The sequence below is a fragment of the Peromyscus californicus genome, unplaced genomic scaffold, assembly GCF_007827085.1.
Source record: "Peromyscus californicus insignis strain IS unplaced genomic scaffold, ASM782708v3 Scaffold_4__1_contigs__length_199733344, whole genome shotgun sequence".
NCBI classification, from domain to species: Eukaryota; Metazoa; Chordata; class Mammalia; order Rodentia; family Cricetidae; genus Peromyscus; species Peromyscus californicus.
In genome coordinates this window covers 76,848,685-76,903,681 of record NW_026294562.1, presented here as the reverse complement: position 1 = coordinate 76,903,681, position 54,997 = coordinate 76,848,685, and the positions used below count along the sequence as shown (strand labels likewise).

General features: G+C 47.8%; 3 protein-coding genes across 5 annotated transcripts; 1 reads left to right on the top strand and 2 right to left on the bottom strand.

Annotated features, from left to right (window-relative positions):
- Positions 1-14,241: 14,241 nt before the first annotated feature.
- Cln3 (CLN3 lysosomal/endosomal transmembrane protein, battenin) lies at positions 14,242-28,284 on the bottom strand. Of its 3 annotated transcripts, none has more exons than XM_052711829.1 (17): positions 28,170-28,284; positions 27,306-27,620; positions 27,004-27,126; positions 26,767-26,845; positions 25,709-25,805; positions 24,919-24,990; positions 24,435-24,514; positions 24,246-24,331; positions 23,476-23,548; positions 23,248-23,391; positions 21,390-21,502; positions 19,440-19,486; positions 19,295-19,363; positions 19,153-19,208; positions 18,945-19,038; positions 14,639-14,779; positions 14,242-14,555 (listed from the first exon to the last, which is right to left on the bottom strand). In XM_052711829.1, the coding sequence occupies exons 3-17, from the start codon at positions 27,047-27,049 to the stop codon at positions 14,436-14,438; spliced, it is 1,317 nt and encodes a 438-aa protein (XP_052567789.1). In that variant the 5' UTR covers positions 27,050-27,126; positions 27,306-27,620; positions 28,170-28,284; the 3' UTR covers positions 14,242-14,435. The 3 variants fall into 3 exon arrangements, with proteins under 3 accessions (XP_052567789.1, XP_052567791.1, XP_052567792.1); XM_052711831.1 differs by having other exon boundaries at positions 27,004-27,104; XM_052711832.1 differs by lacking the exons at positions 27,004-27,126; positions 27,306-27,620; positions 28,170-28,284 and adding an exon at positions 25,536-25,593.
- Positions 28,285-28,627: 343 nt separating this feature from the next.
- On the top strand, positions 28,628-33,091 carry Apobr (apolipoprotein B receptor). Its single transcript, XM_052711828.1, has 4 exons — positions 28,628-29,063; positions 29,368-31,857; positions 31,943-32,208; positions 32,293-33,091. Exons 1-4 carry the CDS (start codon positions 29,007-29,009, stop codon positions 32,360-32,362), a joined length of 2,883 nt encoding a protein of 960 aa, XP_052567788.1. The 5' UTR covers positions 28,628-29,006; the 3' UTR covers positions 32,363-33,091.
- Positions 33,092-33,311: 220 nt separating this feature from the next.
- Positions 33,312-38,423, bottom strand: Il27 (interleukin 27). The gene is made up of 5 exons (XM_052711833.1): positions 38,393-38,423; positions 36,545-36,705; positions 36,362-36,460; positions 35,083-35,241; positions 33,312-33,568 (listed from the first exon to the last, which is right to left on the bottom strand). The coding sequence occupies exons 1-5, from the start codon at positions 38,421-38,423 to the stop codon at positions 33,314-33,316; spliced, it is 705 nt and encodes a 234-aa protein (XP_052567793.1). The 3' UTR covers positions 33,312-33,313.
- Between the last annotated feature and the right edge of the window lie 16,574 nt (positions 38,424-54,997).

The following is a 54,997-nucleotide window of genomic DNA, read 5'->3' as shown; positions in this document are numbered from 1 at the left end:
GGCCGCTGATGGCCAGCTAGGTTTTGGAAAGGTTTTTATTGTTACTGTTGTTTTTGTTTTGTTTTAGAAAAGGGGCCGGGTGGTGGTGGCGCAAGCCTTTAATCCCAGCACTCGGGAGGAAGAGGCAGGCGGATCTCTGTGAGTTCGAGGCCAACCTGGTCTACAGAGCGAGTTCCTGGACAGCCAGGGCTGAAGGGTGAACCTAATTAGTCTTATCAAAAAAACCCGATAGTCAGACTTATCAATAAAAACCGTGTCTCACCGGGCGGTGGTGGCCCACAGCTTTAATCCCAGAACTCGGGAGGCAGAGCCAGACGGATCTTTATGAGTTCGAGGCCAGCCTGGTCCACCGAGCGATCTCCAGGAAAGGCGCGAAGCTACACAGAGAAATCCTGTCTTCAAAAACCAAAAACCAAAAACAACAACAACAACAAAAAAAAAACCGTGTCGCAAGACCACCACAGAGCCAATATCTGATGCAAGTACAAAGGCGTTTATTGACAGTAAGCAAGCCCTGGCTTGGTCTGTGTCCAACACACTGGGTAGCCAGGTAAAGGAGGACGGCCCTGAGCTCTCAGAGTGAAGGTTTTTCAAAGGGAAAAACTGCAAGCTAGGGGGTACAAGCCTTTACATTTCAGGGTCATACTTCAGTTAACAGGAACATTTAGCCAAGAAGAACTACAGAAGACAAAACACATTTGGAGACTCTCCCAGTACTATTGGAGACTTTGATGAATTAAGCCTTTGTTTCAGCTTCATAACTATTTCTTGGCCAGCAGCCTACCCACCCTGGGGGGGGGGAGGGTCACCTTGACCAGAGTCTGAGCTGCGTGTTTATGTCTCTGGAACTTGGTTCAGCTTTTATCGTAGTATCGCTAGAAATGAAGTTTTCTTTAAAATGGAGCTTGTCTTGCTCTCTCATTCCCTCCTCTTCTTTGTAACTATGAGAGTCCAATCATGGGTCTCGGTTTAGCCTTTCTTGATTTGATCATCTGTCTCTCTCTAATAAATCACACTCATCTATTTAGGATGCAGGGGCCAAGTCAAGAGTAATAGTAATATAATAATAGGACCCAACAAAGTAGAGATCAAAGTAGTCAGCCAGGGAGAAGCGTTTGCTTCCTGTTTTTTGTTTGTTTGTTTTTGTTTTTTTTTTTAATAAGGATTTGTTAAACTTTATTTTATGTGCATTGGTGTGAAGGTGTCAAATCCCCTGGAACTGGAATCACAGACAGCTGTGAGCTGCCATGTAGGTACTGGGAATTGAACCCAGGTCCTCTGGAAGAACAGTCAGTGCTCTAAACCGCTGAGCCATCTCCCCAGCCCCTGTTTGTTTGGTTGGTTGGTTTTGGTTTTTCGAGACAGGGTTTCTCTGTATAGCTTTGCGCCTTTCCTGGATCTCTCTCTGTAGACCAGGCTGGCCTTGAACTCACAAAGATCCGCCTGCCTCTGCCTCCCAAGTGCTGGGATTAAAGGTGTGTGCCACCATCGCCCGGCTGTTTGTTTTTTAAGATTTATTTATTCATTATTCTGCCTGCATGTGTACTTGCAGGCCAGAAGAGGGCACCAAATCTCATGTGTGGTTGTGAGCCACCATGATGTGGTTGCTGGGACTTGAACTCAGGACCTTTAGAAGAACAGTCAGTGCTCTTAACCGCTGAGCACCAGCCCTTGCTTCCTGTTCTTTTTTCTGTTTTGCCAGCCCCTCTCTCACTTTGGCCACTGAGTCTTTTACTACTCCTGAATGGTCTATATAGAAACAGCATTCCTCACCCAGTGCTGTACACAATCCTCCCTGCTGGAGGAAGGTCAGATCCAACTCCTCTCTGTTCTGCATTGCAACCTCAGCTAAGGATGTCAGGAACTCCTGAAGATGGGAGATGGAGTTTTCTTATCTCTCTATATCTATGGCAGCATGCAAACTGGAATAATGCTGACTTTGGGTGATCAGGGAGGCTGTCCCAGCTCCTAAACCAGCTAACGCTGGCCCCCAACAGAATACTTAGTGTGAGGGCTGTCACAGGTTCTCTCTTAATACGTTTTAGGGATGTAACTTTTAGCTTATAAAGTAACTCTTCTTCTGTATGGTAAATTATCCTAGGGACCAGCCGCACAATTACACAGAAGCCTTTCGTATTATGGAGAACCTGGGTATAAATGCAAGGTGTTATACCTGAGGAGCAAGCCCACCATGTATCATTGTGGGGATTGTTGCAGGGGGTTTGTTGCCCCTCAGGGACTTTCTTTATTCCCTGGGAGTCCTGCAACCATACCCTGGAAACACTCCCTGGCCTGTCCAGTCTTCCTCCTCTAGGTCACACAGATCTACATAAAGGTCAGGAAACCAGGTGTTCAGGGGAGCTGTTGTTGAGGAGGTGCTGCTGACAATAGCTCCTGTCTTAGCATTCATGATCATCCAGGTCTGGCTCCAAGGCACATGTGGATTGCCTGTAGCTGGTGTCGAAAGGATCTGCAGGCCTGGCATGGGTGTAGTGGATTCAGGAAGCTACACCGTCAACTTTGATGGCTGTGGGTATAGTGAGCAGGATGACAAAAGGCCCCTTCCACCTGGGTTCTAGTGTTCCCTGGTGATGTCCCCTGACATAGACCCAATCACCCGGTCAGAACCTGTGGGATTCGGGAGGAACACTAGACTCATAAAGGGCTCTAAGCTTTGGCCACACATGTTTGTGTGCCCACTGGACTCCTTGTATGGCATTAAGAAGATCCTGATCAGGGCTGGAGAGATGGCTCAGAGGTTAAGAGCACTTGGTTGTTCTTCCAGAGGTCCTGAGTTCAATTCCCAGCAACCACATGGTGGCTCACAACCATCTACAATGAGATCTGGTGCCCTCTTCTGGCCTGCAGGCTGAACACTTGCTGTATACACAATAAATAAATAAATCTTTAAAAAAAAAAAAAAAAAAAAAGAAGATCCTGATCATCCAGTTCTGTCTGCAAGCTGGGAATAATAGGGGGTGATGTACCAAACATGATTTCATAGGGTGTTAGTTCCACCTGGTAGGGGGAGTTTCTTACCCTATAGAAGGCAAAGGGGAGGAGAGCCACCCAGTCTGCACCAGTCTCCCAGGCTAATTTGGCAAGGGTCTCTTTTAGAGTTCTATTCATGCGTTCTACCTGTCCAGAACTCTGGAGTCTGTAAGCACAGTATAATTTCCAATCACTCCCTAGGCAGTGGCTAAATTCTAACTCACCTTGGACACAACTGCTGGTCCATTGTCAGACCCTATCATGGCAAGAAACCCATACCTGGGCAGGATGTCTTCTAGAAGCTTTTTAAACATTAACATGTATTGTACTTGCCAGGCTTTATTTCAGTAAAGTCTACCTCCCAGCAGGCTCCAGGTTTCTTTCCCGGAAGTCTTGCTTCAGGATTCTTTGGATTTGCAACAGTGTTGGTTAATTGACAGGCTTTACATTTGGAAACAATGTCTGTGACCTTCTGGTGTCCATTTTTGTTTTTTACCGGGGACTGTCTTAGTAAGTCCTGCATTCTCTGGGGTCCCATATGGGAGGCACGAGATGAATTTTTCATAGCATCCTTTGTCCCAGGTGTTCAGGCAAAATAACCTTGCTGTCTGCTGACGGCCACCATCCCTACTGTAGGCACTGCACCATGGGAAGGGACTTTATCCAGGCAAGGTCCTCCTTGGTGTATTGAGGAGTTTCAGGCAAGTCAGGGGGTCCTGGATCCACCAGGACCGGGGACAGAACTGGGCCACTCTGTAGTGCCACCTCTCAGGCATTTCGATCTGTTAAATTATTGCCCTTTGGAATTTGTCCATCTCCTTTTTGGTGTCCTGGGCAATGTATTATGGCCACTTTCTTAGGACTCCATAGGGCCTTGAGAAGGGCTTGGATTTCTTTTTTATTTTTGATAGTCTTACCCTCTGCAGTCAACAGCCCCCCTTTTTATATATTGCCCCATGCACATGGGCGGTGGTGAATACATAGCAGCTGTCAGTGGAGATATTAACCCTTTTCCCTCGCCTTAGTTCAGGGCCTTTGTCAAAGCCACTAACTCTGCTTTCTGAGCAGAGGTGCCTGATGGCATTGGTTCAGCCCAGATTACCTCCTCTGAGGTGGTGATTGCTGTCCCTGCATACCTTTGTCCATTTTGCACAAAACTGCAGGTGACTTCTGCCTCAGGCAGGGGAGTATCCTTCAGATCAGGTTGGATGCAGTGTACCTGGGCTAAAATTCCAGAGCAGTTGTGCAGGGGTGCCTCTAAGTCTGGGTCTGGTAGCCGGGAGGCTGGGCTCAGGGCACTGGGCATTTGGACCGTTATTCTGGCAGGGCTGAGCAACAGAGTCAGATAATGAGTCATTCTGGTGTTACTTAGCCATCTATCAGGAGGTTGCTTAAGCTCCCTCCAAAGCATGAGGGGTAGTTATGGTGAGGTTTTGTCCAAAGTCAACTTATCATCCACAAATAAGTGGAAGGGCTTGGTTGCAAGACAGCAGACTTTGCTGGAGTTTGTTTTCCCTCCACTTTCAGGGTTACCCTAGGTTTGGGGGAGGGGACCGAACCCCGTCTCCCTAATCACTGTCCATGTCTCTCTGACTAAGGACTGTGGCATCGCCCTTTAGTCACTTTTTTAGGGCATTCTCTTGCTCAATGCCCTTCCTTTCTACAACAAGCACACTGATTCCTCCCCAGCCAGGATCCTCTATTACCTTTTGGCCTTTTTTTGGACATTTTTGTCTTCCATTTGTACACTTTTTCAGCCATTGTAACTAAGTCTCTAATGCTTTTTTTTTTTTTTTTTTTTTTTTTGGTTTTTCGAGACAGGGTTTCTCTGTGTAGTTTTGCGCCTTTCCTGGGACTCACTTGGTAGCCCAGGCTGGCCTCGAACTCACAGAGATCCGCCTGGCTCTGCCTCCCGAGTGCTGGGATTAAAGGCGTGCGCCACCACCGCCCGGCCTAATGCTTTTTTTTTTTTTTAAACGTTGTAACTTCTGTAGTTTCCTTTTCATATCTGGGGCTGCCTGATTAATGAAAGCCAAAATCAAGGCGGCTGTATTTTCTTGTGACTCTGGATCATGTAGGGGTGTATCTCCTGAAAGCGTCCTGCAGTTGCTCCAGAAATGTAGCTGGACCTTCATCCTGGCCCTGTCTAACATCATAGACCTTACTCAAATTTGCAGACTGCTCTTAGAGCCTGGAAATAGGCTAGGAGCTTCCCCTTACCTTGTTCTGTATTGTAATCCTACTCAGGACGGGTTAGGGGGAATGCAGCATCTATGAGAGTTGGGTTAGCTGTGGGATGATGGGTAAAAAGAACAGTCTCAAGGTTAATCAGGTCCCGGGGATTCTCAGAAAAAGGGGCATTCTGAGACTTCCAATTGTACAGGTCGCTGGTAACAAAGGGCCAGTAATAAAAGGGCTAATTCCCATCATTATCAGGGGGCCCAGCTACTCTCAAGGGAAAGACAACTGTTCCTGGATCAGGATTTTCTCCTCTCCATCTCCAAGTACCCCTCACCGGTTCTCCCCCTGGGACAGAGTCTTCAGGAACCACAGAAGGCTCTTCCTGGACTGCTGGCTGAGATCCAGAAGCTAGGGTTTGGTAAGGAGGGGGAGGGAAGATATCTTCTTCAGTGCTTCCACCCTGAAAAGTCAAAGCAGAGGGACCCCCACTTGGTGGTGCCTCTTTCCTGTAGCTAGGGGGTACAAGCCTTTACATTTCAGGGTCATACTTCAGTTAACAAGAACATTTAGCCAAGAAGAACTACAGAAAACAAAATACATTTAGAGGCTCTCCCAGTACTATTGGAGACTTGGATGGATTTTTTGTTTTAGCTTCATAACTATTTCTTGGCCAGCAGCCTACCCACCCTTGGGGGGTGTTGCTTTAACCGGAATCTTAGCTGGGTTCTGTAGTCTGCATTCTATCACATGGTGTTACCTCTCTTTGATCTTACACCTCCTCTTTCTTCTCCTTGTCTCCTGACATCTCTGCTACCACCTATATTCCTCTTCCTACTTCTTCTCTCTGTCAGAAATACATTTTAACACAGTGTACATATATCCCACAATGGCTGAGTGGTGGCCACGCATGCCTTTAATTCCAGCACTCGGGAGGCAAAAGCAAGCCAATCTCTGTGAGTTTGAGGGCAGCCTGGTCTACAGAGTAAGTTCCAGGACAGGGTCTAAACCTACACAAATAAACCCTGTCTTGAAAAACCTAAATAAATAAATAAACCAAAAAATATCCCACAACTGTTTTAGTCCACTAGGTTTCCTAGTGACTGTACCCAGCAGAACTGCATAAAAGGTTAATTGGACCATGGGCCTGAGTATCAAGTGTTAGTAAGGATCTACACTTTACTATAACTAGCAAGGGGGAGGTCTTTTGCTCCATCCCTTGGCATTGTTATAAATAGACCTTTGGAATAAAGTTCTGGGTCGGTGGATAAGGATCCAGGCCCACTAGAGTCTATCCTGTGTTTTCTCTCTGTTTCTCTCCCCTCTCTATTTCTAACTAAGTCTCTTATCTCTCATTCCTCAAGAGTCCCTGGGGTAAATAAATGTGGGGGCTGGTCCACCACACACAACATTTCTCCCTTTTTGTCTAAATAGAAAGGAAAGGTTTTAGCTCTAACATAGTAAAACTATATACAATAAGAACAATTATCAGGTAAGAATTACATTTACAGCCGGGCAGTGGTGGCGCACGCCTTTAATCCCAGCACTCGGGAGGCAGAGCCAGGCGGATCTCTGTGAGTTCGAGGCCAGCCTGGGCTACCAAGTGAGTTCCAGGAAAGGCGCAAAGCTACACAGAGAAACCCTGTCTCGAAAAACCAAAAAAAAAAAAAAAAAAAAAAAAAGAATTACATTTACAATGTCCAGTCTATTTGTATTTGGCAAATTCAGAGAAAGTACTGTATTATCAAGTCTATCTAAGTGAGTCTAAAGTTTTATACCTAAACCATTATTTATCGTAACTTGTATTACCATCCTAAAAAATACCTTTTTAGAGCTTAAAACATCTTCTTAGATTAGCAACTTATGCTTTTATGCTTCTCAAACTTATAAACTTTATATCTTTTTTTTTTTTTTTTTTTGGTTTTTCGAGACAGGGTTTCTCTGTGTAGCTTTGCGCCTTTCCTGGAACTCACTTGGTAGTTCAGGCTGGCCTCGAACTCACAGAGATCCGCCTGGCTCTGCCTCCCGAGTGCTGGGATTAAAGGCGTGCGCCACCACCGCCCGGCTAAACTTTATATCTTATATAAATTTCCTTTCTGAATTTGGTAACAAGGAAAACTGTACATCTTTTTTTTTCTTTTTTTTTTTTTCGAGACAGAGTTACTTTGTGTAGCTTTAGAGCCTGTCCTGGAACTCAATCTGTAGACCAGGCTGGCCTTGAACTCACAGAGACCCTCCTGCCTCTGCCTCTCGAGTGCTGGGATTAAAGGCATGCACCACCACCACCCGCCCAACAAGGAAAACAGTAAAACTATAACTATCTTGTCTTCAACCCCATCAGAGAACCAAGAAGGATATATTACCTGAGTAAACAGGAAATGCAGGGCAAGCAACTTCCAAAACTAAGAAATGACAGAGACATCTGGCTGTCTGGACAGTTAACTCAAGATACCTCTGAATGTTGGGGCATCCATGTTTGGCTTACAGGCCTAGAGTATCTGATAGACTTTTTTTGTGAAGCAGGAAAAATTTGAAGGACTGTCCTATCTTGTCTTGGCAAAGTTCAGCAGTTGCCTTCTTTTGTGTCCTGCTTGTCCAGTTTGGACAGCATGCTGTCAGCAGTCGAGGCAAGGGTAGTTTCTTGCCCAGATGGCCTACTTTGCCACATTGAAAGCAAACTCCATATGGAGATTCTTCAATGCCCATCATTCTTTTTTGAAGTAAATTGGTGCTGCCTGGAACAGACATGTCTCACTGTCATGAAAAGCCTTATGTTATTAAAACATTTTAAATGCCATATTCTGTAGGTTTTTGACATGTTTGAAGACCATCTATCTATTAAAATGTATGTCTCTTTGACCTGGAAAACATATCTAACATGACTTTAAGTTTGATTCTTATACATGACTACTAGCGTTTATTTCTTAATTATACATTTTTTTTTTTTTGGTTTTTCGAGACAGGGTTTCTCTGTGTAGCTTTGCGCCTTTCCTGGATCTCACTCTGTAGACCAGGCTGGCCTCGAACTCACAGAGATCCGCCTGGCTCTGCCTCCCGAGTGCTGGGATTAAAGGCGTGCGCCACCACCACTCAGCTATTTCTTAATTATACATTTTTAAATGAGCTGCATAGGTAGAATACCTTAAACAAGAGTAGAAACATATATACAGTATGTTAAAATAAAAGTAACCTTATATTCATATTAATATACAAAAACCCATACCAATATAAAATATTTGAGATTAATAGTTGCTTTTTAGATTCAATAACTTTCCCCTTTATCATCTCGTTTCTATATCCCTCCTTTTTATTTTCAGAAAGAGATCCTTGAATCCAAACTCCCTTGCTTAGTTTCCTCACTTATCACGACCAGTAACAACTTGTAATCAACCCCCCTAAATGATAATAAACATTCATAACCTACTAAATGACCAAATGCCACACCACCTCACCTCTTGGGAATGCAGGTGTGTAGTAGTATTTGCTCTGCCCATGACCTTGGGCTATACCTCTTATAAGGAGTTGGAGAAGGGTCACAGGCCCTTTCTCTCTGCTCCTACCTGTGAGGTGGATTCACTTCCGGTCAGATCAGAGGACAACTTCTGCTGTCTACTCCGTTCTGTGATTGTGAGTGTATTTCCTCAATTTATATCTTAATAAGTTCTGTTACCCGTTTAATAGACTCACATGGATTGATCATAATATAGATGTCAGGTTCTCTAGACTACTTCCTGTTGTCTGGGGTGATGGCATCTTTAGGAGACCCTGAAAAAATTGGGATAATGACCAAGTTCTGGGAGACCTAGCTGTGTTGTTTTTTGTTTAGTCTCTGTGTGATGGGAAACTGTAGGGCTTATCTGAAGTCTGGCTGGAGTAGTCTGTGAGGCTGGACCATCTCAGCTAGCAGCTTTGAAGTGGTTCCGGATACAGAATTTTGAGGAAACTGCAACAGAGGCATTCTGAGAGGCTGGATCACCCAGACTACTTGTCTTTATTGGTGTCTGGTCCTTTTGCTCTGGAAACACAAACTTTTAAAGGTAACATACATATCTGCATTAACACATGTATGGAATGTACAGTGTATACAAGTCAGTTAAAGATGATTTTTTGTTTTATATTTGAGCAGGTAAAAGGCATCTGTCAACTTTATAAGTTTCTTTGGACTTTATAACCAAACTGTCATATAAATCTCTATTCATGCCATACGGAAGGATGGCATGTAATAGTAAGTCATGAGGACTATGTAACCAACAAGATTTATCATGTCTCATCCCGTCTCAGAGCTGTTCCCATAGTAGAGGGGTCAGCATACACGTCACCTGTCCTGTAGTCTTTCTTGGTTTTTTTTTTTTCATGTCTGTAGCCAAGATTTTCAGGTCTCCCCCAATCAAATTTGATCTTTATTAATTTTGAAGAGAACCACAACTTTTTGTTTCCTGTGGAAACAAAGGCATAACCTCTCCCCCAATGCAACACACTTCCCGCATCCATTTTGAAGCCAAGACATTTCTAAAGTATATAGGCTGGTTTAATCCAGCTGTCCTTTCTGTCATCCAGTGTCTCTCAGCAGCTATCCTTTGCTCATTAGCATTGAAAAAATTCAAAGTCAACAAAGTACTGTACAGGATCCAAATACCTTGTGTATTTCTCATCCTTACGTGGCTTTTTAAAATATTATTTTTCTCTCTTTAAAGATTTTAATATTTTTAAACTATTTTTTCTATGACTGTCTATACCCATTTTCTTTTCTTCAGCATCTAAGCACATTTTTAAACGTTTTAGAGGTTTTCTTTGTCTGGACCTGGCTTTACTAAGTGCCTGTAGTGTTCCCTGACCATGGAGACAAATCTTAAACTGCTATGTCAGCCTCCACATGGCTTAGCTTAGCGTTTGGCACTGGTGGCTGGCACTGGCAACTGGCTCCAACCCATAGGCAGTGGCTGGGAGCCATGTCTCTGTATGCCTCCAAGCACTGGCACACCTGAGAGACTGCAGGACTAGGAATCCACACCCATCTCCTTGTCCAGAACTTTTCTTAGCTTTCTCAGGCCCTGTGTTTGGCTCTTCAAGGCCCCACATTGAGCACCATATATAGTCAGATTTTTCTTTGGGCTGCCAGCTCACAAATAACAACACGGAGATTTATTACTAATTATGAAAGCTCAGCCTTAGCTTAAGCTTGTCCCACTAACTCTTATAATTTAAATTAACCCACTTATATTAATCTATGTTCTATCCCATGGCATTACCTCTCTTCCATCTTGCACCTCCTGTTTCCTCTCTGTGTTTCCTGGCATCTCCACCATGCACCTAGATTCCTCTTCCTACTTCCTCTCTCTGCCCATAAGTCCCACCTAAACCTCCTGCCTAGCTATTGGCCATTCAGCTTTTTATTACACCAACCACAGCAATATATTTCCACACAGTGTACAAATACCCCACAATATCAGAGGCCTGAGGCTTCGCCTTTGCCTGCCTAGCTGCGTGCATCTGTCTGTGGGTATGTGTGCCTACCTCTTTGTGGCCTGTGTGTCAGTCTTTGTGTGTGCACATGCCTGCTTGCAGCTCTCAGGACTAAGGCACTTTTCTGTTGCTGTGAAGAAACCATGTATGACCAAGGCAACTTATAGAAGAAAGAGTTTATTAAGACATAGAGTTTCAGAGAGTGAGTCCATGACCATCAGGGCAGAGAGCATGGCTCATGGCACTGGAGCAGGAGCTGAGAGATTACACAACAAAGAGGGAGGGAGGGAAGGAGGGAGAGAGGGAGAGAGAGAGAGAGAGAGAGAGAAACTGGGAAAAACATGGGCTTTCAAAACTCAAAGCCTCCAACCAGTGATACATCTCCTCTAACAAGGCCATAAATATTTCTGTTCTTTTTTTTTTTTTTTTTTTTCTAAGACAGTGTTTCTCTTTGTAACCCTGGCTGTCCTGGAACTTGTTCTGTAAGCCAGGTTAGCCTTGAACTCTGAAGTCCTCTGGCCTCTGCCTCTGGAGTGCTGAGGTTAAAGGCATGGGCCTCCAAGCCTGGCAAGGCCACAGTTCTAAATCTTTCACGTGTGACTTCCCATAACAAACAAAAATTAAAAAAAAATTATTTTATGTCCAACATCTTTACCAATAGAGGAAATACAAATCAAAAGTCAAAGTGAGATGCCACACTCACTAGAATAGCTGTAACAAGACCTAACTATAACTACCAAAAGCACGCGTGCGCACGTGCATGATGTGGAATATTAAAGATGTGTTACTTTTGTTTATGCTGTGGAACACTTTTTTAATGAGGCAAAGGTGTTGCATTCTTTTATGTTGCACTTATTTAACTCTGTGAAACTGTGTTACTTTGCCTGTCTAAAACACCTGATTGGTCTAATATGGAGTTGAACGGTCAATAGCAAGGCAGGAGAGAGGATATGTGGGGCTGGCAGGCAGAGAGAATAAATGGGAGGAGAAATATGAGAGGAGCAAGAAAATGAGGAGGAGAGAATGCTAGGAGCCAGCCATGCAGCCACCTGCCAGTCATGGAATAAGAGTGAAAGTAGGATACACAGAAATAGAGAAAGGTAAAAGCCCAGAGGCAAAAGATAGATGGGATAATTATAGTTAAGAAAAGCTGGCTAAGCCGGGCGGTGGTGGCGCACGCCTTTAATCCCAGCACTCGGGAGGCAGAGGCAGGTGGATCTCTGTGAGTTTGAGGCCAGCCTGGACTACAGAGTGAGTTCCAGGAAAGGCGCAAAGCTACACAGTGAAACCCTGTCTCGGAAAAAAAAAAATAAGAAAAGCTGGCTAGAAACCAGCCAAGCTAAGGCTGGGCATTCATAAGAAAGAATAAGCCTCTGTGTGATTTATTTGGGAGGTGGGTGGTGGGCTCCCTAAAGGAGTAAAAGAGTACCAACAGGTTGGCATAGGCCTGTAATTCCAGCAGTCAGGAGACTGGAGTAGGACGATTGAACATTTCAGGCTTATAGTAAGTCCCCATCTCAACAAATAAAGTCTTCCTTCCTTTTTTCTTCTTTCCTCTCTTCCTCTTTCCTGCTCCAAACCCCAGAATCTCACTATGAAGTCCAGGCTGGCTTAAACTTGAGATTCTCCACTTCAGCCCCTGAAGATTTGGAGTTTAGGTGTATGCACTGTAGGTGTATGCTGCAGTGCCTGGTCCAAAAGGAGAAATCCTTTAAACAATTACAGTGTGTTTAAAAATATGCAGAGACTTAGGAAAGAAAAGAAAATGGGTATAGACAGTCACAGGAAAAAATAAATAGTTTAAAAAGAATAGTCTTTAAAGAGAGAGTAAAGTAATATAAAGGAAAAAAGCTACGTAAAGATGGGAAATACACAGAGTCTGGATCCTGTATGGGGTTGTGTTGACTTTGAATTTTTTGAATAATGTAAATATCTGTAACCTAGAAGCCATTAAACAGAAAATTATAACAACCAGACATCTATAGGAACTCAGAAATGTTGGCATCCAGTTTTTTTTTTATTTTATTTACAGAGTTTTAACCATATCCAATAAGCTTACAAATCTTTTTTTTTTTTTTTTTTTTTTTTTTTTTTTGGTTTTTCGAGACAGGGTTTCTCTGTGTAGCTTTGCGCCTTTCCTGGAACTCACTTGGTAGTCCAGGCTGGCCTCGAACTCACAGAGATCCGCCTGGCTCTGCCTCCCGAGTGCTGGGATTAAAGGCGTGCGCCACCACCGCCCGGCTTTTTTTTTTTTTTTTTTAGCTTACAAATCTTAAAGTACACAAAGTTTATATTTTAGCTGGTTTAAAGCACACAGAGTCCTTTCTTGGGCTGTTTTTGTTGTTCTTTGTTTTTCCTCTGTCCTACAATCAGATGGCCTCCTGACACAGGACAGTGATTTTTGAGGAAAATTTTTAAACAAGCATGCTTGGGTCATGAGAGGGAGGCCATAGCCCAACTCCAGAGCCAGATTTTTAATAAAGTAGAACAGATTATAACAATTTTAATATTATCCATAACCAAAAGACCTGAATCCCTGCAAAACCGAATCCAGCAATCAGATGGAGAAACCATAGTACAAAGCAGCATTAGAGATAAAAATGTCTGAGTGTGGGCCAGCGGCAGCAGTGAAGTGAGCACTTCCTATTTAATTAGGTAATGTTACATCCTTCTTGGGTCTTCAATGGCATTAAAGACTAGATAGTTATAGTTACAGTTTTCTGTGTTACTAAATTCAGAAAAGAAACTTACAAAAGAGATGTAAAGTGCATAAAGTTGAAAGACATAAAAGCTTAAGTTGTTCATCTAAGAAAATGTTAAGTTTAAAAAGGTATTTTTAGGTTGGTAATACAAGTTATGATAGAAAGTGGTTTAGGCCGGGCGGTGGTTGTGCACACCTTTAATCCCAGCACTTGGGAGGCAGAGCCAGGCGGATCTCTGTGAGTTCGAGGCCAGCCTGGTCTACAAAGTGAGTTCCAGGAAAGGTGCAGAACTACACAGAGAAATCCTGTCTCGAAAAACCAAAAAAAAAAAAAAAAAAAGTGGTTTAGGTATAAAACTTTGGACTCACCAAGATAGGATAGATAATGGGAGTATTTCCTCCAAATATACCAATTACAAATGGACTGAACATTGTGAATGTAATTCTTACCTGATAATTGTTCTTATTTGCATATAGTTTTACTATGTTAGATTTAAAACCTTTCCTTTTTATTTAGACAAAAGGGAGGAAATGTTGTGGAATATTTGTACACACTGTGTGAAGATGTATCACTGTAATTGGTTTAATAAAAAGTTGAATGGCTAATAGCTAGGCAGGAGAGAATAGGCAGAATTTCCAGGGAGAGGGAGAATGCTGGGAAAAAGAAAGGCAGAGACACTAAGAATACATGAAACAAGCTGGACATACAGTACGGAGGAGAGGTAACTGAGCTTTGTGATAGAAGGTAGATTAATAGAAGCAGGTTAATTGAGTTCTAAGAGCTGGTAGGGGAAAAGCCTAAGCTAAGGCCACGCTTTCATAATTAATAAGTTGTCTCCGTGTCATTATTTGGGGGCTGGTGATCCAAAGATAGTCTGACAAGAAAGCTTGCTACGCTACACAAAAGGTACACTGATAAAATAAGCATTTATTAGAAGGGCATAAGGCTGAGAGAGAAGTCCCAGAGACCAGCTCGGGAGTGGGAAACAATGGGGGCTCCTTGCTGGAGCAGGGCAGGACTGCGGCTCTTCCCACTCCCCAGCCTAGCTAGGAAGGTCTGTGGCAGAGTTCACAGATGTCAGTGTGTTCTGAGCAACCCATGTCAAGGGAGATGGCAGAGGAAGTCATGCAGAGGCAAGGCTAGAACCCCTGACATGGAGATTCCCAAGGTGTCAGAGATACAGGCGGCCTCCATGGCAAACTCTCGGTGCTTGTCACTGGTCTGGGAGAGCAAAGGACAAGGGTTAGGTTTCCATCCACAAGACTGGTGAGGCTACCCACAGCCCTTGCCCAACTAACACAGACCTCTAGAGCAATGTTGTGGAAAGTATTCACATAGGCTGCCCCACCCAGGAACCCTTCATACAGAACGATGATGAAGATGAGGTAGATGCTGGGCAGGAAGCTCAAACATACGTCTGCCAGTAGGAAGACCAGGTTGAGGCACTGTGGGCAAAGGAGAGGAGACTTGAGACTGGGCAACAGCACAGCATGGAGGTAGCATGTCTCAAAGCTGCCTGGCTATAGGAGACGCTGGGGAAGGAAAGGACTAACAAGCCTGGGTAGGATCCCAATGCCAAGCAGGCCCTGCAGGACCCTGAGATCTTGATGGGCCTTCCCTGGCCCCATCCGCATCCCCATACACCTTGTAGATTCCTCTCCTTCCTTTGCTCCCCTAACTCCTAGCCTGGATGCTCCTCAACCGTCCCTCACTGATGACCTCTAAACTTGGACCAGGGTCATTCCCACTGTGGTCCTTGGTCATCTCATTCCCTTCCTGCTTTTTCTTTTCTTTTCTTTTTCTCTCTCTCTCTCTCTCTCTGTGTTTTGTTTTTCTTAATGGCACGAACCATTATACCTAGACACCCCGCCCTCAGATCTAAGTTAGGACTTTGTGCTCCACAGGCCAGTGCTCTACCAGACTCTTACCTTCAGCACCCCAGGGACCCCCTGAACGTACCCTAGTCTCCCCTAACGACTGGACTGAGACCAGTGGGTCTCCCTAGCTGTCTCCCTGCATCCAGCCAGGGACACTGCGAAACCCCCACAATGTACAAGACAGCAACTCAACAGAATGACCACAAAAATCTGGACTAGAAAGATGGCCCAGTGGTTAACAACACTTGCTGTTGTTGCAGAGGACCTAGGTTTGGTTCCCAGCACCCACATGGTGGCTCACAACTATCTGTAACTCCTGTTCCAGAGGATTTGACACCCTTCTGTCCTCCACAGGTGCCAGGCACACAGGTGGTTTGCATAAATACATGCAGGCAAACATTCATATGTATAAATTGACAAAAAAAAAAAGAAAGAAAGAAAGAAAAGAAAAGAGGGTCAGGAGTGATGTGGCACACCTTTAATCCCAGCACTCCAGAGGCAGAGGCAGGCAAATCTTTCTGAGTGTGAGGCCAGCATGGTCTACATAGTGCATTCCAGGTCAGTCAAGGATACATAGATAGAGAGGCCTGGTCTCAAAATTTTAAGTCAAAAAATTTTAAGAGTACTGGAGTTGAGAAACCACAGTTTTCAGGTTCACTTCAAGAAGCCTCCTTGAACCCCGACTTGAGGGTGCCAATTCCTCCTCTGTCCCAGGTTCTTCAGCAGGATTCTGCTATCCAAAGACACTGTGTGCCCTCCCTCAAGTGTGGGTCACCACCTGGTCACCTGGTGGCTCAGAGGATCCATGTACAAAGAATTAACTGGGGATGTGTTAGCCAGGGGACAGGAAGGCCTCCTCCTTCTAAAGTCATCACTGAGTCAGTCTCGGAGGGCTCAGAGATCTGCATTAAGAAGAACACACTGGCCGGGCAGTGTAGACATCCACCTATCTCTGCCTTCCAAGTGCTGGGATTAAAGGCCTGTGCCACCACAGTCCGGCACACTTTTTGTTCTTGAGTGTATAAGTGTGTGTATGTGCCAGTACACATGTGTGTGGAGATCAGAGAGTTTTCAGTAGTTGGTTCTCTTCTTCCACCACGTGGGACCTGGTATTGCACTCAGGTCATTAGGCTGTTTTTAATTACACATATTTTTTGAGGGGTGGCACATGACATTTGTGTGGAGGTAGAAGGCAACTTCTGGGAGTCACTTTTCTCCTTCCACCGTGTCGATTCCAAGGATCAAACTTGGGTGGTTAGGTTGGTGGCAAGCATCAACTCCCGCTGAACTGTCTCTTTAGCCCCATGAATTGAGTTCTTCAATGTTAAGGGCAAAGTACTTTTCTGTAATGCAGGGAATGGATCCCTTCACACTTGGGGACAGAAGTAGTTTAGATTTTAGATGTTTTAGGTCTTTGGAGTATTTGCATATACATAATGATAGATCTTGGGGATAAGAGCCGAGTCTAAATGTAAAACTCATTTTTCATGTATACTTTCTACATGTGACCTGAAGGTAGTTACTAAAGTATTTGTAGTAATTTTTCTTATGAAACGAAGTGTCATGGTGTGGGATTTTGCATTTGTGGTGTCATACAACTCAGTACATTTTGCATTTTGGGTTTCAGATGTTTACATTAGGGATGCTCAACCTGTAGTCAGAGGTTTAAAAGTCACTTTAGGGCTGTAGATCTCTAGATGAATGCTGGTGTCTGAGGCTCCTCTTGGGAGACTGCTACAGAGATCCATGTTTACTAAGAACCACAGATCTCTGTTTGCTAAGGGCAGCTGAATTTGCTCCCAGCAATTATTCACTGATAAGAACACTCACTTGACCAAAATGCCACTGGTTCTATTCTAAATAACCTAACCTAACATAAAAGAAATAGGGTTTCCTTATAGGTATAGTGTGCCTCTGTCTGATTTGAAAATATGTTTCTTTGCATATAGTATTGGCAAATAATCACGAAACATATTCTGACTGATTAAAATGTGGTACAAGTCAGGCATAGGGACATACACCTGAAATCCCAGCACTCTGGAAGCAGGAGGATCAAGTTCAAGATCAGCCTGGGCAACATAGTGAGACCAGCCTCAAAAAAGCAGAAGGTGGGAGCTTGGAGAGATGGCTCCGTGGTTAAGAACACTGGCTGCTTTTCCAAAGGATGTGGGTTCAGTTCTCAGTACTCACATGGCAGCTCACACCCATCTGTAACTCTAGTTCCAGAGGATCCCATGCCCTCTTCCAGCTTTTGTGGACACTGTATGCATGTGGTGCATAGACATGCACGCAGGCAAAACAACAACAACAAACCCACCCATACACATACAAACTCAAACCAAAACCCACTAAGTTGGGGGCAGGGGGTGGGGTGTGGCAAGATGGTTCAGCAAGTCAAGACATTTGCTGTGCAGGTCTGACAACCTAAATTTGAGCCCCAAAACCCAGCAGAAGGAGAGACAACTAAAAGTTGTTCCCTGGCTTCCACATTCAGACCAGTATATGCACACCCCTGTGCCCACACACACACACACACACACACACACACACACACACACACACCACATATCATACATACAATAAAAATACATATATATTAGTTAAAAAATAAATAAGTCAGCCGTAGTGGCATACACCTTTAATCCCAGCCCCAGCACTTTTGGAGGCAGAGGCAGGCAGATCTCTGAGTTTGAAGCCAGCCTGGTCTACAGAGCGAGTTCCAGGACAGCCAGAACTGTTATACAGAGAAACCCCGGCTCGGAAAAAAAAAAAAGAAACAAAAAACGATTTGCCTCCAAATAAAAAGCCCAGGCTGATGAGACGGCTCACTGGGTAAAGGCACTTGCTCCCAAGCCTGATGACCTGAGTTTAATCCCTAGAACCCGCATGTGGAAGAAGAGGACCAATCCTGCAAATTCTTCTCGGACCTCCATGCACACCACTTGGCAACTGCCTCCTTCCCCCCTCCTCCAATAAGTAAATAAAAATCTAATTACAAATTTTTAAATTGTAAAAATAAATAACTGAAAGTATAAGATGTACCTCAATAAGAGCACTGACCCAGCATGCACAAGGCCCTAGGTTCAATCACAGGACCATAAAAACAAGCAAACAACTAAAGGCCAGGCATGATGGTCCATGCCTTCAATCCCAGCATTTGTGAGGAAGAGCTCCAAGCCAACCTGGTCTACATATTGGATTCCAGGCCAACCAGAACAACACAGTGAGATCCTGTCTCAAAAACAAAGAAAAAAAAAAACCTAAAAAATAAAACAACAACTATGAAACCAAAATAAACCAAAACAATATCCTAGTCTTCCATTTTTCCCCTCAATGTTGTTGTACAAACACTATGAGAAATAGTTGTTGCCCACATCTATTAAATATTTAAAATTTTGCAGTACTAGAGATGGAACCCACAGCTTTACACAGACTAGGCGAACACTCTGCCACTGAGGTACACATCCTGCCCCACCACATCTGATTTCTCGATGGGGAAACTGAGGCTCATTAGAGGTTTGGAGACCTGCTCCGCGTAACACAGCTATTCGGTACAGAAACTGGTATCTGTCCACAAGTATGACCGGCTTCTGATACTGCCACACATTTCACATGGAGCCCTGCTGACGTTCAGTGCTACACTTAGGAATGGCAGGGCACACTAGTATCTTCTGCTGAGTGAGGGATGCTGGGAGCCAAGCTGAGAACGGAGAACAGGGCGGAGGTTCAGTACCTGCAGCAGGGTTAGGACCCAGGTGAGACGGATGCGGCAGCAGTGGAGAGAAGAGCGGGAGATGAACACGCCAGCCTGGTAGAGCATCTGGTACCTGAGGTGGGGGCAGGGAGGATGAGGAAGCTCCTCTGGGTGCCTATGGTTAACCCCAGGTCGCCAACATCGAGGGGTCCTTCTAGCCCACTGCCCACCTGCCAACTTCTCTCACCATCGGTACTGCTGAGCATGACTCAGGGATGTGTTCCGGAAAAACAGGAGCTCAAACTGCAGCGAAGACCAGACAAGTGGAGATTTGTGGACCTCGGTCCTAACTGTCCTCCCACACCCCCTTCCCAGCACCCCTCACTCACGAGTCCCTGGTTGATGAAATACTCAGCAAAGTAGACCAGCACCAAGGGGATGATATATCGCAAAAGGCCCTGGAAGAGTGGAAGACGTAAGCGGAAAGCAGGAGGCAGAGGCTCCTCACAGGGCACCCAGAGCCAACATCCAAACCTTGAACACTGTCCACCTTTCCTGGAGCGAGAGGTCCCAGCTGGAACCTAGAGAGCAGGGACAAAGGGGGAGGAGGTTGCACACTGAATGCTTAGCTAGCCACCATCATGCAGCAAGCAACCAGCCACCACAGCAGTGTGTTGGTATTAAATGGCGCTGGGTTGCACACTGAGTAGTGACTAAAATGATAAATTTCATACTTTGAACACATGTATACACACGAGTGTGTGTGTATTTTAACTGATTTTTTAAAAAAAGAGCAAGACTGTACATCAGTGTACAGCTTTTAGCTGCTGACCTCATCTCAGACTCTCAAACTGGCTGTGCTGTTTCTAAAATAGACTGTTTTTCTATCAAAAGGCCTCAGGCAGAGCTGTTTCTTGAGCCTGGAACACATTCACCTAGACATTCACAAGGGTGACTCCTTGACAGCCAAGTTTCAGCCCAAAGATGTCCTTCCAAAAGCCTTCTTGGGCTGATGAGACGGCTCAGTGGATGAGGAGAGCAGGTGCTGTCAAGGCTGAGGGAGTGGAGTTCCATTTCCAGAACCTCTCACCTCTGCATCTGTGCACAGGCCCTTCCCCCAGCTCACCCCACCCCCAGTAAATCAACGGTTTATTGTTTTTTTTTTTTTTTTTTTGGTTTTTCGAGACAGGGTTTCTCTGTGTAGCTTTGCGCCTTTCCTGGAACTCACTTGGTAGTCGAGGCTGGCCTCGAACTCACAGAGATCCGCCTGGCTCTGCCTCCCGAGTGCTGGGATTAAAGGCGTGCGCCACCACCGCCCGGCTTGCGCCACCACCGCCCGGCTGGTTTATTGTTTTTAAAAGCTCTCTTGGGGGTTGGAGAGATGGCTCATCCGCTAAGAGCACTGACTGCTCTACCAGAGGACCTGGGTTCAATTCCCAACACCTACATAGCAGCTCACAACTGTCTGTAACTCCAGTTCCAAGGGCTCCAATCCCTCACACAGACAACACAAGCAAAACATCAATGCACATAAAATAAAAATAAATAAATCATTAAATAAAGACATAAAGACTTTCTCAGAGATGGAGAGATGGCTAGGAGGTTAAGATCACTTGCTGCTGGCGGATTCTAAGAGGTTTATTTTTTGCTTTTTTTTTTTTAAACAGAGTCTCATTTAGGAGGCAGGGGTAGGTGGATCTTTGAATTTGAGGCCACTCTGGTCTACAGAGCAAGTTCCAAGACAACCAGGGCCACACAGAGAAACTCTGACTTGAAACAAACAAGAAAAAAAAAAAAGAGCACTTGTTGCTCCATCGTGAGGACTAGAATTAGAATCCCAACACCCACATCAGGTGGTTCACAACTGCCTGTAACTGCAGCTCCAAGGGATCTGATGTCTTCTTCTGGCCTCTGTGAGCACTCAACACATCCACAGTGTAAATTCAGAAAAACACATACACATAAATAAATATAAAAATAGCCAGGTGTGTATAGTGGCACAAGCCTTTAATCCTAGCACTTGGTAAACAGGCAGGTGGATCTTGTGAATTCGAGGCCATTCTGGTCTACAGAGTGAGTTCCAGGCCAGCAAGGCCACACAAAGAGACTCTGCTTTTTTGTTTGTTTGTTTTTTGAGACAGGGTTTCTCTATGTAGTCCTGGCTATCTTGGAATTTGCTCTGTAGTCCAGGCTGGCCTTGAATTCACAGAGATCCACCTGCCACTGCCTCCCAAGCGCTGGGAATAAAGGTGTGCGCCACCACTCTGGGCCCTATCACTGTTTTATGTTCTGTGAAAATGTTCCGATTTCTTCATCCTGAACACCTCTGGTCTCAGTAACTGGAATGTCTGGCATGTGGTCAGTATGGACACATGACTGCTTTGACCCAAAGCTGTACACCCAGCCTGTCCCTCTCAACTGTGTCCACTGTTGAGACCAAAATCCCAAGGGGCAAGTGACCCTGGGAGGGCCTTTGTCTCCTACCTGGCTTTGACTCTGGGGTCTCGGTGCCTATAAGTGGCTGCCGGGCAGCAGTCTCTGCCTCATCTTCCCCTCCAGGGTCCTGGGGTTCAGGAGATGTGAGCAACAAGAAGTAGCTGGAGGGAACAGAAAAACAACAGTCATGAACTCTTGTTCCGACAGAAAAGCCCCAGAGGTCCTGCAGGCCACCCTTCCAGGGGCCCCTTCACATTTGTATGTATTTAAAGATGAGGAACTCACAGCCCCTAAGGTATCTGATCCTGTGCTGTGAGAGCCTCAAATGTTGACAAACGCATCCTCTGGGACCCAGCTTTGACTCTCTGTTTCCAGCCAGGGACCCAGTCGACGGGGTCCACAGTGGCAGCTCAATCCCATTGCCCGGTTCTCACTGTTCAACAACTGCTCGAGAACCACTCCTTGTATGTTTACCATTTCACAGTCGCTTTTATTAAATGTGTCCCTTGACATGTTTATACATGTACATACTGCACTCTGGTTTCTCCCACCCCACCCTCTCCTGTCTGTCTTCTTCCCACACCTGTGACCTCCCCCACCTCACGGGTCCCTTTCTCATATTCTTGTCTGTTTCTGGGTGTTGTTTGTTTTGTGACTGAGTTTAACCAGAGCCTGTATGGTCATGGGTTTTTTTTCTTTATTTAGTTTTTCTGAGACAGGGTCTCACTATGTAGCTTGGATGGCCTGGATCTCGATATATATATACACTGGGCTGGCCTCGAACTCACAGAGATCTGCCTGCCTATGCTGCCTGAGTGCTGGGATTAGAGGCATTTGCCATCATATCTAATTATCTATATTTATTTTTTGAACTAGGATCTCCAACATGTGATCCCTCTGCTTCAGCCTCCCAAGTGCTGAGATTCTAGGCTTTCACACTACACACATCTTGACTTCTTTTTTCTATGTGGCCTTGTCCTTGTAACAGGCCCCCGGACCTTAGCATGACTGACTCCATGATGGAAGTGCCATTCAGGCTATAAAATTCAGCATGCAGACAGCACCACCTGCCAAAACTAAAACAAAGACCTAATCCATCAAAGTCCATATAGTTCTGGGAAAGTCTCTAAATGTACTAACCTCAATTTTCAGCTTCCATAGTTCCCCTTCTGGCTAACTGTTCTTGTTAACTGAAGTATGTCAACCCAGGACATGGTTTGTATGCTTAAAAGTTCACTCTGAGAAAGGCTCAGTGCAACTCTGAGATCCTGAACACCCAGTGCAGTGGTCGGCTGGCTAAAAAGGACTTTTTATTGACCTAAACTCATGTCCGAGCAGTATTCTCTGGTGATTACCCCACAACAGTCCTACGCTATAACATGAAGTTACAGGTTTAACTAGCTAGTTAATGTTCTCTCTCTCTCTCTCTCTTTCATGGGGGGGCAGGGTCTCATTATATAACTCTGGCTGTCCTTGGGACTCATTATGTAGTCCAGGCTGGCCTCAAATTCAGAGATCCACTTGCCTCTGCCTCCTGAGTGCTGGGATTAAAGGCACACACGACTCCTGGCTTAATACTGTTTTCTACTACACACAAACACACACAGAGCAAGTGCTCTGAGTGCACTCAGTCCCAGCTCCAGTCTCAGGGCCTCACTGTGCTGATGCGTCACATTCATCAGCTGACACGGAAGGAGAAGCACTGTGATGCGGGGACAGCTGAGGGTCAGGAATGAAGCTGGCCAGAGTCACACGCTGACACATGCCCACCCTGGCACTCAAACTGAGGGCTGTCGAGAGTCAAGAATCCACATGCCCTCACAACAAGGCTGAAGAGAGCTGAAGACCGGATTAGGATCAAGCTCCTCCTCCCGTAGTTTTGACCTTTGGGCCCAAGGACACTCACCTGGCCAGCAGCAGAACAGGGATCCCCAACATAGAAAGTAGGGTGTGCTGCGGGGAAAGGCCAGCCTGGGTGAGTCCCAGGTATGACAGCGATCCAAGAAGCCCTGCACCCCCAGTACCGGAGGACCACCAGGAGATCACAGCTCTGAGGAGAACACAGGAGCATTTAGGAAGACGGAAGCCAGCAGGGGGCACTCCTCTCCCTTTCCTTCCTGCCCAGCCTGCTTACCTGGGGTAGAAGGCCGTGAGTGAGAGGAAGGTGACCTCTCCTAGACCGGATGAGATGCTGGCCAAAACCACTCCTGGGAGGACGAAAAGCATACGGTGGCTTTAACTGAAGGTCACAGTCCCCCACAATGTTTAATTACAGCCTCATCTCTCTATCAGCTTAGCGGGCTAAAAACAGATCTGTCACTAAACAGACTGGACAGGCCAGGTAGGGTCTCATCTGAAAGAGTCACACCCTCCTCCACGTACCCCATCCTCATCCTCTCAATCATTCAACCCTGCTCAGCCCAATCTATACTCAGTCCACCCGTCTCTTCCTAAGTTAACACCTCCAAATTGTTCCCAGAGCCCACTCTTTGTTTGGGAAGCTCTAGCAGGTTTTGGGTTTTGTTTTGAGACAAGGTCTCAGTATGTAGTCCAGGCTGGCCTGGAACTTATAGATCAGCCTGGCCTGGTACTCTCCTTGTTTTTTTTGGAGACAGGATTTTGCTGTGCAGCTAAGGTAGCTTTGAACTATATGGCCCAGACTAACCTCAAATTCGCAATCCTCCTGTCTCTCAAGTGTTAGAATTACGTGTGTGTGTGTGTGTGTGTGTGTGTGTGTGTGTGTGTGTGTGTGCGCGCATGTATGTGTGTCCCAAACAAATACCACTAGCAGTTTCCTGGGGTTACAGACATACCCTTTTACTCTGGGAAGCTGGGGAGACTACTCCCACAGCACACTGTGGAGGCTTCTCGGGGCCCATCCACCTCACATAGCTGCATACTCACCACACAGGCTTAACCCCACTGAATGAGAAAAGGCAACCAGGATAAAGCTTCCAGCAGAGCAAACTCCACTGACAAGGACCCGGGGGCTAAGAAGAGATAGAGAGGAACTCAGAAGGCCACCTCCATGTGAGACGCGCCAGTCTCCCGCCACCTCCCTCTCTGCCTTCCTCCTGCCACCCTGACCCAGACCTGTAGGGCAGCAAATGAAGGCCAAGAGGAGCCAGGAGTTTGATGACGAGGGTGGGAAGGATGTCTGCCAGGAGCACTGCCTGAGACAGGAAAACACAGTAAGAACCCAGACCCTCCCAGACATAACCTTCCCAGCCCGGCAGTGGAGCCAGCCAGTGAGACCTGCTGCAAGTTGAGGCTCTCGAGTTAGACAGACTGGGTTTGTTCCCAGCTTCCCCGGCGTCGGGCTCCTCTGACAGATGTAAAGGCATTGACACGCTCTGGGCTTCAGTTTCTCAGCCCCAGAGGGCACACATATGCCCTGCCTAGTTCACAAAGCCACCATGGGGGTTACCTGAGCTGATATTTACCACTCACAGAAAGGGCCCTCCCCACCCCCCCAGCAACTGGCAGTCTTGGTCATTGCAATCCTGACAGTCCCAACTGGGTGCAGAGGGAATGGGGGTGCAAAGGCATGGATCATGGGGGCCTCATGGGTACTCACAGCTGTGGAGATGGAGTTGCAATCAAATCGAGATGAGCTGTTGTGAGGCATGGGTGTTGGGCCCGGCTCCACCTATGGGAGAGAAGAAAGTCTTTCCTACAAGGAAGCAAGAGGTTAAACAAGGCCCAGTCCCAGCTCTGCCCTACCTTGACAGATAGCTTTGGGTAGGCATGGACTTCTTGGGGCCTTAGTTTTTCTACATGCACAGTGAAGGAGAGTGTTTATAAACATCTCAAACTATTGGCCCACAGGCCAACGATAACCCCCCAAGATGGATATAACATATTTAAGAGCATTCATATAGAAATCTGGGTTTCTGTAAAATCTTATCTTGGGCCAAATTCCCTATTGAACCTGCAAAGTGGAAGCTGCTCCTCTTGGGGCATGCATTTTCTAGATCATTACGACCAGAAGTTCTGCACCAGGGGTGATTTTACCTGCCAGCAACATTTGTAACATCTGGAGACATTCTTGGCTGTCACTTTTGGCTGTTAGTGGGTAGAGGCATGGGATGCTACTAAACACCTACAATGTGCAGGCCAGATCCACAACAGTCACCTAGCCCCAAATGTCAACAGGGCCCAGATGAAAAAACACACCACAAAACAAGGTCTTACCCAGCCAGTAGTTGAGTTCACCAATCTGGTACCCGTTGTCTTCAGGATCCCTCCTGCCCTGGAGGTATGGGAGACTAGGGATTTTAACTCCCTTGGTCCACCCATGGCTACTTCATGAGCTTTTCAGGGGACCTCTGGCCCTGGTTGGTGGTGGTGAAGAGGGGCTCACTTACATGGCTCTGGTTCCCAGATGCTTGCTCCTGCTTAAGGATGTCATGGGCAGCGCTCAGCATCACCACATATGAGAAATTGTTGCAAAGACCCAGGATCCTAGAATGAGGAGAGATCTTCACTTTCTGACTTTCTGTCCACCGATAGTCCTTAAAGATCTCTCCCTTACCCATTCCCTTCAAACGCCAACCTCTCTCTCTCTCTTTTTTTTTCCTCCAACATTGTGGGTGTCATGGTTAGAAACAAAGGCTTTGAAATTCGAGTAGCTCATGCCAAGCGCCAAGGCTCTCCCAGGAAGATATCCCTGACCATTCTTTCCCACTCTTTCTTCTATGCTGGCACTAAGATTCAGTTCTGGGGACATTTCTCATCGATGCATTGATATACTGTGGTACAATAGAAATACCCAGGGCTTGAAACCCAAGCCAGTTTCTCCCTACTTCTGTGGCCTCAGTGTACTCCTATGTTAAATGGCGGCAAGTTCTCACCTGACCTCAGAGTGCTGGAGGAATCAAAATAAAACCAAGGGTTCCTTTTGATCCGTAAAGCATATTGCTCTATTTCCATCTCCCAGAGCAGTGCTCAGGGTTAGGAAAACACAAACGGGCTGTGGACAGAGCTCCCTTGTGGAGTGCTCCATGAGCATCTGGAAGGCCCTGCTTTCAATACCCCACACTGCAAATAAAAGCCGCAGGGCAGCTGGGCATGGTGCTACAGGCCTGTCACCTCGCGTCTGGAAGGCAAACGTAGAGAAACTCAAGGCAAGCCTCCACTGCCCGTAGAGTGTAAGGCTGGCCCAGGACAAAGACCCTTCCATACAAAAATAAAAATAACAAAGTTGCAATCTAGATGGTTGGAGAAAAACATTAAATAATGCTACAGGTTGTAAGAGGCCGTGTTCAATAGGTGACGGTGCTAATTTTATGGAATTTGGAAAGCTCACAGGTGGCCAAGGACAAACCAGTTGACTCAGTATTTGCGGATTCAATTGCTCTCCGCAGCTTGACTCTCCCCGCTTTCCAGTCGCACTTTACTTTTGCACAACTCTGAGGCCACTTACCAGAAGCCCACCGCATTCTTCCACTGGGCACTCTGACCATCCAGCGGAGGGGCTTGGGGCTCTGAGTCGGTCTCCTCCCCTGGGAGGAAGAGAAGGCGTGACCCACTACTCACTCCAGTCCGCGAAGGCCCCAAGTGTTTTGTATCCTGTTGCGGGGGTCCGGCCAGTTTCCGAGCTCCTCAGGAGTGTCGCGGAGCAGAGGTGGTCGTTACCATGACAACCAACAAGGGTACTCACTCTCAGAATCCTCAAGGCCCCTCCACGAGCCCGCAGAGCTTCCCATAGCATCGAGTTCGGGTGCCCCAAAGGGCTCAGAGTCAGCGTGTGTTCGGAGTTGGCTTCAAGGGAACAGATAAAAGTCTGGGACAGGTGGGTGCGAAGGATCAACGCCCCGTGGTCAGGCCCAGGTCTGGCTGTCTGCTACCCAGGACCGTCCATCAACAGATCCCCGGATCTCCATCTCGTGGCCACCCCCGCTCCACCCGTCCGACCCCGCCCCCAGCCCCTCTAAAGCAAAGCCCCCGCCCCCGGGCCTGTACCTTTAAGAGCAGCTGAGCTCTCAGCAAGGTAGAGTAGCAGGTTGGAGGGTCACGTGTCAGGACCAGTGCGCCTCCCATCACGTGCTTAGAAGTTGCCCCCCCTACTTCCGGGTCCTATTTTCGCCTTTGGCCTTCCCAAATTTCGGGAGTGAGAAAAGGAGAGTTCGGAACGGCCTTGGAAGCACTGGTTTTGAACTGGAACGGTGGGAGCCACAAGCAGAGCCACGAAAAGCAGCACTCTAGACGCTGACCAAATGTGCCAGTACTAGTCATGGCGCGGGAGGCTTCAGCTCCTTTCCTGCTGCCCTCACTTGCCTGAAACAAATATGGCTACTTTCCTACTCCTGTCCTACGACCCACCCGACTCCCCAAGGACTAGTTCTGCTTGGAAGCAAAGGCGTCCAGCCTCAGGTCCTTCTTATCTGTTGTCCTTACAGACTGTTGTAAAGACCTAAAATAAGCAACTGAGAGGTAGTTCAGAATAGTGATTGCCTAGAAAGCTAAAAACACCCACCAAACAGGTTCCCATGAATTATCTGTGGCAACATTCAAGGCATTAAGAAATTCCCTTTGGCATATTACCTTAGAACCAACAAATATCACGAAAGTAGTCCAATCCCTGGTTTTACAGATGAGAAAGCCAAGGTCTCCTTCCCCCAGTGTTAATCCTGCATTAGACCTGCAGGTGACTTTAGAGACCCGTTAGCACTAAGAAATAGAGCAGAGGGCTGAGTTCACTGAGCAAGACTATTTCCTCTTCTGTGATGTCAGCCAATTGTCCTCATTGGAAATTAGGAAAATGAGGTGGGGGGGGGGCAGTTGGAATACATCACCTCACATTGTCCCAATTAAGGAGTCCCTTACCTTCCTCTCGATGGTAGGGCAACATCTTGGCCCCTCTTCACCAAGCCCATTCCTCTGTTATGGCTTCTAGCAGCCTGTGCCCACTTGTCCCAGCTCTTTTCAACCACCAGTCATTAAGATTGCTGTTTGAAATATGCCCTTCTATGGTGCTCTTCCTAGATCACTCAACCAGTGAGAAAAGGGATCCTACTACCCATGCAGGGCTCTAGAAATTCTGCAGTTTCTGTTTTTAAGGAGCTCACAGAAAGCTGTGAGTAACTAATGGCCACAGTACAAGAATAACCACAGTTGAGGACACGGGCATTGGAGACACCAATCCAGGCTTTTCATCCCCTCAGAGAAGTGTTCGTGGCATGGAAGTGGGAAGCCAGAACTTCCACTGGTCTTATCCTCACTCCGACTGCTTCTCCCCAGATAAATCAGGAACCACAAACCCGAGCTTCCTCTCGCTGAAGGCTGTGGCTTGGAGGAGACGGAAACGGCTGAGGTGTGAATATAAGACCTGACTCACTCGGGCTGCACTTGCCACATGCCCCCTCCCCCATACCTACTTCTGAGGTCTCCTGTTCCCACTTTTTCCTTTCTGGCCTGATCCTCTGCCCTTTAGCTCCAGGTGTGCACCTGAGCCTGAGTCACCTGGACACTATACAGCCATTTTCCTGCCTGTCATGAAGTCATCCTAGAGCATGGGGGAGGTGCACAGGGCCTGGGGTGGAGATACGTCAGGGAGAGACAAGGGAAGAGGAAGTGTCTTGGGTGCTGGGGAGGACTGGCTTGCATTAGTGGGTGGGGACTGATGGTCATTGTGAGCTTTCTGGACACACAGAGACCTACAGGATGGATTTTCTCCGGCTTCGTCTCCCTGGGCTGCATCAGGCCTTGCGGGGAGCACTGGTGAGAGGGGGGATCCCAGAGGCTTCCGGCCGTTTCCTGTAGTTCCGCCTTTCCCGCTCCCTTAGAGCCTCTCCTCAGGCTTCTTTCCTACAGTCAGCCAGACTCCTAGCCAGACTCCAGTCTTTCCTGGCTTTCAATCTCCCGCCCCCGCCAGTGCGTGCATGTACTCCAGGATAGACCCTATGTTGGCCCTTACACAGATTTCCAACCCCAGATTTCTTACCTGGGCTTGTTTGGAGTAGTGCCCCTGGGGAAAGGGCTAGACTTTCCCTGAATGTCTTCACCCTGCTCTCCTCTCTTCTAGGATTCCTTCAGCGCTTTTGTGTCCTACCTCATAGGAGATACAGTCCCCACGGTAGAGAGGGAGCCGCAGGCAGCTGAAGAGCCCGGGGAAGTGGCCGCAGAGAAGCCAGGGAAGGTTATAGAGGAGGAAGCCCAGGAGGCACTGGAGGGATTTAGAAGTGACCAGGGCGAGAGGGTAGGAGCTCCTAGAGAGATCATAAGATGCCAAGAAGGAAGTTTAGCTGGTGAGCAGACCTGGGGGTGGAGAGCAGACAGCTCCCCAAGGCCCCAAGCAGAAAGGCAGGACACTGGGTCCAGGAAGGCAGCTGAGGGTGCCAGGGGCCAGGAGCCAAATGCTCTGCTGAAGCCTGAGGCAGGGCCTGGGACTCACAGAGACAGGAGCAGTAACAGAGCCCAGGAGATCTGGGTGCACGGTGAGCAGGAAGTGAGCAGTGGGGAGCCTCTGAGAACCTGTGAACAGAAGGAAGAAAAGGATGCGGTGGTCAGAGCAGCAGAGTCAGGGATGGCCAGGGGAGTGGAGTCACAGCCAGCCTGGCACAGGGAGCCTGAGGAGAATGCTGGTATTGGTGGGCAGAAGGTAACGGAGGACAGCAAAGAGACAGATTGGGTGGCCAAGGATGCAGAACCCGAGGGGTTTGGGGCCAGAGGGGCTGACAAGGAAGAAGAGAGGATGGTCCTGATGATGGAGGCAAAGGTACAGGGGACACAAAACCCAGAGGCAGAATCTGAGGACTGGGCCATGTTGGGTAGAGAGGCCTGGACAGCCTCAGGCAGGGAGGAGGCTGATAACCTAGGCATTCAGGAAGCAGAATATGGGCCAGACCCAGAAGACAGCATCCCAGAAGCTACTGGGAAAGTCTGGGTCCTAGAAGAGGCTTGCAAGGGAGGCCAGCAGGATGAGATCGATGAGAAGAGAGAGGCTGAAGCTAGACATCAGACCCAGACCCTGGGGACCGGGAGAACCAGAGAGATGACTGAAGGCCAGACAGCAGGGAGGCAGGCTGTGGGGGACCAGGAGACACAGGGCAGCTCTGAGGATGAGCAAAGGCAAGACTCAGCCACTGGAGAGAAGGGGGTGAGTCTGGAAGAGGAGCTGCAGGCGGAGGAGTCCCCCAGGGAGGAAAGGAGCTCTGGGGCCACAGAAGCTGTGCTAGCCCTGCACAAGGAGGCTCAAGGTGAGCCTGACTTGGAAGAATCTCCAGAAGCCAGGCCTGAGGAATCGTATGTGGGAGAGAAAAGAGAGGCCGCTCAGATGAGACAAGAGGTATTGAGAGTAGAAGTCACTGAAGGACAGGACCCTGAGCTGAGGAGAGGTTCCCAGACCTTGACTGAACAACTTGAGGAAGGACAGAAGGGTCAGGAAGAGACCAGGCGAGCTCCAGACCTGAGCCCAGCGGGGATGCTACATTTGGAGGACTATCACAGGCCTGTGGGGTTTGCAGGTCCTGAGCTAGAAGCCCAGGGAAACTGGAGAAGGGATGTGGACAGCACAAACACCCAGGAGGTAGAAGCAGACGCTGAAGAAGCAGGTGAGGAAGAGATTGCAACAGGGCAGGCAGTGGAGGTCCAGGCTGAAGGAGGCCAGGAGTCTCAACAGCCAGAGGTCCCAGGGTGGGGAGCAGAGGCAGGACTGGCCTCTATAGCAATGAGCCCGGAGCTGGAGGGAAGCCAAGAAGCAGAGACAGGCCAGTCAGTGGGGGAGTCCAGGCCCATAGAAATCAAGGCTGATGAGGGGGAGGCTGCGGTGCCTTGGGAGGCAAACAGAACGTGCAGGAAGAGGAGGCTGGAGGAGGTAGCTCTGAGCCTACAGGACAGTGAAGACACACAGGCCAGTTCTTCAGCTGCTGAGTTTATCTTGGGTAGCAGGACTGTGGGGGCTGAGGAAGGGCCAGAATGGGAAGCTGGGATGGCTCCAGAGGGGGAGTTTGGGAGAGCCTGGCATTCCAAGGGCAGAGGGGAGACTGGAGGAGTCACCGAGCTGGAAGAGGCTCCAGAGAAGCAAAGTGAGCACGAAGCTTGCTCAGAAGGCTCAGTAGAGGAGAAGGTGACTGGCTATGATGTCCAAGAAGTTGGTGGGACTGGAGAGGGAGAGCAGGCAGAAACAGGGACATCTGTGATGGCAGAAGGGATGAGGGGAATGGATGGTGTGACTTTAGGCTCCCAGGCAGGGAGAACTGAGAAGTCTATAACCATCATGGAGACTGAGGGGCTCCTAGGAGATCAGATGCTGTTGGAAGAGGAGGCTAGGGCAGGGCTATCAAGAGAGTGGAGGGCCCACAACTCTGAGGGAGAGACACAAAAGCTACGCGACGTGGAGGATGCCATGAGAGAAGCACAGAGGACAGAGATCCAGGAGAATGATCCAGAAGCTCTGGAGGACACCTCAGGCCAGCAGACACACCAAATTCCCACATTAGCCGTGCCTGGCTTCTCTGAATCAGCGGGGGCCACAGCAAGTGCCCCAGGGGATGCTCACAGCAACTGGACTGAGGTGAGGACTCTAGCAGGACCCCGAGAGGGACAAGCAGAATTTGGAAGTCAGCTCTCCACAGTTGTCTGTGTCCCTTGCCCTGTAGGCCCTGCTCCCTGGGTCCCGCCTGGATGTCTCTGTCCCTCGAAGTCGTGTGCTTCTCTCACGAAATTCCTCACGGCGGCGCTCAAGGCCCTCTTTACGTCGAATCTCTGCTCCTGAGCCACAGCAGTATGACCCTCCCAGTCCCCAACCCCAAGAGGAGCTGTTCCCTGAGCCGTCACCTCTTCAACCAGAGGAAACTTCAGAGCTAAGTGCCCCAAGGCCTGAAGGGACTCCAATGCCAGCCAGGAAAAAAGTGCTGGGACACGGGTAGGCACAGGGGCACTACACTTGGGCTGGTGAGGAGGCTGTGGGCATTGGGGTCCAGCTCCCATGGGTCTGTTCCTTCTACAGGTTTGGCTTCGCTCATCCCGGCATGATGCAGGAGCTGCAAACCCGACTGAGCCGGCCAAAGCCACAGTGACAGGGCCTAGAGCCCTTGTGAGACAGGCCTCCTAAGGGAGGGGTCAGAACGCTCTGCTGCACTCTTGTTACCCTTGACTCCCTCAGCTACTGGAACACATCATTTTTACCCTCTGGGCCTCAGCTAAACCAGATGTTTATGAAGACCTTGAATCTAAGGAGTTTAATTCCCCAGTGTAAGCTGGTGGGGCACCTGCCCCATTGGTATCTATCATAGGTCCCTGCCCTGGTCACCTTTCCCATCTGTCTCGGCTACTCAGGAGACCACAAGGAAGACGGGGTTGGAAAGACTCTTCTCCCCTAAATCTTCCCTGTATGATCCCCCCCCCCCCAATTACCCATCATGCTAGAGCCCCACAGAGAGCTATGTAAGATAACACACCTCTGGGATGGAAGCCCCCCTCCCTCCAAAGGAAAGAGCGCTGCCTGGAGTCAATGACCGTGGGCAGCAGACCAGTTGCTTTGAGTTTCTAAAATGATAGCTCAATATCACAACTGCAGGTTGCTATGGTAACCTCCAGGCCAGAGTTGGGGAATGTTGCAGGAACTCCAAGAACATAGAAGTAGCGAGAGGTTCTGGGTAGGCAGAAGCTTCGGACTGTTCCCAAGCTCTCCTGCTCAGTGGGTGTCAGACACTCCTGTGAAGACGTGGAGACACAAAGTGGGCCAGAGGGCTTTATTAGGCACCCAGCATGGTGGCCTAACTCAAGAATGAAACAATAAATAAACCATCATTTTCTAAAAATAAATAAATATCCAAGAAATAAATATCTGGTGAGGACTGTTGGGCTTTTAAGTTATTGGGTCAGGGCTGGGGACTAGTGAAACCCTGCCTGGTCTAAGGCAGATGGGCCAGAGACTGTCCTGCACTGTCGGCCAGACTCCAGCCTTAGAGTCTTAGTGGATGTGGGAAGGGAGCTTAAAAGTCCCTCCAGAGGGCTGGAAGCTAGGTTTAGGAACCCCAAGCCGGGCCTGGGTGCTGGGGCAAGGTCAACAACATCAGGTCCCGGACAGCCCGAGACAGGACAAGCTCCAAGGAGTGTAGGAGCTGGTAGGTATAGAGCAGCTGGGGCCAGGACACTTGGGATGACACCTGACTGGGGCCATCCAGAGCCCCTAGGAGCAGCTCCTCCTCCTCCTCCTCCTCCTCCTCCTCCTCCTCCTCCTCCTCCTCCTCCTTCGAGCAGTTGAACCCTGCAGCCAGCACCTGTGAGAAAAGATCCATGGGTCACACAGTGCCACCTCACGAACCTAAGAGTCCATTCCTTCTGTTATCCATCACCTCCTAATGACGTCTGTGACCACAGGCCGTGATTGCTCTGGACAGCCTCTACCTCAGACCTCTGGTGTCAGCGTCTCACATCTTATCTGAGTCTGCTATTCTGTTTCCTTTTCCTTTAAAATTATTTATTTTTGTATGTGTGTACTCTAGTTGTATGTATGTGCAATACATGTGTGCGGTACTTGAGGAGATGAGAAGAGGCATCAGGTCCCTGGAACTGGAGTTCAGGATGGTTGTGAGCCACTGTGTGGATGCTGGGACTCAAACTAGAGTCCTTTGCAAGAGTAAACAGTGCTCTTAACTGCTGAGCTATCTTTCCAGTCCAAAAAAATATTTTTTTTTAATTTTCAGTGATTCACTTATTTTTATTTCATGTGTATGAGCATTTTACCTGCTTGTATGTAGCATGTGTACTGCCTGCATGACTGGTGTTCCTGGAGGCCAGAAGAGGGTGCTGGATGTCCTGAAACTGGCACTGTGGATGTTTGTGAGCATTTGTCCTCTGGGAGAACAGCAAGTGCTCTTAACTGCTGTCTCTCCAGCTCTGTTTCTTGTGTTTGTTTGTTTTTGCAGACTCTTCCTGTGTAACTCCAGCATGGCCTTGAATTCACAATCCTCTTGCCTCAGCCTGCCAAGTGTTTGGGACTACAGGAATGCATCACCACACTTTTGGCTTACTAGATTTAAAAAAAAAAAAAAATCAACTTTTACATTTATTTCATGTGTATGGGTGTTTCCCCTGCATGTATGTCTGTGCACCACCTACATGCCTGGTTCCAAGGAGGTGAGAAAAGGCACCAGATCCCCTGGAACTGATGGTTGTGAGCTGCCATGTAAGTGCTGAGAATTGAACCCAGGTCCTCTGGAAGAGAGGCCAGTGGGGTTAACCACTGAGTCATCTCTCCAGTCTCCTTACCTATTTTTTTTTTTACTTAAAAAAATGGCCATAGTAGAGCAAGGTGCTACAAACAGGGTTTGTATCTCCTGGGTCACCCTGGGGGGGGGGCGCTGCTCAGGAAGTCCCTCTTTGCTATTTAGGATTTTTTTTTCAGAGTCAGCAAGTATGACATAACTACTTCTTGCTCTTGCTTGCGTTTTCTATTCTCCTTTTACTAAGGTAAAAATTCTATTGCCCTTCAAAATGTCTAGGAGAATCTGAGTAATGTCAGAATTGGAGGGAGAGGAGAACAGATATTGGGCCTGATGATGACAGAGTCTGTCCCGGGTGACCCCAGGTTCTTCTTTCCTTGGAGTCCAGTCCCCAAGAGCAGGCAGAGACTTTGGGGCAGAGCCAGGCTCTGATGCTGCTACTCACTCACAGGATCTGGAATGTCTCCCCAGGCTTCCTCAACCTGGTTCACAGGGGTGTTTCAAAAGGGAGCCAGTGAGCCCATTTTGCTTGTCAATACCAGGGGCCAAGGGTGTAGTGGGCACTCTACCTGGAAGCGTAAGTGCCTGTGGAGGTCCCGGAGATCCAGCCTCATGGCCCACAGCTGCACCCTCTCTGAGCTGGTCCAGGTCCCTTGGCTCCCCAGCACTCCCAGCAGGGCAGGGAAGGGCCGAAGTGTGGTGGAAAGGAAGCAGAGTCTCTCTGGTTCCTATTGAAGGGAGGGGGGATGGTCAAGAGACTCCTGCAGAACCCCAAACCCAGCCCCAGCTTTATGTGGGTCTCTTTTTCATTCCAGATTCCATTTCATCCTCAAATTTACTCTTTAAAAAATTGATTGTGTCGGCCGCAGTGGTGCATGCCTTTAACCCTCTCACTCGGGAGGCAGAGGCAAGTAGATGTGAATTTGAGGCCAGCCTGGTCTGCATAGTGAGTTCCAGGACAGCCAGAGCAAATAGTGAGACCCTGTCTCAAAAAAAACAACAAAATATTATTACATTGTGTCTGTTTTTAGCATGTGTGTATGTGTATGTGTGCACACACCTGTGGAGGTCAGAGGACAACTTGCTGAAATTGGTGGTCTTCTTCCACCACGTGGAGCCCAGGGATTGACAGCAAGCACCTTTATCTACCGAGCCATCTTGCTGCCTCCTTGACTTTATTCTTGGGTTCCCCCACCATTGCTTTGAGCTCTATCCCATCTCCTTCTTGGCCCATACTCTTCTCTGGCCTCAACTCGGCTTATCTCCCTCCATCCACAGCCTCATTCCACTCCTTCCTTTGCTACCCTATCCAACTTGTCAATCACATCCCTTTTCCAACATCTCTACCTGCTTTGCTACCTCGTTCCCACTCCAACCCAACTCCCTCTGCAGTGTCCATCGTTTGCTCATTCCACCCCCTTCTAACATCCCCAGGCTAATTTTCACCCATATCCACAGCGGTCTTCTCATCTCTGACCTGACCCCCAACTCCCTTCCCAGTGACCAGCCCATCTCTTTCCCACAACTACCTCCTTTCCCAATCTCATCTCAATCCCAGCCCCACCTCTTCCTCCACCCAAAGTCATTCTCACTATCTTCCTGTTCCCATTTTCAAATTCCAGTGTGCTCCATCTCCCTTTGTCCCTCTCCTATCTCTCTCTCTCTCTCAAAGTGAAGTCTCTGCCTCCCAAGTACCGGGGTTACAGATGTGTGCCACTATCCTCGGCTTCCAGCTTCACCTCTATGGAGGCATATTAACCACATAAATCTGCAGATCCACATTCACTCAAACCCTTGTCCATGTCAATGCTTCATTGCCAGTCTCCCAAGCCCGCGCCCTTCACTCACAGACAGATGACGCCATGCCTGGAAGGTCAGGGAAACATTGGGGAGATGGTGTCCCAGAGGCAGAAGGTCCAAGCTCACTCCTGGCAATCGAGATGCAGCCTGAAGGGCAAGTTCTGTTAGTGGGGCCCAGTGGGACACGGGGGTGTCCCCACCTCCAGACCCGATTGCCTCAGGGAGACTCACAAAGCTGTGGACATAGCCCTGCGCCTCAGAGAGCAGCTTCCTGGCAAGGTACAGGCTGACTGTGAATTCCCTGCGCAGCTCCTGCAGGCTCAGGGGGCCTGTTGGGAACCCCCAGGCACCAGCTTGTACCAGAAGCAAGGGTAGCAGCAGCAGGCTGAGCCCTGGAGAGAGGGGCAAAGGGGACAAGATGGAGACCCCTGGAGAAAGTTATACAAGTTATACAAGCTCTGAGTCCCTTTCACTGGCGTCTTCAAGCTGCCCCCTCAGAACCCCCATTTGGACCACAGAGGCTGCCCTGTGCCATTTCTGTACAAGTACCACTGTTGTAAGAAGACAAAGGTAGAATCTTGACACACACACACACACACACACACACACACACACACACACACACACACACTAACTCCCTTGGTCAATTGCCTGCATACCTGCATGCATGTAGCCTGGTCGCTAGTACTTTCTCCATTTTACAGTGGAGAAAGATCTTGAGATTGGGTAAAATGACTAGCCAAAGTCAGACAGTGAGAGGAACAGGGAGGCAGGATTAGATTCCAGATCCGTCCAAACACAGGCCAGAATGCTTGCCCAGGGAACTCAGACGAAGTAGCCACCTGCCTCAGAAGTGGGGACACCATGTTCTGCCAAGGATTCCTTGGGCACACCCAGGCAGCTTTGGTGCTTTGAACTGACCTAGGGCCATAGGGAAGACCTAACCAAGCCAGTGAGTGGCTCTCTTCCAGGGACTCAGGTGGAAGGCAGTAAGCCATCATGCACTGGAACCCTTCTGGGGTAAACCAGCAGCGTAGTACAAAGGGACATGGGGTGGGGTGGCACTCATGGGAGGGAGGAGGTCAGCTTCCTACTCCTCCTTGAGGAGGTCACGTCTTATCTCTGTGTCCCAGGCTCCCAAGAGAGGAGCAGGGCTCCGGAGTGGGGGCACTGGGAAGAGGGCAGTCTTCGGAGGTTTCTCAATTGGGAGTTACACAATTCCCCCTCGAAACCCAAACCAAAACCATCCCCAAATCCAGCCCCACTCCTGCTCCTCCCCAGGCCCCTTCTCTGTCCATTCATAATCTCTAAGCCGCCTCTAAGTGCCCTCGGTAGAGGTTAATGGACTTTCAGAAGTAGGTAGTGCCTGAGATCTCTGGCATTCAGGCTTCTTGGCTTGGGAACCATTCTGACTCTCTAGCATCCTGAAGAGTAAAGCAAAACACAATTTTACCTAGCTCTAGGATGAGGACAAAGCATGTACCCTTGGGCCCTGGTAAATATCACACCCCAGACTAAGCTGTTCTAACTCATACCCACTTACCACCTCTCTAGGTTCTGGACACTCCAAGACCCCTTTTGTAGTGAATCCTGCCCTCGTCCTCCAGCTCTTGGTCCCTGCCCCGTCCTGCCACTTGCCCCTTTCCCTACAGTTCTGTCCCTAGCTCCTCAGCTACCAGCTGCAGACTGGGCAACCTTCTAAGCTTCAGAGGGGCTGCCCCCTTGGTCCCAGTCACCACTTATTCCAGCTTCCCCCACCCCCCATGTTCCTCTGACTATCCTCAGTTCTCAGTCTTCATTTGTCTACATAGTCCTACTCTCGGCCAGCCTGCTTATCCAGTCCTCCTTACACATCCCAGCCGAGCTGTCCCGTCACTGGTCCAGCCTGGGCAAAGCTGTAATTCCACTGCTCTAGCCCCTGCCCACTCACACCAGGCTCATTGCTGTGGTCAGCCGGCCATGTCCATTAGCTTAGCCAAAGTGTTGCCCCTCAGCCCTCTGCCCCAACTCTACCTGTTAAACTCTCCCAGGCTCCACCAAACCTCCCACCCCTCTGCCCAGTCCCAGCTTCCAACTCACGCCAGCCAAGGCCTCCTGTCACCTGGCCCATGTCAGGGCCCAGCCTTTGTGTGCAGCCATCTCCTGGGCAGGGGGGTCTTATACTGGGGGCTGCGCCCAGTTTCGCTTTCTGTCGTGCGTGTACTTTCAGCTTTCTGCTCACTGAGTCTTCCCTTCTAAAATGGGGAAATGTAATTTCCCTTCCCAGAGGGGGAAGCATGGGGGTGGCGGGAAGCTAGGGTTTCAGCCCATCTGAGCTCCAGATCCACGGTTTGGGCTCCCAGGTCCAGCCCCTCCCTCAGCTCCCCACCTCTGGGACTCTGTCCACTCACATAGTTCTGTCCATTGGTGGGACCCAAAAGACCCAACTTCCTCATACATCTCTGCTGTTACTAGTATCCAAGGGCCATTGCCAGTCCATTGTCCTTTGAATGACAGATGGCCAGGTAAGGGAATTACCCATAAGAGGGGACTTGGTGGGGCTGACTCATCCATACCCTCATTTGGTTTACCAGATGGCTGAAGAGTGTGCGGGAAGTCATAGCTCCATAGTGAGGAATGAGTCTGTGTGGGGCTGGCGGGGACTAGTTTGATGCACTGAGGGAAGGCATTCAGGTGTCTGTAACCAAGTGTCAGGGCTGAAGGAGACCCATCTCAAGGCCATGCTATCATGATCAGCTTTATTCAGACAATGGCTCAGTCTATGGACAGAGTCACACAGGACTAGGGCTCAGTCCATATCTAGGGTCAGAACTTGGACTAGGGCTGAACTCAGTACCTAGTCTGGGGTGAGTGTATGTGCTCTCTCTGTGTTTGGGGCCAGAGCTATCAGTGAACCCTCTGCTTGTGGCTGGTCAGTGTTAGGCTTAGGGCTTCCTCAGTGACAGAGCTGTGCAACCTCTGACTGAGGCCGTGACTCAGGTGAGGTGAAAGCTTAGGCTAGCATAAGACCTCAACCAATGACCAGAACTGAGGTTCAGCCTGTGGCCAGCTTGGGACTGTATGAGATTCAAGCCTCAGCCACGACCCACAGTAATCCCAGTGTTTCAGCACCATGAAGACCATGGGCAGGGACGGAGCCTGACCGCAGCATCCCTTTCTGGCACAACCCTGCTCTCAGCCACACCCTTGATTTCCCATCTTCTGAGAGAGCATGGGGGTTTCTTGGTCTTCCCCAAACTCCCACTTTCCTTTTGGGACTTGTGGGGTTTCCCGCTGTGAGACAGAAACCAAGGGGGCTTCCCCCTTCGGGTACCCCAGCTCCTCAGCTCTGCCTAAGCACTGTCCACTCAAAGATGCCTGGGACACAGTGCCAGGGAGATACCAAGTCGTGGAAGCTGTTCCAGTGCTGCAGGGAAGGAAAGGGACACTGGACCAGAACACCTTGGTCCAGTCAGGTGTCTGCTGCCGTGCCCAGGAGGAGCATCTCCTCCACCCATTTCTGATGTGTGTGTGTGGGGGGTGGGGGGTAGGGGATGATAAGGACAGAGATTGGTCTGGTCTTCTGCACAGCCACCCCACTCCCACCGTGGAGCACAGCCCTTGGTCCTCCCTCAGTTCTGTCCACTGGCCCTCCCACTGTCTGTCCCCCTCATGAATAAATCACCTCTCTGATTACAGCCTTCTGGACCCTGGCCTTCCCTACCAGTCCCTCCGGCCTGCATCACTTCCCCTGACCGTCAGTTGGAGGCGCCCTCACTTTATGCCAGCTCTAGCACCCGGAGTGCTGTGCCCAGTATTGCCCAAGTGACTCTGCCTGTCAGAATGCCGAGCCCTGGACCTGTTCCCTTTTGGTTTCCCTGGGGTCACGGCTCATCCCCTCCTGACACGAACCTTATCTCAAAGGGATGCTTTGCAGCTGTCGTATCTTGCTCTCTCTACTCCCATGCACATGCTTCTGCCACACCGGCCTCCTCGTCGCTTTTAGAACAGCAGATCCTCAGGGCCTTTGCACTTGCTGCTCCTCCTTCCTGTGCTCAGATAGCTGAAGAGTTTACTCTTTGAAGGTCCCGGCTAACTCCTGTCTCACCTTCTCAGATGGCCCACCCCACAAATAAAATTCTCCCTCAGGTGGGAGTTACACAATTCTCCTCGAAACCCAACCCAAACCATCCACTTGTCTCTGCATTTTCTATCCTTTCCCTGCTTAATCATTATTATTATTATCATTATTAATTTTTTATAATTTGTGTGTGTGTGTATAGGGCATGTGTGTCAAAGCGCACATGTGGTAGTCAGAGGAAAACTCTGTGGAGTCAGTGATCTTTTATCACCTTTATTCAGGTTTAGGGATCCATTCTAGATCCTTGGCCTTGTATGGCAAATGTTGTACTCACTTAGCCATCTTGCTAGCCCTTAATGCTTTATTTTTGAACCTCATCTACCAGTTGGTCAGTCGGTCTGTCTGTCTATCTCTTTATCTCTCTATCTCTCTATCTCTAGCTATCTAGGTAAGACAGGGCCTCAAGCCAGGCACAGAGGCACACACATTTAATCCCAGTACTCAGGAACGGAGGCAGGCAGATCTCTATGAAGTTGGCTTAGTCTGCAAGGACATCCAAGGCTACACAGAGAGACCCTGCCTCAAAAAACAAAACAAAACAAAACAAAACAAAACAAAACAAACAAACAAACAAAAAACTAAAAGATAAAAAAGGACGTGGTCTCATGTAGCCCAGGCTGGCCTCAAACTTGAACTCTTCCCACTTCAGTGTCCCAGGTGCTCTGGCTTAGGCTGGAGCCAGCAGGAAATGGAAGGGATGTGGTAAGAGGTGAGAAATGGAACTGAGGAAGCTGGGGGTGTGGCTCCTAGTGTGTAACTTGCCAATCTTGGACCTCAGTTTCCTCATTGAGACTTGACAGCTAGTTTCAAAGTCAGCCACTGATTACACAGGGAAATTAAAACCTAGAGCAAGAGTGAAAGGGCCATCTGCCAAGTTTCTAGTTCTTTCCCACACCCTGCGGGTTCTCCAGAGCTGGGGGAACCCTGAACCGGGGGGCAGCATTTACTGATTTCAGCGGAGCCATGGGAAGGAAAGTCTTACAGGATGCACGTGGAGAGCGGTAACAGAACGGAGACTGGAACTCAGCTCCTGTGTTTCCAGCTTGTGCTTTACGGGGGAATCCCTAGGTCATGTGACGTCAGTGCCAAAGCTCAGAACTAGCCCCATGGTGCCACCAAGATGGCCTGTGGGGAAGGCAGGAAGGCTGGGAGTTGAGCCTCACCTGGAGGCTTCTGAACCCAGGTGGAGAGCCCCTGATGCTCACCCAGTTCTCCCTCCCTCCAACAGGAAGGTGGATGTGGCTGTATTACTCCATCTGGGGGCTTTGTTTTGTTTTTGTTTTTAAACACCTGTTTTATTTTTAATTATATGTATATGTGTATGTCTGCATTGGGGTTTGTTTATAGCATGTGGGTGCTAACAGCAATTGAAGGTGTTCGATCCCCTGGAACCGGAGTTACAGGCAATTGTACTAACATAGGTGCTGGGAAGTGGACTGGTGTCCTCTGAAAGGTCAGGAAGCTCCCTTAACTGCTGAGCCGTTTCTCCAGCTCCCTCCCCCTTTTCAGACAGGGTCTCACTGTGTAGCCCTGGCGGGCCTGGACCTTGCTTTGTAGACCAAGTTGGCCTAGAACTCACAGGTGACTGGCCTCTACTTTTTGAGTGCTGAGATTAAAGGTATGTGCCACAATGCCAGGCTCTCCCCACTCCCCAACACACACACTTAAAAAAAAATAGGATTTGCCATATAGCTCAGGTTGGCCTGGAACTTTGCATCCTTCTGTTTGAGACTCCCAAGTTCTGGGATTCTAGGCATGTGTCTCTATAGCTAAGATTCTTTTTTTCTCCCAGAGCCTTGAATATGCTAAGCACACTATCATTGAGAGCCCACCAGGAGAAATCCTACAGTGTCTACTCACAGAATGAACAACGGACTTCATTGTCCAGCTCTCTCCTGCATACCATCCTGCATCTAAACAGACCTGCATTCCTAGACCTAACTTTACAATGTCCTTTTACAGGGAAAAATGAAGGCTTTACCTCTTGTCCTCCAAGGTTGTTGGTTCCATGACAGTATGTTTAGGCACAGGATGGTAGGCACATAGTGAGTTCCAGGACAACCAAGGATATATAATGAGAGTCTCAAAGGAGGACCCCAGCTTAGACCCCTAGCAATAGTGGATAAGTAGTCTAAACTGGCCATCTCCTGTGACCAGGTTGGTGCCTGGCCCAACTGTCATCAGAGAGGCGCCATCCATCAACTGATGGAGGCAGATGCAGAGACCCACAGCCAAACATTAGGTAGAGTTTGGGAATCCTGCAGGGGAGGAGGAGAAAGGAGTGTAGGAGCCAGAGGGGTCAAGAACACCGTGGGAAGTCTCACACAATCAACTAACTGGGCTCACGAGGGCTCACAGAGACTGAACCGACAACCAGGGAGCCTACATGAGACTGACCTAGGCACTCTGCATACATGTTACAGTTGTGGAGCTTGGTTCCTTGTAGGACTCCTAATAGTGGGAGCAGAGGCTGTCTCTGACTCTTTCACTGGCTTTTGGGACCCTACTCCTCCTACTGGGTCACCTTGCCCAGCCTTAAAACATGGAGAGGTGCTTAGTCTTACAGTAACTTGATATGCCATGCTTTATTGATACTCATAGGAGACCTGCCCTTTTCCTGGATGAAGATGGAAGAGGAGGGGATTGGGGATGGAAGCAGGGTGGGGAGTGGGCAGGTGTGGAGGTGGGGGAGGCTGTGGCCAGGATGTAAAATGAGTTGATGAAAAAAAAAATCTCTTGGAAGGAGTCTGTCTGCAGAGACTGATAAGCAGATTGGAATCCAGTACTGTGGAAAGCTAAGAGTGTCATCAAATATCATCTTGGACCTTTATAAGTTTCCCCCATCTCAATGTGTTTTCCTGTCTGGTGTACCCACCAACGTATTTTAAACTTGCCTTGATTTATGACTTTCTTTCTTCTGTAACACTATAAAATCCTCGTGAAACTGCTTCCACGTTGGAATGAGGAATTTGGGGGTAACCTAAACCTGTGTTCCAGAACCATGGTCACTCATAAAGGCTCCAGAATAAACTATGTCTTATTTCCTTTAAAAATAAAAAAATGAATAAATAAGTCAGCACAGGCACTGGGTAGCAAGTTATTCGACTGTCAGATTCCTATCTGTAGCGTCTGTGAGACAAAGAATGCAAACTGATACACTTGGGGGGCTCACCAAGCCGTTGTGCATGAAGCAGGAATCATGGGGCCCTGCAATGGGAAGACGGACGGGTTTAGCTATTAGTGGGTATTACAAGGCCTGACCCACAGGAAACAGCAAGAAATACCAGATTTTGCTAATCTGAGATGAGAGTCAGACCAGGCACTCAGCTTCTCACTTGCTGGGAAACCCGTGAAAGTCACCTTCTGGTCTTTGTTTCTTCCCTTGGAGAATGGGGCTCAGCAAGCAGCAGTTTCCTTCCCAGAGGAACTAAGGGCTCAGAGGAACAGAAAATGCTACATAAGGAGACATCCTGGGAAAGGGACCAAGCCCAAACACATTTACTTCTTTCATGTGTGCCTTATATACACAGCTGGAGCCGGGTGGTGGTGGTGAACACCTTTAATCCCTGCACTCAGGAGGCAGAGGATCTCTGTGAGTTTGAGGCCAGCCTGGTCTACAGAGTGAATTCCAGGACAGACAGGCTACACAGAGAAACCCTGTCTCAAAAAAAAAAAACCACCAAAAAACAAACAAACTAAAAACAACAACAACAAAAATCCACACACCCAGAAGTGATGTTGTATTGTTTACATTTGATCTCAAGACAAAGAAGCGATGTTATGTATTTCCAATGCTCCGACACTTTGTCTGGAGTCACATAAGGTCAAGTGTGGAACATCCCACTGCGGCATCATATTGGCACTCAAAGGGATTATATTGAGTCTGTCAGATAGCTCACTGGGGGCTGGAGAGACAGATCATAGGTTAAGAGCATTTGCTGCTCTCCCAGAGGGCCAGGTTCAAGTCTTAGCACCCACATGGCTGTTCACAACTCAACTGTTTGTAACTCCAGTTTCAGATGGTCTTTTGCCCTCTTTGCCCTTTTCTGCCCCCACCCCCCCCCCCCCCCCCCCCCCCGCCCCGCCCCGCCCCAGGTACTAGGCATGCACATGGCACACAGACATACATTCAGGCAAAACTGAATCCATGCACACAAAAACAATAAAAAAGATTTTTAGCTGGGTGATGGTGGCGCATGCCTTTAACCCAGCATCCAGGAGGAAGAGGGAACTGGATCTCTAAGTTTGAGTACAACCTGGTCCAGAGAGAGTTCAGGATAGCCAGGACTACACAGAGAAACCTTTCCTGAAAAACCAAAACCCTGGCGGTTGCCTTTAATCCCAGCACCTAAAAGGCAAAGGTTGTTGAATCTCTGAGTTCAAGGCCAACCTGGTCTTCAGAGAAAGTTCCAGGACAGCCAGCGCTACACAGAGAAACCTTGTTTCAGAATGGGTGATGGTGGCGCACACCTTCACTCTCAGCACTAGAGAGGCAGAGAGAGGCAGATCTCTGTGAGTTTGAGGTCAACCTAGTCTACAAAAGCGAGTTCTAGGACAGCCAGGGCTACACAGAGAAACCCTGTTATGGGGGGGAAAAGACTTTAAAAAGATAGCTTGGGAGCTTGGGAGCTAGAGATGGCTCAGTGGTGGACCTGTGTTTAGAGCACAGCCACCACATTAGGTGGCTCACAAACACCTGTAACTCCAAGGAATCATACAACCCTCTTTGGCCTTTGAGGCACACACATAAATAAATGTCCAAAAAAAAAAAGGCTCAATGAGTTAGGGTACCTGATGTCAATCCTGACGATTTGAACTTGATCCCTAGGATGTATATGATGGAAGAAGAACTGACTCTAGCTGTGGTGTGGGGCATTTCCCCTGCCCCACCTTCAGACACACACACACACACACACACACACACACACACACACACACACACACCTTCAGGATTTAGGAACATTTAGATTTCAGATTTTTGAGTTAGGAACGTTTAACCTACTTGATAAATAAATCAAAACCATCAACTGGCCAGGGAGTGAACAAGTGAGGAGGGCCTTCGGGATACTGTCGACAGGTCATTCCCTCCTGTCCTCCATTCCTTTGTAAAGAACAAATGCTGCTGGAGAGATGGCTCAATGGTTAAGAGCACTGGCCTGCTCTTCCAGGGGTCCTGAGTTCAATTCCCAGCACCCACATGATGGCTCACAACCATCTGTAATGAGATCTGATGCCTTCTTCTGGCCTGCAGACACACATGCAGGAAGACCACTGTATACATAATGAATAAATAAATCTTAAAAAAAAAAAAAAACAAATGCTTAGAGCTGAGCATGGTTGTACATGCCTATCCCAGCACTACAAGGCAAGATCCTGTCTCAACTACCCTTACCCTCTCCAAAAAAGAGAAAGAATAAAAAATAAAGTCTTTGGGTATGATCCTCAGCACTGAGACAGAGGATGGATGGCTAGACAGATAGGTAGATATAGATATTGATGGAACACCAATTAAGTGTGGCCCAGTCATCACTCTATTTTTTATTTTTATTTTTAAATTTTATCTATTGTTTTATTTTTAATGTTCTAGGGATTGAATCTAGGGCCTTGGGCTGGGTAAGCCGTAATCACAGCCCTAGTCATTCTTAGTGAGGCTCATGATGAATGTAGTAGAATAGAACTATAATGTCATCAAATACTTATGAAGCGACCAAGACAACGGCCTTGCTCTGTGTGGTGGCTTGGATAAGGATAGCTCCCATAGGCCCATAGATTTGAATGCTTGGTCATCAGGGAGTCTCACTATTTAAGAAGAATTAGGAGGTATGTCCTTGTTGGAGGAACTGTGTCACTGGGGATGGGCTTGAAGATTTCAAAAGCCCACACCCAGCCAAACCTCTCTCTCTCTCCCTGGATCAGGATGTAATTCTCAGCTACTGCTCCAAAGCCATGAGCATCACCTTGATTCTGCCATGCCCTCATCTTGATGATAATGGATTAACCCTCTGAAACTGTAAGCAAGTCCCCTATTAAATGCTTTCCTTATAAGAGTTGCCTTGATCATGGTATCCCTTCCCAGCAATAGAACAGTGACTAAGACATTGTCGTGATCTTACCCTGGCTCCATTTTTGTGTCTGCTCAGGCAATTTTCAGTCCCTAAATCCCCCCGAACAGTCATATCCACCTTAGCAACACATTCACATCCCATTTGGGACTTTTCACGACCCTGACCATGGCCCAGATGATAACCAAAATAGCTGCTGAATTTGTAGTCAACTCAAATGTTACCAGGTTTCCCCGACCTACACCTGACAGTGGTTTAATTGTGAGTTTTGCTGTTAAAAAATCTCTGTACTGGGCTGGAGAGATGGCTTAGAGGTTAAGAGCACTGACTGCTCTTCCAGAGGTCCTGAGTTCAATTCCCAGCAACCACATGATGGCTCACAACCATCTGTAATGAGATCTGGAACCCTCTTCTGTATACATAATAAATAAATAAATCTTTAAAAAAAATCCCTGGGGCTGGAGAGATGGCTCAGAGGTTAAGAGCACTGACTGTTCTTCCAGAGGTCCTGAGTTCAATTCCCAGCAACCACATGGTGGCTCACAACCATCTGTAATGAGATCTGGCTCCCTCTTCTGTATACATAATAAATAAATAAATCTTTAAAAAAAAATCCCTGTACTTCTGAGCTTTAGTGTCAAGAGCTCTTTAGGTCAAGAGCCTGCTCTTGCTGATAGCTAATAAAAGATTTAGCCTTCTGTTCTTAGAGGTCTGTAACTTTCTCACCTGGACTTATACTTCAACTATTTCCTCATTAACAACTCCCCCTCCCAATATTCCTATGTTGCTGACACTATTATTCATGTTCATTTTATACGGATGAGGCTCAGAAAGACCTTCCCAAGCTCACAGAGCTAACAAGTGGTAGCTTGGGGATCTGAACCCAGCAATCTGACTTTGTTAACTGAGGACAGAAAGAAAAAATTAAAGGAACATGGGAATGGAAAAGAGTCAGGAAATCTGGTTGAATTATCTTGCCAGCTGAGAGTCAAGATTTCCAATATATGGGGCTGGAGAGATGGCTCAGTGGTTGTTGTTCTTTTAGAGGTCCTGGGTTTAATTCCTGGTACACACGTAGTGGTTCACAACCATCTGTTAACTCCAATTCCCTCTTCTGACCTCCATGGGTACTACATGACATACAAATAAAACACTCATGCACACACACACACACACACACACACACACACACACACACAAATCTAACATTTAAAAAATTCCAATACATTGATTGTCAATATTTACTATAGAAACAATGTTTCTTTCCCATAGAGGTATTTCAAATGAATGTTAAAACAGCGATGAATCATGCTATAGGCCTAAGCATCTGTGGCCTTTCTCCCTTCCCAACTGTAAACCTGTTATTTTCTAGGATCTCACAAGAAAAACCATTTATAGGAAAAGACATATTCCAACCCCTTTGTGGGACCTTTCTGTTCCATGTTTCCATGTTTTATCTTATATAATTACGATTTTGTCCAAGGCACCTCCAGAACCACCCTGCAATCTCACTCACTAAAAAGGAGAAAAGATACAGCAGAGAAGAGTCTTTTAGAAACCTGTTGAGCAATGAAATACCAAAAGCCTCCAAAACCCTATCCTTAGCTATCACGGATACCCTTAGGATTCCCCCTTGAAAAGCCTCCACCCACCCCGAGTGTGCCTTACTCTTTCCCCACAAGCCCTTTCTTTCTTAGTTTACTCCCCTCCTCATAGCTAAGTTAAAAGTTCTTCCTATTCAGAAAAAGCTCTAGCTGGCCTGAAACTTACTCTTTAGAGCAGGCTGGCCTCAAACTCACAGAGATCCGTCTGCCTCTGCCTCCCTAGTGGCGGGATTAAAGGTGTGTGCCACCACTGACCTTCAAAAATACTCTTTTTTTTTTTTTTTGAGACAGGATTTCTCTGTGTAGTTTTGGTACCTGTCCTGGATCTCGCTCTGTAGACCAGGCTGGCTTTGGACTCACAGAGATCCGCCTGGCTCTGCCTCCCGAATGCTGGGATTAAAGGCATGCAGTACCACCACCCACCAAAACTACTCTTTTTTAAAAAATTATTTATTTACTTTTATTTTATGTGCATTGGTGTTTTGTCTGCATGCTTGTCCATGTGAGGGTATCAGATACCCTGGAACTGGAGTTACAGACAGTTGTGAGCTGCTATATGGGTGCTAGGAATTGAATCCAGGTCCTCTGGAAAAGCAGTTAAGTGCTCTTAACCACTGAGCCATCTCTCCAGCCCACGCTATTCTTTTTTTTATTATTATATTTATTCATTTATTTTATGAGTGCACCATGTGAGTATTTGGTGTTCACAAAGGTTAGAAAAGGGCATTGGATCCCCTAGAACTGGAGTAATGGATGGCTTCGAGCCACCATGTAGGTGCTGGGAAATGAAACTATGTCCTCTGCAAGAGCAGTAAGTGCTCTTGACCACTGAGCCATCTTTCCAGTTCCTATGTGGTCATTTTCTGTTTTGTTTTGTTTTGTTTTTCAGTACAGGATTTCTCTGTGTAACAGCCCTGGCTGTCCTGGAATTTACTTTGTAGACCAGGCTGGCCTCTAACTCACAGAGATCCGCCTGCCTCTGCCTCCTGAGTTCTGGGATTAAAGGCGTGTTCTACCACTCCTGGCTCCTATAAGATAATAATAAAAATTATTTTTAAAAAAAACCTTGCAGGAATGCCTGTAATCTCAGCACTTAGGAGGCCATAGCACTAAAATTGGCATGAGTCTGAGGCCAGCCTGGGCTATGTAGCAAGATCCTGTTTCAAAAATACCAACAAACAAAGCAAGGATTTTTTAACAACATTGTCAGGTGTCCATTTCTGTATTATTCTGAAAATTCATGACCCTTACTCACCCTGTCCCTGCTCCAGGCCCAGCAGCGAGACCCACTCATGTTCCCTCATCACTGAAGATGTGGTTGTCATGACTGTGCTGGTCAGCAGAAGTCAGAGCATACAGGGGACTGAGAAGCACAATGTGAGCAAAGGAGACCGTGGAAGCCTGACATCTCCCAGCACCTGGGGATCCATATAGTCTCCACCAGGACTCTCATAATCATCCCCCCTCAGTCCGCTACTGCTCTTCTGGCCAAATGAAGACATAAATGTGTTTCAAGCTTTGACAGGAAATACCAGTAACAATGAGATGAACAAGAGAGGGACCAGGCTATCGGGAAGGGAGCTACATCAAGCTCCCCCCTGCACCTTTTACACACACACACACACACACACACACACACACACACACACACACACACTCTGGTCCAGGGTTACACTTGCTCTGCAGGTCTTGTGGATAGACTGGTTCTGTGCCCCCAGGACTGGTTAGTTAGGACTTCAGGGCCTCATGCCATCCTTGCTGGTCTGATTCCAGAAAACCACTTGTTACTGGAGGAGGAGGGAGACGCAGGCCCTGCTAACTCAAACAGAAGTCACAAAGCAATTCAAATACAGCTTTTTTCTTCATTCAAAAGGGAAGATGTGGACACGAAGCACCCTAAAACAGGCCATGTTGAACAAAGAGGGCACAGACCTGGAGTTCCGTGAGAAGACGGAGCCACTCAGAGGAGGAGGCACCCTGACCTCTGAGCCTTTGACCTCAGATGGGAGGAAAGGGCCTGGATGGCCTAAACCGGGGCCCAGATCTGTGTCCAAATTCTAGCCACACACCTCTTAGCTGTTTCTCCTCTAGAACCAAAACTTGTAAAGATTTGACCAAACACTACATTTCTAACAGCTCAAGTTATGATCTCTAGGATTACCCCATCTCGACTTATAGTACCTGCTCCAGAAAACTGAAGGCAGCCAAAAGAATTTACTGCTGCTGAGCATGGAGGCACCCACCTGTGATGCTAGCACCCAGGAGGCTGGGGCAGGAGGATGCCTAGTTGTAGGTTCACTTTGGTTACATGTAAGACTTTGACTCAAAAAGTCAAATGCGTGTGTGTGTGTGTGTGTGTGTGTGTGTGTGTGTGTGTGTGTGTGTGTGACATATAGGTACCTATGTTTTATTTGTCTATATGCCTGTCTGTCTTGTTGGAGTCAAGTACATTCATCAGGTACATATATGTATATTCCTATAAACCTAGCATGAGGATTACATGTTTAAGGGTATCCTGAGCTACATAAGAAGACCTTGTCTGGACATGAGGACAATATTGTTTGTTCCAGCTACAATCTGAAGACAGAGCCCTGTCTCCCAGCCTTGAAGGAACCTCATTTTATAACCACTACTTAACAAAACCCCAATAGGTTTCACATGAACCAACACTTCCTTTCCAGTTTTTGAATTGGAGCTTACTATGTACCTCTTCCTGGTTACCTAGCTCTCCTCTGCAGAAACCAGAGTTGAGTTCAGTTCGTCCTGGCCTGCTTTCTGTATTGCAATAGTTTCTTATTGATTCAGATCTGTTCCTATCAGGACTGAGATGTGATAAACCATTTCCCTGGAATCTCCAAGGCTCTGGGTTTAGGCCCCAGTACTGTGGAAACAAACAAAATCTACCCTACTAGTCTAACTAGTGCCTGTTGTTTGTCTGTCTGTCGGTCTATCTATCTATCTATCTATCTATCTATCTATCTATCTATCTACCTATCTATCGATCTCTGGGGGACACATGTGGCCATCGAAGGACAAGTTACAGGGGTCAGTTTTCTCCTTACATCACATAGGTTCTGGGGATCAAACTCAGGTCACTGGGCGGGACAGCAAGCACCTTTGCCCCCTGAGCCATCCTGTCAGCCCTGTATTCTCCCTAGGCCAGCAGCTTTCACAAGGAATGTTGTTAATTGTGTTAGAATGTTTGATTTTCAGCTGGTGGGAGGCTTCAACCAGACTCTGGCGTGAGGGCTCCTTTTTCTTTCTATGATCCCACAGTTTCCCAGCCTCTCTATCCTGCCTCAGAATGAAGGAACAGAATACAGGAACAGTCTCTAAGTTTATAAGAAGTCTGTAAGTAGCGCTGGACCACCGTGTAGTTTGAGAGGCTGTGGACTGGCCTACTGCTGGCGAGTCCTGGGCTGGGCAGGTCTCCACTTCATGGGAATCCCTTAAATTAAATGGCCAGCTGCTGTAGTCGCTCATACCTATAATTCCAGTACTCAGGAGCAGAGGTATGAGGCAAGCAGTATCTGGTTTTATCTGTAATTACCCTAGTGCTCAACCCAAACTGGTTCCCATTTCATGCCCAACAATTGGCACACTCTATTCTGAGTTGTCTGTGGATGCGAATTGCGGTCCACAGACTTTAGAAATGGCCAGAGCAGTGCAGAGGGGCCCAAATGGCCGCTGTGTCCTGTGCTGACCAGATATCCTCTCCAAGTCATTGTTTTTGTGTCACAGGCCACTTATTTCAGGCTCATTCTTGTCCAGATAGTGGCATGGTGGCTCCCTCTCTCTTTTCCTCACCCCATCCAAGCACCAGTTGGTGGCACCTCAGAAGCCAGGCTCTTTGCGTCCTTTGACCAGTGGTTATCCCTGTGAGTGTGGTAAGGGCCTCTCTGTGGCCTACACTACAATCCCCTGTCCACTGCGCATCCACGGTACTGTGCTTTGTAGACAGTGTCAGGAGCAGACTAGACTTAGTGACTTACTTCTAAGAAACAGAATGAGGCAAAGGGTGGCTTTAGGAAGGGAAGGAAGACTCTCTTGCAAGGGTGATTGCTACGTAACAGCAAGCCTGGCAGGTATGGTGGAGGGAAAGGCAGGAGTGTGACTGAGGAGGTCAAGGGTAGCCTGGGCTGCGCAGTGAGATCTCGTCCTTAAAGAAGGGGGAAGAGGGAGCCTACACCTCATCCCTTGATTCCGCTCTGACCCTGTGAGGGCTCTGCCTGGCCCACGGGACGCCAGCCTTCATGTTGTGACACAGCTTGCAGCCATCCACTAGATACAGATCCTGGACTGCTGGATATCCCGGCCGTTAATAGTCACCATTACATCATCCCCTTTGCTTTTACTTCAAAAACAAAAAGGTCTTTTTGTTTGTTTGTTTTATATTTTGTTTTGTTTTGTTTTTGAGGCAGGGTTTCTCTGTGTAGCCCTGGCTATCCTAGAACTCACTCACTATGTAGACCAGGCTGGCCTTAAACTCAGAGATTTGTCCGTCTCCCTATTGCTATAAGTAAAGGCATATCCAGCACACTTGGATAATTTTTTTTTTTAATGAAGTGGCTTTGTAGGTGGTCCAGACCTTGAACTATATCTTCCTGCCTCAGCTTCCTGAGTGCTAAAATCTTGATTGTTTTTACTATCTTCTGGTTGAGCTCTTTTTAAAATTAAAATATTCAGTCTCTGATTTTGTTTTGTTTTGTTTTCAAGACAGGGTTTCTCTGTGTAGTTCTGGAGCCTGTCCTGGAACTCACTCTGTAGACCAGCCTGGCCTCAAACTCAGAGATCCGCCTGCCTCTGCCTCAGGAATGCTGGGATTAAAGGCATGTGCCACCACCTCCTGGCTTTTTTTTTAGTAGCAACACAAAACGAACTAAGAAGGGGCTGGAGAGATGGCTCAGCAGTGAAGAGCACATGTGGCTCTTGGAGAGGACCTGGGTTCGATTCCCAGCACCCACATGACAGACAGCTCACAACTGTCCGTAACTCTAGTTCCAGGAGATTATATGCCGTCTTCTGGCCTCTGAGGGCAGCAGGCACACACACGGTACACATATGTACACGCAGGCAAAACACTCAAACCCAGAAAATAAAAATAAATAAACTTCAAAAACCAAAACCAGCCGGGCGGTGGTGGCGCACGCCTTTAATCCCAGCACTCGGGAGGCAGAGCCAGGCGGATCTCTGTGAGTTCGAGGCCAGCCTGGACTACCAAGTGAGTTCCAGGAAAGGCGCAAAGCTACACAGAGAGACCCTGTCTCGAAAAACCAAAACCAAAAAAAAAAACCCAAAACCAAAACCAAAACGCCTGATGATGGTCAATGGGGACAGAAGGCCTGCTGCTTACAGTGAGTGGGGAAGCAGATCTTGCCCCAGGCCCGAGCCTTAAACTGACTGCAGCCCACCCCCGTCCCTCTCCCCCACTCCCCTACCCCCGACTGGCAGGTTTGTGAGATTGTGAGGAGCTGGGAACTAGAGCCACACATCTAACCCAGACCCCTAACCCATAAATATATATGGTTTAATTCCCAGCACTAGAAAAAGAAAACGTTTTTCTGCTTTTGTTTGTTTTCATTTTTTTTTTTTTTTTTTTTTTTTTTTGGTTTTTTCGAGACAGGGTTTCTCTGTGTAGCTTTGCGCCTTTCCTGGAACTCACTTGGTAGCCCAGGCTGGCCTCGAACTCACAGAGATCCGCCTGGCTCTGCCTCCCGAGTGCTGGGATTAAAGGCGTGCGCCACCACCGCCCGGCTGTTTTCATTATTCTTAAATGGGGGAGCTCACTGTATTGTGCAGGCTGACCCAGAACACACAATCCTCCTGCCTTCGTTTTTCTCCAAAGAAATATCTGATCTTTTCTTTCATCCTCAATATCATGATTTATTTATTTATTTATTTATTTATTTAATTATTTATTTATCTTTTTGACAATGAGTCTCTCCATTATGTAGCTCTGGCTGTCCTGGAACTTTCTATGTAGACCAGACTGGGGCCTGGAACTCCTGAGTGCTGGGTTAAAGGCATGTGCCACCATGACCAGCTTTATTTTATTGTTAATATTATTCATTATTCAGCAAATATTTATTAGGCACTTCTTATACTCAGGCAGCAAAGAGATAGTAGTGGACAGAAACAGCCACTCAATGAATATATTGCAATATAATGAGGCCGATGCATGTCACTGTCCTCTTAAGGAATCAACAGGAATTGCAGCATGACAAGACTTCCTTTCAGCCTTGTTTAAATGCTTCTGGACGAAGCTTCTCTTAGCCAAGGTACTTTAAAACACACAGCGTGGTGAGATTCTTATCTGCTGTTCTTTTGTAATTGTGCCCTGGTGTTCATGAAAGCTCCAGAAAGAATGTCTCTCTAGTTACTGCTGTGTCTGTAGCTTCAAGAACATTCCCTATGATACCATAGGGATTCAGGAAAGATTTGTTAAATAATAAATGTTCATTTTCCCCAAACAGCTAAAAGCCAAACAAACAAAACCCTCCAAAATGGCTTTTTAGAAAAGAGAGGCTAGGATAAGGCCGTACAGACCACTCCATGACGGGTGAGAGAGGGTTAATTTCATAACTGAAGTGTGTTTTGCAAGAGCTGGGAGGAGGGTGAATTCAAGGGGACAGAGGACAGATCAAAGCCTGGAGATTCCCTTGCGAGTCTGGAGCCGGAGTGCTTCAAGGGTCCGAAAAGGGAAAGGAGTATTTCCAGATGACAAACCCGGCTGTGGCCCTGCCTGGGGGGTGACCCTCCTCTGTTAAACACCAGCTCTCGGGGCCATGGGTGGGGGGTGAGGCATTCCTGGAGCACCTCTCTTTGCTATGACCCCTGGAATACAGTAGTGCATGCCTTTAATCCCAGGACCGAGAAGGCAGAGGCAGGTGGATCACTA

Bases quoted from the DNA above. Each gene is read 5' to 3' on its own strand.
- Cln3 (XM_052711829.1), bottom strand. From the start codon at position 27,049: ATGGGAAGCTCTGCGGGCTCGTGGAGGGGCCTTGAGGATTCTGAGA. The intron at 25,806-26,766 runs GTAAGTGGCCTC...TCCTCATTCTAG, and splicing joins AAGAATGCGGTGGGCTTCTG to GATCCTGGGTCTTTGCAACA. The intron at 19,487-21,389 runs GTAGGAGACAAA...CCTGCTCTCTAG, and splicing joins GACCCCAGAGTCAAAGCCAG to GTTCCAGCTGGGACCTCTCG.
- Apobr (XM_052711828.1), top strand. From the start codon at position 29,007: ATGGATTTTCTCCGGCTTCGTCTCCCTGGGCTGCATCAGGCCTTGCGG. The intron at 29,064-29,367 runs GTGAGAGGGGGG...CCTCTCTTCTAG, and splicing joins AGGCCTTGCGGGGAGCACTG to GATTCCTTCAGCGCTTTTGT. The intron at 31,858-31,942 runs GTGAGGACTCTA...CTTGCCCTGTAG, and splicing joins CTCACAGCAACTGGACTGAG to GCCCTGCTCCCTGGGTCCCG.
- Il27 (XM_052711833.1), bottom strand. From the start codon at position 38,423: ATGGGCCAGGTGACAGGAGGCCTTGGCTGGC. The intron at 36,461-36,544 runs GTGAGTCTCCCT...CTTGCCCTTCAG, and splicing joins AGGGCTATGTCCACAGCTTT to GCTGCATCTCGATTGCCAGG. The intron at 33,569-35,082 runs GTAGAGTGCCCA...CTTTTCTCACAG, and splicing joins ACAGGCACTTACGCTTCCAG to GTGCTGGCTGCAGGGTTCAA.